The sequence below is a fragment of the Ambystoma mexicanum genome, chromosome 10 (assembly GCF_040938575.1).
Source record: "Ambystoma mexicanum isolate Mex_15411 chromosome 10, UKY_AmexF1_1, whole genome shotgun sequence".
Taxonomy (NCBI): domain Eukaryota; kingdom Metazoa; phylum Chordata; class Amphibia; order Caudata; family Ambystomatidae; genus Ambystoma; species Ambystoma mexicanum.
The window spans coordinates 485,724,908-485,796,996 of record NC_090932.1 but is presented as its reverse complement, the minus strand read 5'-3'; the positions used below and the strand labels follow the sequence as shown (position 1 = coordinate 485,796,996).

Genomic DNA, 72,089 nt, shown 5'->3' with positions numbered 1-72,089 from the left:
GTAATCTCAAGAAGGGTAACCTCACCCTCCAGATGGGCAAGATTTGTTTGAGGATATGATGTCCTGTATATTTGTTCCGGAAACGAGTTAATACAAGTAGGAGAGATGGAAGTCTCTGGGGTATATAACTCAGAGAGTAAAATTGTTTGAAGCAATTGAGAAAGTAGTCCAATTTGATCATAAAAGTACCAGAATTATTTTTAACACGTGATATGAACTTTTTTTTCCTTTTTATATTTAAGGAATGAGGCAAAGGACATGCCGGCCTTATTGGAGGTCTGATAGATTTTGGTTTTATAATTCAATAGTGCACCTGAGGCCAACTCAGTAAGTTCTTTATTAATCTGAAAGTGCAATGAGAGAACACGCCACAGAGTAGCATCAGAATGGGGAGCAATACAATTGTTTTTCAGCTTCAGAGAGCTGTAGGTACAGGTCATCTAGGTGTGCTTTATGTAGTTTATTTTCTTACAGGAGTAAGCAATAATATGACCACGTAGTATTGAATTAAAGACATCCCAATTGGTGAAAACTGAGGTATCAAGATCAAGATTTTCATCAAAATAGTGTTGATTAAAGAAATGAAATGACTGAGTGAACTCTTGATCATATAGTAGACTGTTTTTAAATCTACATCGGGAAGTTGGCATTTTAACATCAGCAAGATTAAATGTTTTTGAAACTGGGGCATGATCAGAGATAATGATTTTGGAAATAGACGAGTCAATGATTGTGCTGGTGAGAGATTTCAATGAAAAAATATAATCCAGACGAGATAAAGTATTATGAAGGGATGAGTAAAAGGTGTAATCTAAGTGAGTGAGGTGAGAAAGCCTCCAGGTGTCAACAAGGCCAGACTCAGCTAGACAACGCGTGAAGGCCTTTTAAGATTTGGAGGTTTTGAAGATGCAATTAGATTTCCTATCTAAAAAGGGATCCAATACCTGATTGAACTCGCCACATAATATGAGATTATGGAGGCTAGAACTAACAATCATTTGTTTAATAGAATCCCAAAAACCAGGGTCAGGGAGAGTGGGACCATACACATTTTAACAGAAAGGGAATCAGAGCCAATTCAAAGTTTAACCCAGGCCCATTGTCCATTGGTGTCAGTGTCCTGTGCTAATATCTTGCAGGGCATTTTCTTGCTAATAAGTATAGCAACACCATTTTTCTTGCCAATGGTGGGGCTAGCAGTAACATCCTTAATCCAAAATGATTTGAGCTTCATGGATTCGGGAAGAAATAAATGTGCCTCCTGTATGCAAGCCACGGATGGCTTAAGTTAATTCAAGTGAGAAATGATCTTGTGACTTTTAATGGGCTTATTGCACCCTTTAAGGTTCTATGTTGCGCACTTGAAAACCATAGTAGCATGTGAGTGAGGGTGAATAGAGCTGTAACATATGGATCAAAAAACAGTATAAAACGTGTACAATCCAAAGAAAAGTGCATTGATAAGTCACATGCAGAATCTAAGACAAAAAGTAACAAGAAAAGTGGCTCCAAAACAAAGGCCAGCCATGAAATGTTGCTTTGTATCCAGTTAAATCCATGACTTATTTGCCATTCAAGAAACTTCTATAAGGGATTCAACCCGTTACAGCTTTGGGTGAGTTCTTAATATCAATTCACCATTGCATGAATACTCAGTCTGCCATCCTCACCGTGAATTTTACTCTGTCACATTCTTGATCTTGAACTCTCATACAGGGTCCACCATCCAGCTCTCCATGGTTTTGAGTTCTTATACAGGGACCACTAACTAGCTTCCTATGATTTTGGGACTCACCATGGTACACGCCAGGAAACTGACACAATTGAACTGACCTTATACAACCACCTTGGACTGTGCATGTAGCATGCTTGACTGCTCTCACTAAGGATTGTGCACTATGTAATTTATATTATCACAGTTTATAATGTCATATTGCTCATTATACCTCCTTCATTTCTTCGCATTGGTTCCTGCCCCTGTTTGGTCACACTGGAACCTGATTTGGATTTGGGTGTGTATACCCTTACTGCTAAATTGTCTCAAATATAAATGGATTTACGCTAATGTTGACTCAATGCCAAAATAACTCAACACCTATTTTGGGTATCTGTAACCCAACCATTTGAATGTTTGTTTTGTGTGTTGTTCACTTTTCCACTTTGATTTTGTTTTAATATTCATAATGTATGGATTATATGTGTATTTATATATGTTATTCCATAAATTAACACTTTATAATCACTAATAACAGAACAACCTTATTGGTCGAAACACGTGTTGGCTGTGACCACAATAAAACACTTTCCATATTATTGGTCTTTGCTTACTTAAGGATACTAGAACTCTCAATTTACTACTAAGGATATATCCGTTTGAAAACCGAGTCCACTGCGCAGTACAACTGCACAAACTTTATTTTATGACATAAAAAAAGAGAATGTACCAGGACCGTCGAACAATACACAGACAGTCCTCTACAGGAGATGGATCACATAGCCACACCTGATCTATCAAAAATCAAAAAATGAGATGGAAACAATTTTACATATAATAAGTTCAGGAAGACTGCAAATTGCAGAGGAGAATCAAGGGCTCGAGGTTGAGGATGAGTCCAAGGGAAGTGATGTGTCCATGCCTTTTAAGGATCGAATAAAGGCTTTCAGATCGGCAGGTTCATCAAAGCTGGCTGTTCGCCCGTCATGAGTCATTTTGAAAGAAGAAGGATGAAAAAGGATGTAACTTATGTAAGCTGTTCCAGGACTGGGCAAAAGGACAAAAACTCCTTACTACGTTGAGCGGTGATCTTTGCCACATCTTGTGTGATATGAATTTTGCTACCTTGCCATCTGAGGGATTCCTTTCTTTAAACTTCGAAGTTAAAAGTTGGAGTTGAGTAAATTCTAGAAGATAGAATATCAGTGTGCAAGGGGGTTGAGTAGATGCTGAGGAGCTTCTGACTAGACCAACACGATGGGCATGCTGGATGTTATGTGAGGTATTTTGTTGGAGATGAAGCAGGGCAGGCAGCATCTTCTGTAGGAATTATATGGCGTCAGACCCTTCAGCACCCTCCAGTAAGCCAGCAATGTGCACATATTTCGCCTGCTTCTGTTTTCAAACTCCTCAGTGTGTTTTTGAAGATCCTTGACTGTTTTTTCCAACAGTGCCACCCTGGAGGAGTCATCCTTCAAACCCGACCCTTCTCTCCATTTCATCCATTCTGCCCTCAAACCCCTTCCACCTGTCATTTAGTTGCTGCAATTTATGGTTGGTGGTATCAATGAAGGGCCGTAGAGCTCTGATAGCTCTTGTAGTATAGCATCAATGGCCGGATCAGAAGGAGAGAGCGGTGGCGGTGAGTCACTTTTAGGTCTTTTGAGATTGGCCAGGGGAGGAATGGAGTCCTTGGTAGTAGTCTGTAATTTCTGAGTGCCTTTGCCAGAAGCCATGCCAAAAAAGGAAAACGCTAGGTGGGGAGAACCACAGTAAAAATGAAGAAGGATATCAGATGTATAGGTCCAAGCTTTGAATGCCTCAACAACCCAGACCAGTAGTCAACATAAGGCGTGGAGGCAGAACATGAAGAACCAACATAAAATATTTCAAGATCCCCAAGAGAGAAATTGCAGGAGTGCCAGAATAAAATAAAAGGAAAGTGACTCACAGAAAATAAATATCCAAAAAGGATTGAAGAGCAGGCCAAAACCAATTGTGAGAGAAAAAATTAAAAAAAATTAAAAGAAATTCCTCACTAAAAATGCCCTACAGTGTCCAGGCACAAAGGAGTCAAAGCACAATGTGATATTGGATTTTGTGTTTCAAACTCATGCTCTGGCATGGGTGTGGTGATAACTTTATATGCCTCGTTAAACTCCTTCATTCCTTGCATAGATCTTCTGTTTGTATTAATGGTCTGTCATCACCCTTCCTCTCTCTTCTTAGAGGCACTAGACAGGGCTGCCCTCTCTCTCCTATTCTTTACATCCACTCTCTAGAATCCCTGTTAGAACTCATTAGATCTGATGTTACCATCCCTGTAATCCCACATGGCACTTTGAGCATTAAATTTGCTCTCTATGCTGATGATATATTGATTCTTATTAAAAAAAAAGCCTGCCCTGAGGTGGAAAGGGCTGTGGAAGCAAAGCTGTTTGCTGTGGCGAGTGGAAGAGAGACATTATATCTATCCTCCTCTTAATAACCTGAGAAAACCAGAGAAGCCCGTGGAAGAGGGGAGAGGTGCGTGTGCCTTTAACAGTTGGGTTGTCAGCTGACCACCCAGCTGACTACTTGAGGCCGCCTCCGTGACCCTTGCGGCGTGAAGCCCTGAGGTGGAAAGGGCTGTGGAAGCAAAGCTGTTTGCTGTGGTGAGTGGAAGAGAGACATTATATCTATCCTCCTCTTAATAACCTGAGAAAACCAGAGAAGCCCGTGGAAGAGGGGAGAGGTGCGTGTGCCTTTAACAGTTGGGTTGTCAGCTGACCACCCAGCTGACTACTTGAGGCCGCCTCGGTGACCCTTGCGGCCTGAAGCCCTGAGGTGGAAAGGGCTGTGGAAGCAAAGCTGTTTGCTGTTTGGCGAGCGGCGAATAATGGCGTCTACCCAGTCCCCTGTGCTAAGGACCGGGGCACAGAGGCGGCGTGATGGTGTGGTAGCCTCTGATGAGATAATGGCTACTCGTCGACCTTCACGCTTACAGAAAGTAAGTTGCTATCACTCATGCACCTCTGAAACTGTTGAGCACAACGAAGGTCTTATTCAAGCACATGAGGCACAGCCCCCCGAAAATGCAGCAATCAACATATCTAATCTACCCCCTCTCTGTGACAATGTGTTCGACACTGCATGTTTCACGCATGATGTTATTACGGGTCGCGACATTACTCACGGGTGGCGCGGGGCGGCAAATGAATGCCGCGCGCCGGATGTCGGTGAGCCCCTGCATGTGATCGCGGGGTCTGGAGGTTGCGCGGTTCTTGGAGCCCCGCCGACTCGAGGTGGCGTCAGGGCCAGTGGCGAACCGTCTGGACACCGCCGCGGCGGTTCTCTCATCCCGGCACTTGACGTGGGGTGTGTTTGCTTGGCCGCCGCTCCCGCGAGCGATTACGCTGCGGGGGTGGGACTCGGAGCGCGCGAGTCCTTGAACGCGCGCGGACAAGGCAGCCTAGACTCCGTCACGGCTCGAGGTCTCGCTGAAGACGGAGCAGCTCCCTCTAGTAGTGAGCTCGCTGCAGAGCAGGATAATGATCAAGCGAAGGAACCGAATTCTGCCAAAAATCAGACCGCTGGGCCACGGCCGGCCATTTATTCTCCTTCTATCTTACCCTGTGACGATGTGGGGCTCATTTTAAATGACTCTAGTACAATGATCACTGCGAGTTCTCCAGTGAGTGTAACCACGAGACTGTCCACAGTGGGCTCGCATGAAGAAATCGTATATATGAATGCGAACGATTCTAGCAATCAACATAGCATTTTTAACTCAAGTTTGCACGACTGTGATCGCAACTGCGTTCTTAACTTGGAGCACGGTACAAGGGGCGAGCCAGAGGCGCGCAATTCAATGCTCGCAAGAAGAGACTCCCTTGGGGTAGTGAACAACGTTCTTCAGAACTTATCGCTCTTGAACAAAATGTGTGCCAGTAAGGCATCTAAAGAGCCGAACCTTTCAGCCGAAACGAAAGCAAAATCTGCAGTTAAACGCAATAACAGCCAGCTGTTGGGGGCAACTTTTGACATATGGCCTGACTCGTGTTATAAACGGTTAAAAGCAAGCGATCAATCCTTAAAGGTCGACTCGAGGCACGAGACATCTGATTTACATTTGACTTCCCAAAAAAGACTTGCCACCTCTAAATGGAAGTCCAATGGAGCCATCGATGAATCTGATGGCAACTAACATTCCTCACATAACGAGTCTATGGATTCTTCACTAATGGAACGCCCATTTCCGAAAATTCATCGTGACAAGGAGCCACATGTGACCAGACCTGCTGAGTCTCAACCCAATTCATCTTGTACAAACCTGCCGACGATGTCTTCTTCAACGGAAATACAAGCCCTTTTCATGGCCTCTTTGTCGATTTCATTGGCCCAGTTTACGAAACTGTACGAAAATATACATGAAGCCACTAAGGACTTAACAACTGTGGTCGCAATGATGAGTTCCAAATTAACTCAGATTGAAAAAACTTGCGACCGCTCGTATGTAGAGCAACATGAGTGCCTTAAAAGACTGGAAGGAGCGTTTACCTTGTTAAACGAGTGCAAGAAAACCGACTCCTCTGACAAAAGACTGTTCGCCGAAGTGGCGCGAGAGACCCTTGCCCTATTTAAACACGACATCAAAAATGTAGGTAGGCGGTTGTCTGAAGAGTGCCCATGTGGCAAGTTCACTAGCATGAAAGATAAGCCTCAGGTTGACCAAGACCTTACTAAGGCATCAAAACAACAGCACTCATCAATTGATGCTGCTCCAAACCAAGATCCTCTGCGCTCTCAATTGTCACAATCGACACATAACTCCTTAGTGGAAGTGAATCTTGCTCTGGCACCTGTAAAGGCCCTTGGAGCCCCTCACGACACAGGGCTCATGATCGTTTCACCTACTTCAATCACTGGGCCTTGCTCATCGGTTATTCCGTTTGTACTAAACAGTGTCAATTTGTCATTTAACACAGCATTTGAGCAAGCTAGATGAGCTGCTAACAAGGCCTCCGTAGACCCCCAAACGGCTTCTCCTTCGGGCATTGGTTCTGCAACTGAACCGACTGCAGAAGTTGCGACTATCCCCGCAAATGTAGGTTTACCCAAGGTCTTTTCTGTTTTTACAGGATCCTCTAATGTTACAGGGAATCTGGCGACTTCGTCTTTAAACTCAAAACTTGCTGTAACCAGTAAGAAACCGAAAAACCAAAAGACAAAGAAAAAAGTCTGAAATGGATCTCAAAATTTTTTACGCAACATAAAGATGGTACAGGCCGCTTCTATTGACTCGGACAAAACTTTAACGGCTCAAGCTCCAGCTGTAAGTAACGCCTTAATATCACAAAAAAGTGCACATTCGATTTCAGCCAAACAATCTCAATTAAAGAATACTAAGCCATCTGATGACGACATAACTGAACTCCTGGACTTCTCAACTTACGATGACCCAGAATTTGTAGAGTTAGAACCTGTCTCACCCACAAGCTTTGACGTGCCCCTAATCACTGTGCCATTACCTAAAGTTGATCCGATTCCATGTGTGGAGAAATCTGTACCATCATTGGTCAAAGTCGCTTCAAATACTGTAATAACAAATCAGCCTTGTACTAAGGAGGATACTGGTAACAATTCGACATTCAAACTCAAGTCCCACGAAAGACATTGTCAACTGATTGAAGTTTGTGATAATTCGAACTCTACGTGACTGCCAACAGTCAGTCCTGTGTTTATGACCATGGCCGATAAGCGGAATTTTTGCATAGCTCAGGCTCAAATCAGCAGACCAGGGGGACCCTTGGCATTGTCATGCCCCTCGATCAAAACAGATAAAAATAAGGAGCCCGTAAGGACTCTGCTGGAATGTATCGAGGAAGATCACCTTGAAACCAATCGAAGAAGATTTAAAGAATTGGCGGTTGATAGACGTCCTCAAACTTCACACGATAAGGTTCTAAAATCAGCGCTGAATAAAGTCTGCATATATAAGCTGGCAATCGAGAGCCTGGAACCAATCAAGAATCTGATCTTGAATCGAAGAACGGTGCTTCAGTTACTTCATCTCGTTCCAAGCCTTCGTGCAATCTCCTCAAACGACATAAAAGTCGTGGAGTTTCCAGCGGAAGGCACGAACGACAAGGTGTTGCTTCACTTTACATCGAACCTTCTGATTAACTCAATATTAAAAGAAAACGTAGCATTATTTTCATTAGGTTTCGATGTTTACAATCTGAACATCTCTGATGTACCACCGCAATACTCCAGTGGAGTGCCTAATAATGGAAAGGATGCACCTTCGATTGCTGTTGCAGTACCAATGCTGTCGAAAGATGTGCCAATAAGGACACCGGAAGGATCGTCTCTCTTGACAAACACCCGTATTCAAAGCTTCAACCAATCACCGCGCCGGCCAAGGACTCCTCAATTGCCATCTAGCGAGGCTACTGCTAAATGCGACGGCTCCAATGCTCAAATAAGAATTACAATTAAAAGAAAGGATTCTTTCAACGGAACTCTTAATGAGTGTCAGCACTTCATAACATCTGCAGCTGAAAATCTAGAATGGAATTGGCTTGCCGGGGCGTTAAATGTTAAAAAGAGCCAATAACGCCAGGACTCTAAAGCCCCTACGGTTTGTTCTGTTGCCTCATGGAACACTCGAGGGTTTTTTCACCTGTTTAACAAACCTTGGTTAGAAAAGCTTCAAATTGTGTGCCTACAGGAAACATGGCTAAGTGAATTACCACTCATAGCGGACTTCGAGTCTGTAATAAATCCGGCCATAAAAGCTAAGTTGGGTCGCCCTATGTCAGGGCTTTTAACGATGGTCAGAAGGACTTCTGGCTGGCGCGTCACAAATTCCGTTAATCACTTTCCATATATTCAGGAAACCACCATTGAAAATTTAGGGAGACGGGTCTTGCAGAAGGACATGATGATAATATTGAACGTATATTGGAACCACCTACGTGCCGGTAAAATGGAGTTCATTGACCAGATCACCGGCGTTATTGATCATCTGATGGAACATTCAGACTCTCCAAAGATTCTTCTGTGCGGCGACTTAAACATCGATCTATGTAAGGAGCCACAGTTAGCCCAAAACTCACTGGCACTGGCCTGGATAACTGAAATGAAGCTACGTAACTTTCAGATGTTGAATGGCAACACTCGCGGCGATTTACCATCTAGGCAAACATGGCACCGTATGGACTCATCCTCAACAATCGACTTTATGTTCGCATCCGAAGCTTTACATCCGAGGATACAATCGTTGAGGATTTGTGAAAAAGATCATAGCGACCACAACATGTTGCTTATGGAATTTGTATCAAGCTGCACCATTCAAAGACCAAAATGGACTCATAAGCTCGAGGTTGAATCTAACAGGGTTCGCTTAAGACTAGAGGAGAGCGAAGTTAAGGGGGTGATGCTCCAGTATTGTCATCCGAGTGCTGACCTCGAATATGAAGATCTTTTGACACAATTCAAAACGGTAAAAGTGGGTTCCAAAAACCCCAACATGGTCCGTGCCCACCACTTTGATATTGAGATATTGACGCAAAAACGAATGATGCGCACAGCCATAAGGAGAGCTAAGGCTCTTGACAGGGTCACTCGTAAACTAGAAATAAAGGCGGCAAAGCAAAAATAAAAAAATTGGTTGAAAATGCACAAATACATACAAGTGCAAAACGATGCAGAACAGATGTTAAATACTCTAAAAAACAAAAACACGAGTGATTTTTGAAGACTCATTAACAACTTTCAGGCTCCTCAAATGGCACTACAGTCCAGCATGGTTTCAGAAGAAACCTGGATTAATCATTTTGAAGCCCTATATAAAGATAAAATCCCTGAGATTACCACCTTGGGATTATCCGCGAATCCATGGAATTTGACGTTCCCAAGAGAAGAGATTGTGTCTATTATTAACAAAGCAAAAAAATCAAGAGCTCCTGGACCGGATGGGCTTTCCAATTTCACGATCAAACAACAGCCTGAGCTATGGGCGTCCATATGCGTAATCCTATTTGATAGGATTTGCAAATCTCAAAAAACTCTGAAATCCTGGAAATCTGCGGTTATTGTCCCAATATTTAAGAAAGGTGACAGATCATGCCCAAAGAACTATCGTCCTGTGGCTTTACTCGACAGTTTGGGGAAAATCTATGCCACAATGTTACAACACAAACTGGTGAAATGGGCAAATGAGTCTAATCACGTAGATAAAAGACAATCAGGTTTCGTAAAGCAAGTGGGCTGCTCTTTAAACTTGTTAGTCCTAAATTTGTTGAAAATGGAAGCATTAAAATCTAAATCTAAGGTCTACTTGGCCTTTATCAACTTTTCTTGTGCCTTCGACACCATTGACAGGTCCCGCTTGTGGTCAAAACTGCAAAGTTGGGGATGTCCTGTCGACTTATTGGCAGCAATCCGCGAATTGCACTCTGAAACCTCCATAAAAATCCGGTTGGATCAATCTGGAAACGTAACAACCCCAATTAAAACCTATAAGGGGGTAAAGCAAGGTTGTCCCTTAGCAGCTGCAATATTCAGCCTATTTATCTCCGATATTGGATTGGCAATTAATGCCGTAAGATCTTTTCCGCCGAAGATTGGCAAGACCTGCTTAAGTTGGCTGTTATATGCCGACGACCTTGTTCTTATGGATATAACTCCCGTAGGTTTGCAGAGGAAATTGAACGCAGTTGCCCAATATGTTGCATCAAACCACTTGGTAATAAACACAAAAAAGTGTGAAATTATGGTGTTAAAAAATCTTAATAGCGGAAGACAAAACAAGAAAAGTCAACCAAGATGGTATTTGGGTAGTGACACCATCCAGACAACTCTGAATGTAAAATATCTTGGAATGTTACTAAATTCATCAGTCAACGACGGCCCTTGGATAACTGAAAATAAAAGGAAATGCAAACAATTGGCCAGTCAAGCAGTCATCATACAGAACAAATATGGGAAATTTTCACTAAAACCGGTCCTTGCCTTTTACCATCAGAAGGTAATCCCAGTGTTACTATATGGCACAGAAAACGCCTTGGGTTGCAGTTATGACACATGGTCTTCGCTGGAGCATTGCTTTTGGTCGAAGGTACTGGCGTTGCCTAGGGGGATTGCAACTGCTTGTGTGAGGTACGAACTTTCGCTTATTTCGTTACATGCAAGGGTGTGCTGGGCCCTAATAAGCTTATTTCGAAAATCGCGCCAGCGAGAGCACATTCCACTATTTGACATCTTTCACGACCCTTCATCGGCATATAACAGCATGTTATCATTATGGTCGAAAAGATGCGAAGAGATCTTAAGTATTCATGGAATCACCATGGATCAGCTGCATAACGACCCGAACGCTGCTAAATTAAAAATCTGGCGTGCGGACTGGGAACAAACTTGTACTCGACGCACCACAGCTGCCATGATGAAGGACGCCCCGCTCGAGATAAGGCCTTTCAACATCTTACAACGTTACATTGAATTATTTCCAGGCCCACAGGCACGAAGAGCGTTCATGCTGATACGGCTGAATGCATTTAAAACTAGTGAACGGCTGGTGTCTTGGCGAGCAAATAAAGTTGCATCCTTGAAGTGTAGAATATGCACTAAAGACAAGGAAACCCTAAAGCACTTGGTGCTATTTTGCACTAAACTTCGCTCTGAAACGACATTTCATCTGGGGCCTTGGGGAGCAAATTACCCCTCCCGTTGTGCGGATGAGTGGTGGGCCTCTATGTTTCAAGGATGTGACAGGAAGCTGATATTACCATTAACCCGATTTCTGATGTTGATTGAAAATCGACTGAACGCACTGTCGGTTGATGTTCAAGGGTGACAATGTCTTGTATAGTTGTCGGCGATCTTGGAGGGGTATTGCTAAGCGATTGCTAAGGGATTGTTAAGGGATTGTCAACGGACATTTCTCTCTTGACGAAGTCCAGTGCTGTTTGTTCGTTTGTAAACATTTTAAAGGTTTGTAAGAAACCGATAAAAAATAAAATAAAAAAAAAAAATAATAAAATAAAAAAAAAACAAGCTCCACCTTTCTTTCTTGCTAGATGGGGGACATCAGAGTTCCTTGATCTCTGGTTATAAGCTTAACAGAGATAAGTCTGAAATTGTTCCCCTTAACTCCTTTTGTGTTAAACATGATTTAGACGCATTTGGATTTAAATGGTGGCAGAACTCTATTAATTATTTAGGTCTACAATTTGCTTCTGATGTGGCCAACACTGTTAAAATTAATGCAGAGTCAAAAATCAATAGACTCAAAGAACTTGCATTGGGTTGGTCACCCCTCTATCCTGGTGGAGTCGTCTTGATACTATTAAGATGATGCTGTCTCCTATTGTTCTATAAAATGTTTTAGAAATTTAAGATCCATGTACAATGATGGGGGGAAGATTTCCTGACTTTAAACTCTGTCACTCTGCCTTGTTATGCACACAGATTAGTTGCTGGTTCACCCCTTATCCTCCCTCTCACACTCCCTCTTGGTGTACACTGAAAAATAATCTAGTTCTTCCATATAACATCACTGATTTAATTTACATCTTCAGTCATATGTCCTCTGCATTTTTAGATCTCATTAAGGCTTATATTTCCATTTTAAGAATGTTTCTCTTCCCCCAATGCAGATACCCTGCTCAGAACCTCTCTCTATTTTTGTGGCATAATGCAGCTATTACTATCAATGACAGGGCTCTTCACCACAAGTCCTGGTTAAATAAACGCATTTGATTTCTTTATCAGATTATTGACAATGGCTCCCCCCTATCACCCTATCATTTCAATAACTAAAATGTCAGTTTCCCATTCCCAATTTGGATTTCAATATTTATATAAAATGTTGTCAATGCATGTTTAAATGCTCTGTTGAGCTCACAAACTGTATTATTTGACCTGATACCTGTAGACTCCTGCTCTTAACTATTGTTTCTGTTGCCCCTGCTGCTAAATTTTAGAAAGTCGTGTGTATTATGGCTCACTCTACCTCCAATTGGTCTACGCAATCCAATTAGGATTTGGACTTTGGCATTACTTTGGATGATAACACTTTGTCTTCTATTCACAAAGATTGTGTGTTTCCACCTCTGCTAACATTATGCAACATTTGTATTTTTTCATTCACAGAGCCTTTATCACTCCGCTGAAACTATCCAAATCCAAACCTGGTGTTGATGATAAGTGTTGGTCCTGTGGTGATGCCCCCGCTTCCTATAATCATATGTTTTATGACTGCCCCCATGTTTTTAAGTTCTGGTAAGAGATGTGGCGATTCCTTCACTTAATTTTTGATGTCAATATTCCGCTCTCATTTCTAAATGTTTTTCTGGGTAGTCTCGCCATTATTACTATTGATTTACAGGAATCAGCTAAACTCTAGAACCTCTGCATTGCTCTTGCCTTTAAGCTTATCACTACCAACTGGAAACATTTGCAAAATATCTCAATTAAAGGATAGTGGACCAACATATGTAATGTGGCGAGGATGGAACAATGTATGGCCATTTACCTGGATACTATTTCCAAACATAATGATAAATGGGCTTTTTTTATTCACTATTTGGATCACGTCAGTCTGACCTCCCATTGTTCTTAAATCATCCTTTAATGCACACTTAGCTGTTGCTGCACCATCCTTTCTTCCTCAAATGTAATTGCACGTTTAATATTGCTGATTTATGCCTTAACTCGAACCCAGAGATTATAATGCTTTAATGTTATATGCTCCTTTCCTTCCCTTCCTTCCTCTCGTTCTCATGTTTGTTCCCTTGTTTGCTCCCCTGTCTGTCTTTGATTTATTATTTTCTATTGTAGGTATATAGTCTGTTACATTCGGCTGGGACTTGATATTTATTTTATTTTTTTGAATAATAATCTGTTGTTTTATGCTTTCATTTTCTCCCGGCATTATTCAACAGTTTTGCTCAATTGTTGTTCATGTTACCTTTGAACATTCTCTGTCTAGATTGTTATCTGTATGATTTTGATTATGCTGTTATTACCCCTTTTTATAATCTCAATAAAGTACATCAAACGGAGAAAATAAAATATGTCATGTTTTTATAAGATACATATAGGGGGTCATGAAGAGTTTGGAGGCAGCCATGGTGCTATTAGCACCATGACTGCCTCCAAACTAAGGTTCGGGTCCGCGGTGATGGAATGAGGACTTACAGGGACATTCCGACCTATGGGGACCCGGTAAATCCTCATTTCGAAAACCATTCCCCATTCCCATTTGAGCCCCCTAAGGGCTCAATGGGAATGGGGAAGGAGCTAATAAAGGGCCCGCAAATTGTGGGCACATTATTAACTCCATGGTCCCTTAACGGGTCCCGCTAAGGCCGGCTGGTAAAACCAGCCGGCCCTGGTGGGACCCGCTAAGGGTCCTCGTAATAGGGCAGTAGGGTGTTAACAGCACCGGCATGCTTACCGGTGCCGTTAACCCCCTACCGCCAGGGTCGGAAGGACCCCCATGGCCTCACAGATCCATTTCTGTTTGTACCATTGATGTACTACAAACATTACAAAGCAAATGCTTTGTCCTCGATTCATTCCAAAGCTGGACAACAGGATTTGAATTTGAAACAGTCACTGACATTCGTGTGTTTTAAACTTCAACTACCCTTAGCACTCACCATTGAATTTCTTCTGTCGAGATTGGGGATGTAGTAGTCTAAAACATTTGTCAACTGCTGAAAAATGTTAAATTGGTGGGTTATGCTTTGTGGCAATTGTGGTTGGTTCCCATAGAACATGCTGGACCTCCACTACATTGAACACATTTCTATCATAGTGTTGGGCTCTCCGTATGGGGGTGACAATGTACCCTTCTTGGAGTTGGAGTATCTAGGAGGGCTCATCCTAAAATGCTCTGGGTCACCTCCAAAGGACCCCCTCCACATAGCAGGGGAAATGTACATGGCTCACGTGGTAGCCACTGCTCCAACAAAGAGTCTACCATTACTAATTGTCCAGGTCAGTTGAGGAAATAATGGGAGAAAACACTACCACTCCTAGAAGTCCCCCTGGCACTAAGTGAAAACCTGTGCTGGATCTAAATAAGTCAAGCAGGAATATGTGTAGGGACCATCAGAGGGAGTTCCCAGCCAAGGCCCAGAATGCTATAGGAACATAAGGTAATCATTTCCCAAAGCAGGTCACCAATGAATTTCACATAGAATGTGAAGGGGGGTACATCTTCCATAATCCCTATGGTTTCCTGAGGAAAACCTGGACTAGACAGATAGACCACAATCATCACTGGAGGAACAGGAGAGCTCTAGGAGCTAGTGAGTTAATCCACAGAAGGACATTTCTAACGGTGCAGGAGAAAGCACATGGGTTTCCACAAGCCTTACCCCTTAGAGGGGAGAAATTACGATCTCTCTCTCTCGCATCTCTTAAAACAAAAGGTAAAAAAGAGGGGAAACAGGATTTACATCATCCCAGGGAACCTGTTATACAGAGTATGCTTTGGAAAGCAAAGATCGCCAAAAACTGCTACTGGGTGAAGACACCTATAAAAGCAGACAGGTATTGAGTGAGAACTACAAGCAGAAGGCAAACTGAAAGAGACAGGTCAAACTAGTAGAAAACAAGATGTCTGCCCCACCTCTTACACCACAAGAGGCAGTGGAAATCATCAATAGGTGCAAACCCAGCAGGAGAGGAACTGGGTTGGGGGTGAGTCTCTGATCTGAAGGGGAGGAGCTAGTGGTGGGAAGTGTTATGGGCTTGTAGCATGGTTTCAAGGAAGGTTGGTCTCGCTGAGGCTCAACGGCACTTGTTAAATCAAGGGAACCATAGGGTAGGGCCTGCCATCCAAAGACCCAAACTATGCTAGCCTTAGGACCACGCTCCATATAGACCATCAGACCTAAAGATCAGATTCAGGCAGTTATCACCCTGGTGCACAGGAACTGGCCTGGAATTGAATAGATGCCCCACCATGTATGTACACCATAAGGAAGCACTTGATAGGGATTCTAAACTACCCAGAGCAAACCCACAATTTACTAAAGAATGCTGCACCTCATTACGAGATTGGCGATAATACGGCAGTAATTCCAAAATGGCAGAATTACTGTTACCACCCCGGTGTCTGGCAGAATCACCACCGTATTGCAACTTGGCACAAACACACGCTCAGCATTGGCGGTAACAGTAATTCCCTGCAGTTGAATTACCGCTGAAACTGAGTCCACAATGGTAACTCCCCCCATATTCAATGGAATTACCATTAACGCTGTATACTTGGTGGTAATTCGGTTGGTGAAATTACCGTCAGTGTTATCGCCAGAACAGGAAACTTGGAGGCAGCCATTTGGAAAAATTCAATCCACCCGCAATCCACCACTTCCTGTTGCCATCCCTACAGGCAAGTCTGGGAAAATATGTCTCAGGACAAATCCAACAGAAAGATGCTTGATCTGAGGCTAAGGAAGCCAAGGTTCTTTGAGGCTGAGCTGCATGTCATCACTGACAAGGTGGTGGCCTATTTCCTGAGGAGGTGTATGGCTGCCGGCATCAAAAAAACCTGTCCAAAGGAAGGAAGGTATCTGGTCTGGCATGTGGGACAAGGTGACGGCTGTGGGGCACAGTCCCACAGGAGGGTGAGGACTGCAGTAAGCGGTTGAACAACCTGAAAGCTAGGATCCACAGCTTCCTGTCCAAACACTGCCAGCAATCATTAGCCACAGGAGGTGACACCGTGGAAACCCTTGTCCTAAACCTGTTCGAAGAGAAGGTCAGATCCATCCTCAACATGGAGGGTATCGAGGAACTTGGGAGCGCTGAGGTTGGAGCCAGCAGCCAAGGACAATTTGGTGGATCTGAATGCCCTCCTTTTCCTTGACAATGCACTGGCAAAATTACCATCCCAATCATTATCTCCCTCAGCATAGGTGGGCCAATGTACAGGGGAAGGTGTCACTATGTGGCTATGTACCCAAAGACAAAGCCACCCTATGCGTAAGCATGCAGAGCCATGGTCAGGCATGGTGCCACATCAGCCCGCCCCCCGACACACCAGCTTGTAGGAGTCCTACAAGGGTTACCCCTTGACTTTCTGATTGCAATGGTAAGTGCCCAGCTCCCATGCTGGAGTGGGGAGCCAATCACTTCAACAAATCATTTCTGCACCCAGTCACCCTGGGGTTCGAACACACTTTGCACAAATGCAAAAATATATAAATAAAATAAATAGAGCAACGCTGCCAAACCAGCAATGGGCAACCTTTGGTTGAAATAATAATAATAATAATAATAATAATAATAATAATAATAATAATTATTATTATTATTATTATTATTATTATTATTATTATTATTATTATTATTATTATTATCTGTTTTTTATATAGCACTTTAATCTAAACTGTTTAACATGGACATAATTACATACATTACTATAATGATTAACTCCCCACTCCAGCATGGGAGCTGAGCAGATACACCGCTCACCAGTCTGCATGGCTGCCCCATGCTGGTGTGACAGAGCGACCCCAAATTGTGTGCCCCTCTCCTTGCTTGGAGGGGTGTCAAATATCAGTTTTGTCTGTGCGCTGTTAGGGCTATGACGGCCCTGTATGCCGGGGTATGTAACTGTACGCACACCTATACGCATGATCTACTCTGTATCTATTCTGGCACCCTTCATGCTTACCTTGCTGTCTGCGACACAATGTCCAAACCTTCACTTCATGCGTGCAGCACACTCACTGTAGTACTATAACTCTTATAACATTGCTTACCTTCACTCCTATGAGCACAGAATTTGATACTAACGTTGTCTTTATCGTATCACTTGGACAAAGGTCACACTGCCTTTAAGGTTTCGGCCGCTACACGTAAGTAACGTTTAGCAATAATGTCCTGCAATGCACACTGTACTGTGTACACACTCGTATCCTATCCCTGCAACCTCGTCTACACTGTTTCTACTGCCATGTAATACGAGGTGTTTTGTCCTCTATTTGGATTCCTGCTGCACTCATTCTGCTATTCCACTAGTTCCTGCTCATCTATTACAACCACTCTCATGACATGTGCTTTAGCCTGCTTCCCTGATTGGGTGAGCCCTACCTTTACATGGGCCTATCCAGAAGCCGGCACTCCCACCAAGGCCCACTCCTTAGGTCCTGTCTACCACGGTATGCTGCATAGTCAACCAGACGTGAGTGTGGATGCTCCCATCACACCCCCCTAGGTCGCTGTTGAGTGCAAATGCTCCCCCCACCTCCCCTTGGTCACCTGTGAGTGGAGATGCTCCCCCCACACCCCTTTGGTCACCTGTGAGTGTGGATACTCTCGCCACCATCCCCGGGCGGCTGTGAGTGTGGATGCTATCCCCCCCGTGGTCGCCTGTGAGTGTGGATGCTCCCCCACCCCACCTTGGTCACCTGTGAGTGCGAATGTTTCCCCCTAAGCACCCGTCGCCTGTGAGTGCGGTTGCTCCCCCCACCCCCCTTGGTCACCTGTGAGTGCAGATGCTCCCCCCCAGGTGGCCTGTGAGTGCGGAGGCTCCCCCCACCCCACTTAGTCGCCTGTGAGTGCGAATGCTCCCCCTACTCCCTCTTGGTCGCCTGTGAGTGCAGATGCCCCCCAACCTGGTCGCCTGTAAGTGCGGATGCTCCGCCCACACCATCCCGTGGTCGCCTTTTAGTGTGGCTGCTCCCCCCACACACTCTCTTGGTCAGCTGTGAGTGCGGATGCTCCCTCCACCCCCAACCCCCCTCACGCCCACTATAATACAAAATGAACCCGACGCACCCATTGCTGCTGTCACCCTTAAAGATGGGGCTGCGCATCATGTCTGTGCCATACAATGTATCTTTCTGCTTTGTATGCTGATGCCGCCCTTCAAGATCAGGTTGCGCATCATGACTGTGCCACACAATTTGACTTTCTGCATTGCATGCTGATGCTGCCCTTCAATATGGGGCTGTGCATCATGTCTGTGCTACATAATTTGAGTTTCTGCATTGTATGCTGATGCTGCCCTTCAATATGGGGCTGCGCATCATGTCTGTGCTACATAATTTGACTTTCTGCATTGTATGCTGATGCCGCCCTTCAAGATGGGGCTGTGCATCATGTCTGTGCCACATATTCTCACTGTCTGCATTGTGTGCTGATGCCGCCCTTCAAGATGGGGCTGTTCATCATGTCTGTGCCACATTGACTTTCTGCACTGTATGCCGATGACGCCCTTCAAGATGGGGCTGTACATCATGTCTGTGCCACATATTCTCACTGTCTGCATTGTGTGCTGATGCCGCCCTTCAAGATGGGGCTGTGCATCATGTCTGTGCCACATTGACTTTCTGCACTGTATGCCGATGACGCCCTTCAAGATGGGGCTGTACATCATGTCTGTGCCACATATTCTCACTGTCTGCATTGTGTGCTGATGCAGCCCTTCCAAAGGGAGGTCAGGCTAAATGTATATCTTTGCTAGCACTTCTGTAACTAGATTTCTCACAAGCACTTATGTAACTAAGCAAGCCTTCTTAGCAGTGCCACGATACCTGAGGGCAGTTTTGTGCCTTACAAATACAAATAAATACATAAATAAATAAATTAGTATGAAGGAGCATGTGAGCACATGCAACTACGTGTAGCACCCATGTGTGCTGTGAAAGGCCAAGTTCAAAATTGGACCCCTAGCACAACTCCATGTACAGGTCACAATAGCAGCACGGGAGGCAAAAGGCACATGCAATAGGGGTGTAAATTCTCAGCAGACACTACCCACACCTTGAAATGGCCATATGCATTGGCCTGCAATCGACCATGCCCATCAGACCCAATGTGCATGACGTCCCACCACCATATAGCATGTGTACCTAGTATGCCCAAATACAAGTATGCATGATGAGTAACAGCATGTCTTTGTCCACCGAACAGGTTCACAGGTGACTGAGGAGGAGGAGGAGGATGCAAGCCCATCTACTTCCCTGGGGCTGCGCATTATGTCTGTGCCATACAATGTATCTTTCTGCTTTTTATGCTGATGCCGCCCTTCAAGATCAGGTTGCGCATCATGTCTCTGCCACACAATTTGACTTTCTGCATTGTATGCTGATGCTGCCCTTCAATATGGGGCTGTGCATCATGTCTGTGCTACATAATTTGACTTTCTGCATTGTATGCTGATGCCGCCCTTCAATATGGGGCTGTGCATCATGTCTGTGCTACATAATTTGACTTTCTGCATTGTATGCTGATGCCGCCCTTCAAGATGGGGCTTCACATCATGTCTGTGCCACATATTCTCATTGTCTGCATTGTGTGCTGATGCCGCCCTTCAAGATGGGGCTGTGCATCATGTCTGTGCCACATTGATTTTCTGCACTGTATGCTGATGACGCCCTTCAAGATGGGGCTGTACATCATGTCTGTGCCACATATTCTCACTGCCTGCATTGTGTGCTGATGCCGCCCTTCCAAAGAGAGGTCAGGCAAAATGTATATCTTTGCTTGCACTTCTGTAACTAGATTTCTCACAAGCACTTATGTAACTAAGCAAGCCTTCTTAGCAGTGCCACGATACCTGAGGGCAGTTGTGTGCCTTACAAATACAAATAAATAAATAAATAAATAAATAAATAAATAAATGAATAAATAAATAAATAAATTAGTATGAAGGAGCATGTGAGCACATGCAACTACGTGTAGCACCCATGTGTGCTGTGAAAGGCCACGTTCAAAATTGGACCCCTAGCACAACTCCATGTACAGGTCACAATAGAAGCACGGGAGGCAAAATGCACATGCAATAGGGGTGTAAATTCTCAGCAGACACTACCCACACCTTGAAATGGCCATATGCATTGGCCTGCAATCGACCATGCCCATCAGACCCAATGTGCATGACGTCCCACCACCATATAGCATGTGTACCTAGTATGCCCAAATACAAGTATGCATGATGAGTAACAGCATGTCTTTGTCCACCGAACAGGTTCACAGGTGACTGAGGAGGAGGAGGAGGATGCAAGCCCATCTACTTCCCTGGGGCTGCGCATTATGTCTGTGCCATACAATGTATCTTTCTGCTTTTTATGCTGATGCCGCCCTTCAAGATCAGGTTGCGCATCATGTCTCTGCCACACAATTTGACTTTCTGCATTGTATGCTGATGCTGCCCTTCAATATGGGGCTGTGCATCATGTCTGTGCTACATAATTTGACTTTCTGCATTGTATGCTGATGCCGCCCTTCAATATGGGGCTGTGCATCATGTCTGTGCCACATATTCTCACTGTCTGCATTGTGTGCTGATGCCGCCCTTCAAGATGGGGCTGTGCATCATGTCTGTGCCACATTGACTTTCTGCACTGTATGCTGATGGCGCCCTTCAAGATGGGGCTGTACATCATGTCTGTGCCACATATTCTCACTGCCTGCATTGTGTGCTGATGCCGCCCTTCCAAAGAGAGGTCAGGCAAAATGTATATCTTTGCTAGCACTTCTGTAACTAGATTTCTCACAAGCACTTATGTAACTAAGAAAGCCTTCTTAGCAGTGCCACGATACCTGAGGGCAGTTGTGTGCCTTACAAATACAAATAAATAAATAAATAAATAAATAAATAAATAAATAAATAAATAAATTAGTATGAAGGAGCATGTGAGCACATGCAACTACGTGTAGCACCCATGTGTGCTGTGAAAGGCCAAGTTCAAAATTGGACCCCTAGCACAACTCCATGTATAGGTCACAATAGCAGCACGGGAGGCAAAAGGCACATGCAATAGGGGTGTAAATTCTCAGCAGAGACTACCCACACCTTGAATTGGCCATATGCATTGGCCTGCTATCGACCATGCCCATCAGACCCAATGTGCATGACGTCCCACCAGCATATAGCATGTGTACCTAGTATGCTCAAATACAAGTATGCATGATGAGTAACAGCATGTCTTTGTCCACCGAACAGGTTCACAGGTGACTGAGGAGGAGGAGGAGGATGCAAGCCCATCTACTTCCCTGGGGCTGCGCATCATGTCTGTGCCATACAATGTATCTTTCTGCTTTTTATGCTGATGCCGCCCTTCAAGATCAGGTTGCGCATCATGTCTGTGCCACATAATTTGACTTTCTGCATTGTATGCTGATGCCGCCCTTCAAGATGGGGATGTGCATCATGTCTGTGCCACACAATTTGACTTTCTGCTTTTTATGCTGATGCCGCCCTTCAAGATCAGGCTGTGCATCATGTCTGCGCTACATAATTTGACTTTCTGCATTGTATGCTGATGCCGCCCTTCAATATGGGGCTGCGCATCATGTCTGTGCTACATAATTTGACTTTCTGCATTGCATGCTGATGCCGCCCTAAAAGATGGGGCTTCACATCATGTCTGTGCCACATATTCTCACTGTCTGCATTGTGTGCTGATGCCGCCCTTCAAGATGGGGCTGTGCATCATGTCTGTGCCACATTGACTTTCTGCACTGTATGCTGATGACGCCCTTCAAGATGGGGCTGTACATCATGTCTGTGCCACATATTCTCACTGTCTGCATTGTGTGCTGATGCCGCCCTTCCAAAGGGAGGTCAGGCAAAATGTATATCTTTGCTAGCACTTCTGTAACTATATTTCTCACAAGCACTTATGTAACTAAACAAGCCTTCTTAGCAGTGCCACGATACCTGAGGGCAGTTGTGTGCCTTACAAATAGAAATAAATAATTAAATAAATAAATTAGTATGAAGGAGCATGTAAGCACATGCAACTACGTGTAGCACCCATGTGTGCTGTGAAAGGCCAAGTTCAAAATTGGACCCCTAGCACAACTCCATGTACAGGTCACAATAGCAGCACGGGAGGCAAAAGGCACATGCAATAGGGGTGTAAATTCTCAGCAGACACTACCCACACCTTGAATTGGATATATGCATTGGCCTGCAATCGACCATGCCCATCAGACCCAATGTGCATGACGTCCCACCACCATATAGCATGTGTACCTAGTATGCCCAAATACAAGTATGCATGATGAGTAACAGCATGTCAGGTTCACAGGTGACTGAGGAGGAGGAGGAGGATGCAAGCCCATCTACTTCCCTGGGGCTGCGCATTATGTCTGTGCCATACAATTTATCTTTCTGCTTTGTATGCTGATGCCGCCCTTCAAGATCAGGTTGCGCATCATGTCTGTGCCACATAATTTGACTTTCTGCATTGTATGCTGATGCTGCCCTTCAATATGGGGCTGTGCATCATGTCTGTGCTACATAATTTGACTTTCTGCATTGTATGCTGATGCCGCCCTTCAATATGGGGCTGCGCATCATGTCTGTGCTACATAATTTGACTTTCTGCATTGTATGCTGATGCCGCCCTTCAAGATGGGGCTTCACATCATGTCTGTGCCACATATTCTCACTGTCTGCATTGTGTGCTGATGCCGCCCGTCAAGATGGGGCTGTACATCATGTCTGTGCCACATTGACTTTCTGCACTGTATGCTGATGACGCCCTTCAAGATGGGGCTGTACATCATGTCTGTGCCACATATTCTCACTGTCTCCATTGTGTGCTGATGCCGCCCTTCCAAAGGGAGGTCAGGCAAAATGTATATCTTTGCTAGCACTTCTGTAACTAGATTTCTCACAAGCACTTATGTAACTAAGCAAGCCTTCTTAGCAGTGCCACGATACCTGAGGGCAGTTGTGTGCCTTACAAATACAAATAAATAAATAAATAAATAAATTAGTATGAAGGAGCATGTGAGCACATGCAACTACGTGTAGCACCCATGTGTGCTGTGAAAGGACAAGTTCAAAATTGGAACCCTAGCACAACTCCATGTACAGGTCACAATAGCAGCACGGGAGGCAAAAGGCACATGCAATAGGGTTGTAAATTCTCAGCAGACACTACCCACACCTTGAATTGGCCATATGCATTGGCCTGCAATCGACCATGCACTTCAGACCCAATGTGCATGACGTCCCACCACCATATAGCATGTGTACCTAGTATGCTCAAATACAAGTATGCATGATGAGTAACAGCATGTCTTTGTCCACCGAACAGGTTCACAGGTGACTGAGGATGAGGAGGAGGATGCAAGCCCATCTACTTCCCTGGGGCTGCGCATCATGTCTGTGCCATACAATGTATCTTTCTGCTTTTTATGCTGATGCCGCCCTTCAAGATCAGGTTGCACATCATGTCTGTGCCACATAATTTGACTTTCTGCATTGTATGCTGATGCCGCCCTTCAAGATGGGGATGTGCATCATGTCTGTGCCACACAATTTGACTTTCTGCATTGTATGCTGATGCCGCCCTTCAATATGGGGCTGTGCATCATGTCTGTGCTACATAATTTGACTTTCTGCATTGTATGCTGATGCCGCCCTTCAATATGGGGCTATGCATCATGTCTGTGCTACATAATTTGACTTTCTGCATTGTATGCTGATGCCGCCCTAAAAGATGGGGCTTCACATCATGTCTGTGCCACATATTCTCACTGTCTGCATTGTGTGCTGATGCCGCCCTTCAAGATGGGGCTGAGCATCATGTCTGTGCCACATTGACTTTCTGCACTGTATGCTGATGACGCCCTTCAAGATGGGGCTGTACATCATGTCTGTGCCACATATTCTCACTGTCTGCATTGTGTGCTGATGCCGCCCTTCCAAAGGGAGGTCAGGCAAAATGTATATCTTTGCTAGCACTTCTGTAACTAGATTTCTCACAAGCACTTATGTAACTAAGCAAGCCTTCTTAGCAGTGCCACGATACCTGAGGGCAGTTGGGTGCCTTACAAATACAAATAAATAAATAAATAAATAAATTAGTATGAAGGAGCATGTGAGCACATGCAGCTACGTGTAGCACCCATGTGTGCTGTGAAAGGCCAAGTTCAAAATTGGACCCCTAGCACAACTCCATGTACAGGTCACAATAGCAGCACGGGAGGCAAAAGGCACATGCAATAGGGGTGTAAATTCTCAGCAGACACTACCCACACCTTGAATTGGCCATATGCATTGGCCTGCAATCGACCATGCCCTTCAGACCCAATGTGCATGACGTCCCACCACCATATAGCATGTGTACCTAGTATGCCCAAATACAAGTATGCATGATGAGTAACAGCATGTCTTTGTCCACCGATCAGGTTCACAGGTGACTGAGGAGGATGCAAGCCCATCTACTTCCCTGGGGCTGCGCAGCATGTCTGTGCCATACAATGTATCTTTCTGCTTTGTATGCTGATGCCGCCCTTCAAGATCAGGTTGCGCATCATGTCTGTGCCACATAATTTGACTTTCTGCATTGTATGCTAATGCCGCCCTTCAAGATGGGGCTGTGCATCATGTCTGTGCCACACAATTTGACTTTCTGCATTGTATGCTGATGCTGCCCTTCAATATGGGGCTGTGCATCATGTCTGCGCTACATAATTTGACTTTCTGCATTGTATGCTGATGCCGCCCTTCAATATGGGGCTGCGCATCATGTCTGTGCTACATAATTTGACTTTCTGCATTGCATGCTGATGCCGTCCTAAAAGATGGGGCTTCACATCATGTCTGTGCCACATATTCTCACTGTCTGCATTGTGTGCTGATGCCGCCCTTCAAGATGGGGCTGTGCATCATGTCTGTGCCACATTGACTTTCTGCACTGTATGCTGATGACGCCCTTCAAGATGGGGCTGTACATCATGTCTGTGCCACATATTCTCACTGTCTGCATTGTGTGCTGATGCCGCCCTTCCAAATGGAGGTCAGGCAAAATGTATATCTTTGCTAGCACTTCTGTAACTATATTTCTCACAAGCACTTATGTAACTAAACAAGCCTTCTTAGCAGTGCCACGATACCTGAGGGCAGTTGTGTGCCTTACAAATAGAAATAAATAATTAAATAAATAAATTAGTATGAAGGAGCATGTAAGCACATGCAACTACGTGTAGCACCCATGTGTGCTGTGAAAGGCCAAGTTCAAAATTAGACCCCTAGCACAACTCCATGTACAGGTCACAATAGCAGCACGGGAGGCAAAAGGCACATGCAATAGGGGTGTAAATTCTCAGCAGACACTACCCACACCTTGAATTGGATATATGCATTGGCCTGCAATCGACAATGCCCATCAGACCCAATGTGCATGACGTCCCACCACCATATAGCATGTGTACCTAGTATGCCCAAATACAAGTATGCATGATGAGTAACAGCATGTCTTTGTCCACCGAACAGGTTCACAGGTGACTGAGGAGGAGGAGGAGGATGCAAGCCCATCTACTTCCCTGGGGCTGCGCATTATGTCTGTGCCATACAATTTATCTTTCTGCTTTGTATGCTGAGGCCGCCCTTCAAGATCAGGTTGCGCATCATGTCTGTGCACATAATTTGACTTTCTGCATTGTATGCTGATGCCGCCCTTCAAGATGGGGCTGTGCATCATGTCTGTGCCACACAATTTGACTTTCTGCATTGTATGCTGATGCTGCCCTTCAATATGGGGCTGTGCATCATGTCTGTGCTACATAATTTGACTTTCTGCATTGTATGCTGATGCCGCCCTTCAATATGGGACTGCGCATCATGTCTGTGCTACATAATTTGACTTTCTGCATTGCATGCTGATGCCGCCCTAAAAGATGGGTCTTCACATCATGTCTGTGCCACACAATTTGACTTTCTGCATTGTATGCTGATGCCGCCCTTCAATATGGGGCTGTGCATCATGTCTGTGCTACATAATTTGACTTTCTGAATTGTATGCTGATGCCGCCCTTCAATATGGGGCTGTGCATCATGTCTGTGCTACATAATTTGACTTTCTGCATTGTATGCTGATGCCGCCCTTCAAGATGGGGCTTCACATCATGTCTGTGCCACATATTCTCACTGTCTGCATTGTGTGCTGATGCCGCCCTTCAAGATGGGGCTGAGCATCATGTCTGTGCCACATTGACTTTCTGCACTGTATGCTGATGACGCCCTTCAAGATGGGGCTGTACATCATGTCTGTGCCACATATTCTCACTGTCTGCATTGTGTGCTGATGCCGCCCTTCCAAAGGGAGGTCAGGCAAAATGTATATCTTTGCTAGCACTTCTGTAACTAGATTTCTCACAAGCACTTATGTAACTAAGCAAGCCTTCTTAGCAGTGCCACGATACCTGAGGGCAGTTGGGTGCCTTACAAATACAAATAAATAAATAAATAAATAAATTAGTATGAAGGAGCATGTGAGCACATGCAGCTACGTGTAGCACCCATGTGTGCTGTGAAAGGCCAAGTTCAAAATTGGACCCCTAGCACAACTCCACGTACAGGTCACAATAGCAGCACGGGAGGCAAAAGGCACATGCAATAGGGGTGTAAATTCTCAGCAGACACTACCCACACCTTGAATTGGCCATATGCATTGGCCTGCAATCGACCATGCCCTTCAGACCCAATGTGCATGACGTCCCAACACCATATAGCATGTGTACCTAGTATGCCCAAATACAAGTATGCATGATGAGTAACAGCATGTCTTTGTCCACCGAACAGGTTCACAGGTGACTGAGGAGGAGGAGGAGGATGCAAGCCCATCTACTTCCCTGGGGCTGCGCATCATGTCTGTGCCATACAATGTATCTTTCTGCTTTGTATGCTGATGCCGCCATTCAAGATCAGGTTGCGCATCATGTCTGTGCCACATAATTTGACTTTCTGCATTGTATGCTGATGCCGCCCTTCAAGATGGGGCTGTGCATCATGTCTGTGCCACACAATTTGACTTTCTGCATTGTATGCTGATGCTGCCCTTCAATATGGGGCTGTGCATCATGTCTGTGCTACATAATTTGACTTTCTGCATTGTATGCTGATGCCGCCCTTCAATATGGGGCTGTGCATCATGTCTGTGCTACATAATTTGACTTTCTGCATTGTATGCTGATGCCGCCCTTCAAGATGGGGCTTCACATCATGTCTGTGCCACATATTCTCACTGTCTGCATTGTGTGCTGATGCCGCCCTTCAAGATGGTGCTGTGCATCATGTCTGTGCCACATTGACTTTCTGCACTGTATGCTGATGACGCCCTTCAAGATGGGGCTGTACATCATGTCTGTGCCACATATTCTCACTGCCTGCATTGTGTGCTGATGCCACCCTTCCAAAGGGAGGTCAGGCAAAATGTATATCTTTGCTAGCACTTCTGTAACTAGATTTCTCACAAGCACTTATGTAACTAAGCAAGCCTTCTTAGCAGTGCCACGATACCTGAGGGCAGTTGTGTGCCTTACAAATACAAATAAATAAATAAATAAATAAATAAATTAGTATGAAGGAGCATGTGAGCACATGCAACTACGTGTAGCACCCATGTGTGCTGTGAAAGGCCAAGTTCAAAATTGGACCCCTAGCACAACTCCATGTACAGGTCACAATAGCAGCACGGGAGGCAAAAGGCACATGCAATAGGGGTGTAAATTCTCAGCAGACACTACCCACACCTTGAATTGGCCATATGCATTGGCCTGCTATTGACCATGCCCATCAGACCCAATGTGCATGACGTCCCACCACCATATAGCATGTGTACCTAGTATGCTCAAATACAAGTATGCATGATGAGTAATAGCATGTCTTTGTCCACCGATCAGGTTCACAGGTGACTGAGGAGGAGGAGGAGGAGGATGCAAGCCCATCTACTTCCCTGGGGCTGCGCATTATGTCTGTGCCATACAATTTATCTTTCTGCTTTGTATGCTGAGGCCGCCCTTCAAGATCAGGTTGCGCATCATGTCTGTGCACATAATTTGACTTTCTGCATTGTATGCTGATGCCGCCCTTCAAGATGGGGCTGTGCATCATGTCTGTGCCACACAATTTGACTTTCTGCATTGTATGCTGATGCTGCCCTTCAATATGGGGCTGTGCATCATGTCTGTGCTACATAATTTGACTTTCTGCATTGTATGCTGATGCCGCCCTTCAATATGGGACTGCGCATCATGTCTGTGCTACATAATTTGACTTTCTGCATTGCATGCTGATGCCGCCCTAAAAGATGGGGCTTCACATCATGTCTGTGCCACATATTCTCACTGTCTGCATTGTGTGCTGATGCCGCCTTCAAGATGGGGCTGTGCATCATGTCTGTGCCACATTGACTTTCTGCACTGTATGCTGATGACGCCCTTCAAGATGGGGCTGTACATCATGTCTGTGCCACATATTCTCACTGTCTGCATTGTGTGCTGATGCCGCCCTTCCAAAGGGAGGTCAGGCAAAATGTATATCTTTGCTAGCACTTCTGTAACTAAATTTCTCACAAGCACTTATGTAACTAAGCAAGCCTTCTTAGCAGTGCCACGATACCTGAGGGCAGTTGTGTGCCTTACAAATAGAAATAAATAATTAAATAAATAAATTAGTATGAAGGAGCAAGTGAGCACATGCAACTACGTGTAGCACCCATGTGTGCTGTGAAAGGCCAAGTTCAAAATTGGACCCCTAGCACAACTCCATGTACAGGTCACAATAGCAGCACGGGAGGCAAAAGGCACATGCAATAGGGGTGTAAATTCTCAGCAGACACTACCCACACCTTGAATTGGCCATATGCATTGGCCTGCAATCGACCATGCCCATCAGACCCAATGTGCATGACGTCCCACCACCATATAGCATGTGTACCTAGTATGCCCAAATACAAGTATGCATGATGAGTAACAGCATGTCTTTGTCCACCGAACAGGTTCACAGGTGACTGAGGAGGAGGAGGATGCAAGCCCATCTACTTCCCTCGGGCTGCGCATTATGTCTGTGCCATACAATGTATCTTTCTGCTTTGTATGCTGATGCCGCCCTTCAAGATCAGGTTGCGCATCATGTCTGTGCCACACAATTTGACTTTCTGCATTTTATTCTGATGCCGCCCTTCAAGATGGGACTGTGCATCATGTCTGTGCTACATAATTTGACTTTCTGCATTGTATGCTGATGCCGCCCTTCAATATGGGGCTGCGCATCATGTCTGTGCTACATAATTTGACTTTCTGCATTGCATGCTGATGCCGCCCTAAAAGATGGGGCTTCACATCATGTCTGTGCCACATATTCTCACTGTCTGCATTGTGTGCTGATGCCGCCCTTCAAGATGGGGCTGTGCATCATGTCTGTGCCACATTGACTTTCTGCACTGTATGCTGATGACGCCCTTCAAGATGGGGCTGTACATCATGTCTATGCCACATATTCTCACTGTCTGCATTGTGTGCTGATGCCGCCCTTCCAAAGGGAGGTCAGGCAAAATGTATATCTTTGCTAGCACTTCTGTAACTAGATTTCTCACAAGCACTTATGTAACTAAGCAAGCCTTCTTAGCAGTGCCACGATACCTGAGGGCAGTTGTGTGCCTTACAAATACAAATAAATAAATAAATAAATAAATTAGTACGAAGGAGCATGTGAGCACATGCAACTACGTGTAGCACCCATGTGTGCTGTGAAAGGCCAAGTTCAAAATTGGACCCCTAGCACAACTCCATGTACAGGTCACAATAGCAGCACCGGAGGCAAAGGCACATGCAATAGGGGTGTAAATTCTCAGCAGACACTACCCACACCTTGAATTGGCCATATACACTGGCCTGCAATCGACCATGCCCATCAGACCCAATGTGCATGACGTCCCACCACCATATAGCATGTGTACCTAGTATGCCCAAATACAAGTATGCATGATGAGTAACAGCATGTCTTTGTCCACCGAACAGGTTCACAGGTGACTGAGGAGGAGGAGGAGAATGCAAGCCCATCTACTTCCCTGTGGCTGCGCATCATGTCTGTTCCATACAATGTATCTTTCTGCTTTTTATGCTGATGCTGCCCTTCAAGATCAGGTTGCGCATCATGTCTGTGCCACATAATTTGACTTTCTGCATTGTATGCTGATGCCGCCCTTCAAGATGGGGCTGTGCATCATGTCTGTGCCACACAATTTGACTTTCTGCATTGTATGCTGATGCCGCCCTTCAATATGGGGCTGTGCATCATGTCTGTGCTACATAATTTGACTTTCTGCATTGTATGCTGATGCCGCCCTTCAATATGGGGCTGCGCATCATGTCTGTGCTACATAATTTGACTTTCTGCATTGCATGCTGATGCCGCCCTAAAAGATGGGGCTTCACATCATGTCTGTGCCACATATTCTCACTGTCTGCATTGTGTGCTGATGCCAGCCTTCAAGATGGGGCTGTGCATCATGTCTGTGCCACATTGACTTTCTGCACTGTATGCTGATGACGCCCTTCAAGATGGGGCTGTACATCATGTCTGTGCCACATATTCTCTCTGCCTGCATTGTGTGCTGATGCCGCCCTTCCAAAGGGAGGTCAGGCAAAATGTATATCTTTGCTAGCACTTCTGTAACTAGATTTCTCACAAGCACTTATGTAACTAAGCAAGCCTTCTTAGCAGTGCCACGATACCTGAGGGCAGTTGTGTGCCTTACAAATACAAATAAATAAATAAATAAATAAATTAGTACGAAGGAGCATGTGAGCACATGAAACTACGTGTAGCACCCATGTGTGCTGTGAAAGGCCAAGTTCAAAATTGGACCCCTAGCACAACTCCATGTACAGGTCACAATAGCAGCACGGGAGGCAAAAGGCACATGCAATAGGGGTGTAAATTCTCAGCAGACACTACCCACACCTTGAATTGGCCATATACATTGGCCTGCAATCGACCATGCCCATCAGACCCAATGTGCATGACGTCCCACCACCATATAGCATGTGTACCTAGTATGCCCAAATACAAGTATGCATGATGAGTAACAGCATGTCTTTGTCCACCGAACAGGTTCACAGGTGACTGAGGAGGAGGAGGAGAATGCAAGTCCATCTACTTCCCTGGGGCTGCGCATCATGTCTGTGCCATACAATGTATCTTTCTGCTTTGTATGCTGATGCCGCCCTTCAAGATCAGGTTGCGCATCATGTCTCTGCCACATAATTTGACTTTCTGCATTGTATGCTGATGCCGCCCTTCAAGATGGGGCTGTGCATCATGTCTGTGCCACACAATTTGACTTTCTGCATTGTATGCTGATGCCGCCCTTCAATATGGGGCTGTGCATCATGTCTGTGCTACATAATTTGACTTTCTGCATTGTATGCTGATGCCGCCCTTCAATATGGGGCTGCGCATCATGTCTGTGCTACATAATTTGACTTTCTGCATTGCATGCTGATGCCACCCTAAAAGATGGGGCTTCACATCATGTCTGTGCCACATATTCTCACTGTCTGCATTGTGTGCTGATGCCGCCCTTCAAGATGGGGCTGTGCATCATGTCTGTGCCACATTGACTTTCTGCACTGTATGCTGATGACGCCCTTCAAGATGGGGCTGTACATCATGTCTGTGCCACATATTCTCTCTGTCTGCATTGTGTGCTGATGCCACCCTTCCAAAGGGAGGTCAGGCAAAATGTATATCTTTGCTAGCACTTCTGTAACTAGATTTCTCACAAGCACTTATGTAACTAAGCAAGCCTTCTTAGCAGTGCCACGATACCTCTGGGCAGTTGTGTGCCTTACAAATAGAAATAAATAATTAAATAAATAAATTAGTATGAAGGAGCATGTGAGCACATGCAACTACGTGTAGCACCCATGTGTGCTGTGAAAGGCCAAGTTCAAAATTGGACCCCTAGCACAACTCCATGTACAGGTCACAATAGCAGCACAGGAGGCAAAAGGCACATGCAATAGGGGTGTAAATTCTCAGCAGACACTACCCACACCTTGAATTGGCCATATGCATTGGCCTGCAATCGACCATGCCCATCAGAACCAATGTGCACGACGTCCCACCATCATATAGCATGTGTACCTAGTATGCCCAAATACAAGTATGCATGATGAGTAACAGCATGTCTTTGTCCACCGAACAGGTTCACAGGTGACTGAGGAGGAGGATGCAAGCCCATCTACTTCCCTGGGGCTGCGCATTATGTCTGTGCCATACAATGTATCTTTCTGCTTTGTATGCTGATGCCGCCCTTCAAGATCAGGTTGCGCATCATGTCTGTGCCACATAATTTGACTTTCTGCATTTTATTCTGATGCCGCCCTTCAAGATGGGACTGTGCATCATGTCTGTGCTACATAATTTGACTTTCTGCATTGTATGCTGATGCTGCCCTTCAATATGGGGCTGCGCATCATGTCTGTGCTACATAATTTGACTTTCTGCATTGCATGCTGATGCCGCCCTAAAAGATGGGGCTTCACATCATGTCTGTGCCACATATTCTCACTGTCTGCATTGTGTGCTGATGCCGCCCTTCAAGATGGGGCTGTGCATCAGGTCTGTGCCACATTGACTTTCTGCACTGTATGCTGATGACGCCCTTCAAGATGGGGCTGTACATCATGTCTGTGCCACATATTCTCACTGTCTGCATTGTGTGCTGATGCCGCCCTTCCAAAGGGAGGTCAGGCAAAATGTATATCTTTGCTAGCACTTCTGTAACTAGATTTCTCACAAGCACTTATGTAACTAAGCAAGCCTTCTTAGCAGTGCCACGATACCTGAGGGCAGTTGTGTGCCTTACAAATACAAATAAAGAAATAAATAAACTAGTATGAAGGAGCATGTGAGCACATGCAACTACGTGTAGCACCCATGTGTACTGTGAAAGGCCAAGTTCAAAATTGGACCCCTAGCACAACTCCATGTACAGGTCACAATAGCAGCACGGGAGGCAAAAGGCACAAGCAATAGGGGTGTACATTCTCAGCAGACACTAACCACACCTTGAATTGGCCATATGCATTGGCCTGCAATCGACCATGCCCATCAGACCCAATGTGTATGACGTCCCACCACCATATAGCATGTGTACCTAGTATGCCCAAATACAAGTATGCATGATGAGTAACAGCATGTCTTTGTCCACCGAACAGGTTCACAGGTGACTGAGGAGGAGGAGGCGGATGCAAGCCCATCTACTTCCCTGGGGCTGCGCATCATGTCTGTGCCATACAATGTATCTTTCTGCTTTTTATGCTGATGCCGCCCTTCAAGATCAGGTTGCGCATCATGTCTGTGCCACATAATTTGACTTTCTGCATTGTATGCTGATGCCGCCCTTCAAGATGGGGCTGTGCATCATGTCTGTGCCACACAATTTGACTTTCTGCATTGTATGCTGATGCTGCCCTTCAATATGGGGCTGTGCATCATGTCTGTGCTACATAATTTGACTTTCTGCATTGTATGCTGATGCCGCCCTTCAAGATGGGGCTGTGCATCATGTCTGTGCCACACAATTTGACTTTCTGCATTGTATGCTGATGCTGCCCTTCAATATGGGGCTGTGCATCATGTCTGTGCTACATAATTTGACTTTCTGCATTGTATGCTGATGCCGCCCTTCAATATGGGGCTGTGCATCATGTCTGTGCTACATAATTTGACTTTCTGCATTGTATGCTGATGCCGCCCTTCAAGATGGGGCTTCACATCATGTCTGTGCCAAATATTCTCACTGTCTGCATTGTGTGCTGATGCCGCCCTTCAAGATGGGGCTGTGCATCATGTCTGTGCCACATTGACTTTCTACACTGTATGCTGATGGCGCCCTTCAAGATGGGGCTGTACATCATGTCTGTGCCACATATTCTCACTGTCTGCAATGTGTGCTGATGCCGCCCTTCCAAAGGGAGGTCAGGCAAAATGTATATCTTTGCTAGCACTTCTGTAACTAGATTTCTCACAAGCACTTATGTAACTAAGCAAGCCTTCTTAGCAGTGCCACGATACCTGAGGGCAGTTGTGTGCCTTACAAATACAAATAAATAAATAAATAAATAAATTAGTATGAAGGAGTATGTGAGCACATGCAACTACGTGTAGCACCCATGTGTGCTGTGAAAGGCCAAGTTCAAAATTGGACCCCTAGCACAACTCCATGTACAGGTCACAATAGCAGCACGGGAGGCAAAAGGCACATGCAATAGGGGTGTAAATTCTCAGCAGACACTACCCACACCTTGAATTGGCCATATGCATTGGCCTGCAATCGACCATGCCCATCAGACCCAATGTGCATGACGTCCCACCACCATATAGCATGTGTACCTAGTATGTCCAAATACAACTATGCATGATGAGTAACAGCATGTCTTTGTCCACCGATCAGGTTCACAGGTGACTGAGGAGGAGGAGGAGGATGCAAGCCCATCTACTTCCCTGGGGCTGCGCATCATGTCTGTGCCATACAATGTATCTTTCTGCTTTGTATGCTGATGCCGCCCTTCAAGATCAGGTTGCGCATCATGTCTGTGCCACATAATTTGACTTTCTGCATTGTATGCTGATGCCGCCCTTCAAGATGGGGCTGTGCATCATGTCTGTGCCACACAATTTGACTTTCTGCATTGTATGCTGATGCTGCCCTTCAATATGGGGCTGTGCATCATGTCTGTGCTACATAATTTGACTTTCTGCATTGTATGCTGATGCCGCCCTTCAATATGGGGCTGCGCATCATGTCTGTGCTATATAATTTGACTTTCTGCATTGCATGCTGATGCTGCCCTAAAAGATGGGGCTTCACATCATGTCTGTGCCACATATTCTCACTGTCTGCATTGTGTGCTGATGCCGCCCTTCAAGATGGGGCTGTGCATCATGTCTGTGCCACATTGACTTTCTGCACTGTATGCTGATGACGCCCTTCAAGATGGGGCTGTACATCATGTCTGTGCCACATATTCTCACTGTCTGCATTGTGTGCTGATGCCTACCTTCCAAAGGGAGGTCAGGCAAAATTTATATCTTTGCTAGCACTTCTGTAACTAGATTTCTCACAAGCACTTATGTAACTAAGCAAGCCTTCTTAGCAGTGCCACGATACCTGAGGGCAGTTGTGTGCCTTACAAATACAAATAAATAAATAAATAAGTACGAAGGAGCATATGAGCACATGCAACTACGTGTAGCACCCATGTGTGCTGTGAAAGGCCAAGTTCAAAATTGGACCCCTAGCACAACTCCATGTACAGGTCACAATAGCAGCACGGGAGGCAAAAGGCACATGCAATAGGGGTGTAAATTCTCAGCAGACACTACCCACACCTTGAATTGGCCATATGCATTGGCCTGCAATCGACCATGCCCATCAGACCCAATGTGCATGACGTCCAACCACCATATAGCATGTGTACCTAGTATGCCCAAATACAAGTATGCATGATGAGTAACAGCATGTATTTGTCCACCGAACAGGTTCACAGGTGACTGAGGAGGAGGAGGAGAATGCAAGCCCATCTACTTCCCTTGGGCTGCGCATCATGTCTGTGCCATACAATGTATCTTTCTGCATTTTATTCTGATGCCGCCCTTCAAGATGGGACTGTGCATCATGTCTGTGCCACACAATTTGACTTTCTGCATTGTATGCTGATGCTGCCCTTCAATATGGGGCTGTGCATCATGTCTGCGCTACATAATTTGACTTTCTGCATTGTATGCTGATGCCGCCCTTCAATATGGGGCTGCGCATCATGTCTGTGCTACATAATTTGACTTTCTGCATTGCATGCTGATGCCATCCTAAAAGATGGGGCTTCACATCATGTCTGTGCCACATATTCTCACTGTCTGCATTGTGTGCTGATGCCGCCCTTCAAGATGGGGCTGTGCATCATGTCTGTGCCACATTGACTTTCTGCACTGTATGCTGATGACGCCCTTCAAGATGGGGCTGTACATCATGTCTGTGCCACATATTCTCACTGTCTGCATTGTGTGCTGATGCCGCCCTTCCAAAGGGAGGTCAGGCAAAATGTATATCTTTGCTAGCACTTCTGTAACTATATTTCTCACAAGCACTTATGTAACTAAACAAGCCTTCTTAGCAGTGCCACGATACCTGAGGGCAGTTGTGTGCCTTACAAATAGAAATAAATAATTAAATAAATAAATTAGTATGAAGGAGCATGTAAGCACATGCAACTACGTGTAGCACCCATGTGTGCTGTGAAAGGCCAAGTTCAAAATTGGACCCCTAGCACAACTCCATGTACAGGTCACAATAGCAGCACAGGAGGCAAAAGGCACATGCAATAGGGGTGTAAATTCTCAGCAGACACTACCCACACCTTGAATTGGATATATGCATTGGCCTGCAATCGACAATGCCCATCAGACCCAATGTGCATGACGTCCCACCATCATATAGCATGTGTACCTAGTATGCCCAAATACAAGTATGCATGATGAGTAACAGCATGTCTTTGTCCACCGAACAGGTTCACAGGTGACTGAGCAGGAGGAGGAGGATGCAAGCCCATCTACTTCCCTGGGGCTGCGCATTATGTCTGTGCCATACAATTTATCTTTCTGCTTTGTATGCTGAGGCCGCCCTTCAAGATCAGGTTGCGCATCATGTCTGTGCACATAATTTGACTTTCTGCATTGTATGCTGATGCCGCCCTTCAAGATGGGGCTGTGCATCATGTCTGTGCCACACAATTTGACTTTCTGCATTGTATGCTGATGCTGCCCTTCAATATGGGGCTGTGCATCATGTCTGTGCTACATAATTTGACTTTCTGCATTGTATGCTGATGCCGCCCTTCAATATGGGACTGCGCATCATGTCTGTGCTACATAATTTGACTTTCTGCATTGCATGCTGATGCCGCCCTAAAAGATGGGGCTTCACATCATGTCTGTGCCACATATTCTCACTGTCTGCATTGTGTGCTGATGCCGCCCTTCAAGATGGGGCTGTGCATCATGTCTGTGCCACATTGACTTTCTGCACTGTATGCTGATGACGCCCTTCAAGATGGGGCTGTACATCATGTCTGTGCCACATATTCTCACTGTCTGCATTGTGTGCTGATGCCGCCCTTCCAAAGGGAGGTCAGGCAAAATGTATATCTTTGCTAGCACTTCTGTAACTAGATTTCTCACAAGCACTTATGTAACTAAGCAAGCCTTCTTAGCAGTGCCATGATACCTGAGGGCAGTTGTGTGCCTTACAAATAGAAATAAATAATTAAATAAATAAATTAGTATGAAGGAGCAAGTGAGCACATGCAACTACGTGTAGCACCCATGTGTGCTGTGAAAGGCCAAGTTCAAAATTGGACCCCTAGCACAACTCCATGTACAGGTCACAATAGCAGCACGGGAGGCAAAAGGCACATGCAATAGGGGTGTAAATTCTCAGCAGACACTACCCACACCTTGAATTGGCCATATGCATTGGCCTGCAATCGACCATGCCCATCAGACCCAATGTGCATGACGTCCCACCACCATATAGCATGTGTACCTAGTATGCCCAAATACAAGTATGCATGATGAGTAACAGCATGTCTTTGTCCACCGAACAGGTTCACAGGTGACTGAGGAGGAGGAGGAGGAGGATGCAAGCCCATCTACTTCCCTCGGGCTGCGCATTATGTCTGTGCCATACAATGTATCTTTCTGCTTTGTATGCTGATGCCGCCCTTCAAGATCAGGTTGCGCATCATGTCTGTGCCACACAATTTGACTTTCTGCATTTTATTCTGATGCCGCCCTTCAAGATGGGAGTGTGCATCATGTCTGTGCTACATAATTTGACTTTCTGCATTGTATGCTGATGCCGCCCTTCAATATGGGGCTGCGCATCATGTCTGTGCTACATAATTTGACTTTCTGCATTGCATGCTGATGCCGCCCTAAAAGAATGGGCTTCACATCATGTCTGTGCCACATATTCTCACTGTCTGCATTGTGTGCTGATGCCGCCCTTCAAGATGGGGCTGTGCATCATGTCTGTGCCACATTGACTTTCTGCACTGTATGCTGATGACGCCCTTCAAGATGGGGCTGTACATCATGTCTGTGCCACATATTCTCACTGTCTGCATTGTGTGCTGATGCCGCCCTTCCAAATGGAGGTCAGGCAAAATGTATATCTTTGCTAGCACTTCTGTAACTAGATTTCTCACAAGCACTTATGTAACTAAGCAAGCCTTCTTAGCAGTGCCACGATACCTGAGGGCAGTTGTGTGCCTTACAAATACAAATAAATAAATAAATAAATAAATTAGTATGAAGGAGCATGTGAGCACATGCAACTACGTGTAGCACCCATGTGTGCTGTGAAAGGCCAAGTTCAAAATTGGACCCCTAGCACAACTCCATGTACAGGTCACAATAGCAGCACGGGAGGCAAAAGGCACATGCAATAGGGGTGTAAATTCTCAGCAGACACTACCCACACCTTGAATTGGCCATATACACTGGCCTGCAATCGACCATGCCCATCAGACCCAATGTGCATGACGTCCCACCACCATATAGCATGTGTACCTAGTATGCCCAAATACAAGTATGCATGATGAGTAACAGCATGTCTTTGTCCACCGAACAGGTTCACAGGTGACTGAGGAGGAGGAGGAGAATGCAAGCCCATCTACTTCCCTGTGGCTGCGCATCATGTCTGTTCCATACAATGTATCTTTCTGCTTTTTATGCTGATGCCGCCCTTCAAGATCAGGTTGCGCATCATGTCTGTGCCACATAATTTGACTTTCTGCATTGTATGCTGATGCCGCCCTTCAAGATGGGGCTGTGCATCATGTCTGTGCCACACAATTTGACTTTCTGCATTGTATGCTGATGCCGCCCTTCAATATGGGGCTGTGCCTCATGTCTGTGCTACATAATTTGACTTTCTGCATTGTATGCTGATGCCGCCCTTCAATATGGGGCTGCGCATCATGTCTGTGCTACATAATTTGACTTTCTGCATTGCATGCTGATGCCGCCCTAAAAGATGGGGCTTCACATCATGTCTGTGCCACATATTCTCACTGTCTGCATTGTGTGCTGATGCCGCCCTTCAAGATGGGGCTGTGCATCATGTCTGTGCCACATTGACTTTCTGCACTGTATGCTGATGACGCCCTTCAAGATGGGGCTGTACATCATGTCTGTGCCACATATTCTCTCTGCCTGCATTGTGTGCTGATGCCGCCCTTCCAAAGGGAGGTCAGGCAAAATGTATATCTTTGCTAGCACTTCTGTAACTAGATTTCTCACAAGCACTTATGTAACTAAGCAAGCCTTCTTAGCAGTGCCACGATACCTGAGGGCAGTTGTGTGCCTTACAAATACAAATAAATAAATAAATAAATAAATTAGTACGAAGGAGCATGTGAGCACATGAAACTACGTGTAGCACCCATGTGTGCTGTGAAAGGCCAAGTTCAAAATTGGACCCCTAGCACAACTCCATGTACAGGTCACAATAGCAGCACGGGAGGCAAAAGGCACATGCAATAGGGGTGTAAATTCTCAGCAGACACTACCCACACCTTGATTTGGCCATATACATTGGCCTGCAATCGACCATGCCCATCAGACCCAATGTGCATGACGTCTCACCACCATATAGCATGTGTACCTAGTATGCCCAAATACAAGTATGCATGATGAGTAACAGCATGTCTTTGTCCACCGAACAGGTTCACAGGTGACTGAGGAGGAGGAGGAGAATGCAAGTCCATCTACTTCCCTGGGGCTGCGCATCATGTCTGTGCCATACAATGTATCTTTCTGCTTTGTATGCTGATGCCGCCCTTCAAGATCAGGTTGCGCATCATGTCTCTGCCACATAATTTGACTTTCTGCATTGTATGCTGATGCCGCCCTTCAAGATGGGACTGTGCATCATGTCTGTGCTACATAATTTGACTTTCTGCATTGTATGCTGATGCTGCCCTTCAATATGGGGCTGTGCATCATGTCTGTGCTACATAATTTGACTTTCTGCATTGCATGCTGATGCCGCCCTAAAAGATGGGGCTTCACATCATGTCTGTGCCACATATTCTCACTGTCTGCATTGTGTGCTGTGCTGATGCCGCCCTTCAAGATGGGGCTGTGCATCATGTCTGTGCCACATTGACTTTCTGCACTGTATGCTGATGACGCCCTTCAAGATGGGGCTGTACATCATGTCTGTGCCACATATTCTCACTGTCTGCATTGTGTGCTGATGCCGCCCTTCCAAAGGGAGGTCAGGCAAAATGTATATCTTTGCTAGCACTTCTGTAACTAGATTTCTCACAAGCACTTATGTAACTAAGCAAGCCTTCTTAGCAGTGCCACGATACCTGAGGGCAGTTGTGTGCCTTACAAATACAAATAAAGAAATAAATAAACTAGTATGAAGGAGCATGTGAGCACATGCAACTACGTGTAGCACCCATGTGTACTGTGAAAGGCCAAGTTCAAAATTGGACCCCTAGCACAACTCCATGTACAGGTCACAATAGCAGCACGGGAGGCAAAAGGCACATGCAATAGGGGTGTACATTCTCAGCAGACACTAACCACACCTTGAATTGGCCATATGCATTGGCCTGCAATCGACCATGCCCATCAGACCCAATGTGTATGACGTCCCACCACCATATAGCATGTGTACCTAGTATGCCCAAATACAAGTATGCATGATGAGTAACAGAATGTCTTTGTCCACCGAACAGGTTCACAGGTGACTGAGGAGGAGGAGGCGGATGCAAGCCCATCTACTTCCCTGGGGCTGCGCATCATGTCTGTGCCATACAATGTATCTTTCTGCTTTTTATGCTGATGCCGCCCTTCAAGATCAGGTTGCGCATCATGTCGTGCCACATAATTTGACTTTCTGCATTGTATGCTGATGCCGCCCTTCAAGATGGGGCTGTGCATCATGTCTGTGCCACACAATTTGACTTTCTGCATTGTATGCTGATGCTGCGCTTCAATATGGGGCTGTGCATCATGTCTGTGCTACATAATTTGACTTTCTGCATTGTATGCTGATGCCGCCCTTCAAGATGGGGCTGTGCATCATGTCTGTGCCACACAATTTGACTTTCTGCATTGTATGCTGATGCTGCCCTTCAATATGGGGCTGTGCATCATGTCTGTGCTACATAATTTGACTTTCTGCATTGTATGCTGATGCCGCCCTTCAATATGGGGCTGTGCATCATGTCTGTGCTACATAATTTGACTTTCTGCATTGTATGCTGATGCCGCCCTTCAAGATGGGGCTTCACATCATGTCTGTGCCACATATTCTCACTGTCTGCATTGTGTGCTGATGCCGCCCTTCAAGATGGGGCTGTGCATCATGTCTGTGCCACATTGACTTTCTACACTGTATGCTGATGGCGCCCTTCAAGATGGGGCTGTACATCATGTCTGTGCCACATATTCTCACTGTCTGCAATGTGTGCTGATGCCGCCCTTCCAAAGGGAGGTCAGGCAAAATGTATATCTTTGCTAGCACTTCTGTAACTAGATTTCTCACAAGCACTTATGTAACTAAGCAAGCCTTCTTAGCAGTGCCACGATACCTGAGGGCAGTTGTGTGCCTTACAAATACAAATAAATAAATAAATAAATAAATTAGTATGACGGAGTATGTGAGCACATGCAACTACGTGTAGCACCCATGTGTGCTGTGAAAGGCCAAGTTCAAAATTGGACCCCTAGCACAACTCCATGTACAGGTCACAATAGCAGCACGGGAGGCAAAAGGCACATGCAATAGGGGTGTAAATTCTCAGCAGACACTACCCACACCTTGAATTGGCCATATGCATTGCTCTGCAATCGACCATGCCCATCAGACCCAATGTGCATGACGTCCCACCATCATATAGCATGTGTACCTAGTATGTCCAAATACAAGTATGCATGATGAGTAACAGCATGTCTTTGTCCACCGATCAGGTTCACAGGTGACTGAGGAGGAGGAGGAGGATGCAAGCCCATCTACTTCCCTGGGGCTGCGCATCATGTCTGTGCCATACAATGTATCTTTCTGCTTTGTATGCTGATGCCGCCCTTCAAGATCAGGTTGCGCATCATGTCTGTGCCACATAATTTGACTTTCTGCATTGCATGCTGATGCCGCCCTTCAAGATGGGGCTGTGCATCATGTCTGTGCCACACAATTTGACTTTCTGCATTGTATGCTGATGCTGCCCTTCAATATGGGGCTGTGCATCATGTCTGTGCTACATAATTTGACTTTCTGCATTGTATGCTGATGCCGCCCTTCAATATGGGGCTGCGCATCATGTCTGTGCTATATAATTTGACTTTCTGCATTGCATGCTGATGCTGCCCTAAAAGATGGGGCTTCACATCATGTCTGTGCCACATATTCTCACTGTCTGCATTGTGTGCTGATGCCGCCCTTCAAGATGGGGCTGTGCATCATGTCTGTGCCACATTGACTTTCTGCACTGTATGCTGATGACGCCCTTCAAGATGGGGCTGTACATCATGTCTGTGCCACATATTCTCACTGTCTGCATTGTGTGCTGATGCCGCCCTTCCAAAGGGAGGTCAGGCAAAATGTATATCTTTGCTAGCACTTCTGTAACTAGATTTCTCACAAGCACTTATGTAACTAAGCAAGCCTTCTTAGCAGTGCCACGATACCTGAGGGCAGTTGTGTGCCTTACAAATACAAATAAATAAATAAATAAATAAATTAGTACGAAGGAGCATGTGAGCACATGCAACTACGTGTAGCACCCATGTGTGCTGTGAAAGGCCAAGTTCAAAATTGGACCCCTAGCACAACTCCATGTACAGGTCACAATAGCAGCACGGGAGGCAAAAGGCACATGCAATAGGGGTGTAAATTCTCAGCAGACACTACCCACACCTTGAATTGGCCATATGCATTGGCCTGCAATCGACCATGCCCATCAGACCCAATGTGCATGACGTCCCACCACCATATAGCATGTGTACCTAGTATGCCCAAATACAAGTATGCATGATGAGTAACAGCATGTCTTTGTCCACCGAACAGGTTCACAGGTGACTGAGGAGGAGGAGGAGAATGCAAGCCCATCTACTTCCCTTGGGCTGCGCATCATGTCTGTGCCATACAATGTATCTTTCTGCTTTTTATGCTGATGCCGCCCTTCAAGATCAGGTTGTGCATCATGTCTGTGCCACATAATTTGACTTTCTGCATTGTATGCTGATGCCGCCCTTCAAGATGGGGCTGTGCATCATGTCTGTGCCACACAATTTGACTTTCTGCATTGTATGCTGATGCCGCCCTTCAATATGGGGCTGTGCATCATGTCTGTGCTACATAATTTGACTTTCTGCATTGTATGCCGATGCCACCCTTCAATATGGGGCTGTGCATCATGTCTGTGCTACATAATTTGACTTTCTGCATTGTATGCTGATGCCGCCCTTCAAGATGGGGCTTCACATCATGTCTGTGCCACATATTCTCACTGTCTGCATTGTGTGCTGATGCCGCCCTTCAAGATGGGGCTGTGCATCATGTCTGTGCCACATTGACTTTCTGCACTGTTTGCTGATGACACCCTTCAAGATGGGGCTGTACATCATGTCTGTGCCACATATTCTCACTGTCTGCATTGTGTGCTGATGCCGCCCTTCCAAAGGGAGGTCAGGCAAAATGTATATCTTTGCTAGCACTTCTGTAACTAGATTTCTCACAAGCACTTATGTAACTAAGCAAGCCTTCTTAGCAGTGCCACGATACCTGAGGGCAGTTGTGTGCCTTACAAATACAAATAAATAAATAAATAAATAAATAAATAAATAAATAAATAAATAAATAAATTAGTATGAAGGAGCATGTGAGCACATGCAACTACGTGTAGCACCCATGTGTGCTGTGAAAGGCCAAGTTCAAAATTGGACCCCTAGCACAACCCCATGTACAGGTCACAATAGCAGCACGGGAGGCAAAAGGCACATGCAATAGGGGTGTAAATTCTCAGCAGACACTACCCACACCTTGAATTGGCCATATGCATTGGCCTGCAATCGACCATGCCCATCAGACCCAATGTGCATGACATCCCACCACCATATAGCATGTTTACCTAGTATGCCCAAATACAAGTATGCATGATGAGTAACAGCATGTCTTTGTCCACCGATCAGGTTCACAGGTGACTGAGGAGGAGGAGGAGGATGCAAGCCCATCTACTTCCCTTGGCTGGGCATTCAGAGCAACACCACAACTACCACCCCAGCCCTGCCCAACAATTGTAAGGGAAGTATTAAGGGCAGGAGTGGGAAAGCAGGTACCAGCAGCGCCACACATGCCAGCACTGATGACAGCAATGCAGACACCCCGGCAGGTACTGCAACCTCATCACCTGCAACTGCCATCCAGCAGGTGGCCACTGTAGTAGTGACAATGGAGTCAGACGCTGGCAGGCGCACACATGGAGACATGGCTGCATCCATCTAACTGGCCCTTGAAACCCCCTTGTCACATGAGCGGGATGACCAGTCACATGGTCAGCATGGTCTGGTTTCTGAGCGTGACACATATGACAGTGTGAGTGGAAGGTCATATGGTGCAGCCAGCTTCAGCACCAGCCCTCCCCATGGCCCACAGCCCATAGTGAAAGTGTCACAGGATGTCAAGTGGAGGAGGCTGGACACCATCGAACAGCGACAGGTATGGTTAGAAACCTTGGAAGACACACACATCCAACACCTGCAGGCCATCAGGAACTGTGTCCAGGGCACTGCTAGGAGTATAATGAGGGCCATAGACCTAGAATAATGACAGTCAGCTGTCGCACATGCTGTCCTGCCTGTTGTGGGACAGATGGTGAGGGAGATGACAGAGCATCTTGGACTTTGTAAAGGCAATGCAGGCCAGCAGGCTACTGACACTGCAACGCATCCGGGGTCCTGAGTCGGACCAGTCAATCTCTGTCACCCTACAGAGTTATCTTTGCTCAGCACCCGAAGGTGCCATTCTGCACGCTTCAAAACTACTGGAGGAGGTTTGTAAGGGCAAGAGGCCACACTAGTCACTGTACATAGCACAGAGTAAATAGGCATAAGGGAGGTAGGTGGGGAGGATGTGCTGAAGATGGTGTTAGGGAGATGGGTGGGGAGGGTGTGTTGGGGATGGTGTTGTGGGGTGGAGGAAATAGGTGGGGAGGTTGGTTGGGGATGATGTTGTGGGGATGGGCAGGTGGTTGGGGAGGGTGTGCAGTCATAATGTCGAAAACTTAATGTCGAAAAAAAAAAATTGAATGCTTTATTTTTTTATTTATACGTTTTTTTTGGGTTCCACATGTTAAAAAAAAAAGGTTAAAACAGAAGAAAAAAAAGAAAAAAAGGGGGCTTGGGGGGAACCCCCCCATTTCGAACAAAAAACAAAGGAAAAAAGACATTCAAATTTTTTAGACTTCCTGACTTTCAACATTATGGGCCTCATTACATGGTAGGCGGTGAGCCATGGCGCTATTAGCGCCATGGCTCATGCCGGTAAAATACCAGCACCACCTTGGCGGAAAGGGGATTTACTGCCCCATTCCAAGGTTGGAGGGGCGGTAAATCCCCTTTCCGCCATTGCCCTTCCCCATTCCCATTTCTGCCCCATAGAGCTCTATGGGAATGGGGAAGGCGCTAATTACGGCACCGCAATTTTGCGGTGCCGTAATTAGCTCCGAGGTCCCTTAGCGGGTTGGATTTTAACGCCTGCAAAAAGCAGGCGTTAAATCCCCCAACCCGCAAAGGGACCTCGTAGTAAGGCGGTAAGGATTTACCGGTACCGGTATTTTACCGGTACCGGTAATTCCTTACCGCCATCCTATGTTTTTAGACATTATGGCCCTCATTACGAGTTTGGCGGTAACCATGCCGCTATTGGCGGCATGGCTGCCGCCGAAATCGCGTCAGGGTCCGGCTCATCGGAATGAGGATTTACCGGGCCATTCCGAGTTCAGAAGGCCCGGTAATTCCTACCTCCAAGGACCCGGACCCGGACCTTCCCCAATCCCATTTCAGCCCCCGTAGGGCTGAATGGGAATGGGAGAGGGAGCAAACAACGGGCCATTACAAGATGGGCCGTTGTTTGCTCCCTCTTCCCCTCGCGGGACCCGGTAAGCACGCCTGGTTTTCCCATTGTGTACATGTGTTTAATGGGCAACGTGGGCAAATTTACTGAGGTGTGTAAGCATGTGGATTTCAATGTGCTAAATATAAATTGTCACTCAATTCTTGCCAGACAAGATGTCCATCCCTACCCTCTTTACACTCTGTGTGGCAGCGCAGCAACCGCAGGCACTGAGTCCTCTTCTTCTGGGGGTGGCATGTCCACATAAGGGGGACATTTCTCATGAGGCACATGTTGTGCAGCATGGCACAGAAAAGAACAATTTGTCCAATCTTTGTTGGTCTATAGATATACATATGAACCTTTAACAGGCCAAGTGTCCACTCAATGCAGAGCCTAGTCCGGACATGTGCCTCTTTGTAGGCCACCCCTGTGGCATCTGTGGATTCCACACAAGTGTCATCAGCCATGGTAGCTGGGGGTACCCAGAGTCACCTGCAAGGGCAAAGGTATAGGTGTCAGTCACAGAGCCCTTTGGGTGTATCGCCTTTTAAGATGGCATGTTGATAGGCACTATGTGCATGCATTTCACAAGTATTGTTTCATGACATGATTTGCCATCACTGTACTTGCATGTGGAGTCATCCGCTATGGGGGTGCATTGACTTTGTTGTGTGACACCATGCACACAGATAGCCACCACTCGCCACATTCAGGGTATGTGATTCTCATGGCAGGATGCCATGGTGCCTGTGTTGGGCCTGTGCATTGCTCTCATGCGTGTGCCCTGATGGGTGATTAGTTGTACATAATAACTTAATTGCGGAGTCCTTGCACATGAATATTTCACTTTCTTTATCCTGCCTCAAACCTCTGTGTGTTCTTGCAGTAAAGTGGCACTTTCAAATTAGACTTTCATCTGTCCCTTGGCATTAGCTTTAATAACGGCCCTTTAATGGCACATAGTGTACGATTGTGCTCCAGACTTCATGCAAAACTTAACATCTGCTGTCTGATGCTGACTGCTGCTATGTGCATCAGACCAATACATTACCTTTGTCACCACTGCTGCAGCCCTGTCCCCATAGACATCAGAGTTTCTGTGGTTGACAATGATTGCCAATCAATTTTCAAATTAAAGTCTCATCCACGGTCTCTATTTATAGAAGCTGGGAGTTACAGTTGCGAGGGGGGGGGAGGAGTATGCAGCGGAAGCAGTATGTGTCTTCCATCAGATAATCAGTGAGTAGACATTCCTGTAACTAGAATTCAACATTCAAAGTTGATAACGTTGGAGTTAGTGATTATTGCTAGCATTGTTCTGAGTCATATGGGGCTTGTTACTTCTACAGACAAAATGATTACAGTCCTTGCAATTGTCAGATGTGTGTTTGCTGCAGGGCAGGAATGCAGTATCCCTGGGTTATCAAGCCACACCACTAGGATTAGCAGGGCATACCTGAAATCACAAAACAAATATCCATAAAACATTTGATTGTGACATTTTATGTGATGCAAATGTAGGCACACGTTGTTACAATAGCTTGTAAGATTATGGTGTGTGCTTATGTACATCAGGGGTAGTTCTCACATTCTTTATCACAGGCTTTGGATTCCCATTTTGAGATTCCCTAGCGTTCACCAGTGTCTGTAAAGTACACGGTTATGTAAGAAGCATTTGTATAATGATCCTGTGAAAAGGTCATATTAGCACATCCTTTCTCAAGAATATCTAAAACGTGACGTGGCTAATGCTCTGCCACCTAAAGCTGCCACCTAAAGAGAGAGCTTGACATTTCTCACTGCAATACACGAAGAGAATGTTGACAAATAATACATGATAAAGATTTACTGAAGGTTGCAGTGAATAACCCACCTGGAACATGCCACCTGCATGTCTTTATAATGGAAGATGCAGTAGGCACGTCTGCCCTATATCGGACAAGGAGGACACTGTTCAATTCTTCCAACCCGCAATAGACAACCACAGCCTAGCAACAGACAACCACTGTCTGCAATCACTTCTTTTCAGTGCTAAGTGAAATAGAGTACAGTGCACAGACAGATGTGGGCCACTCCCAAACCAAAAACAAAATAAAGGGATTCAATTATTTCTTTCCCCACGCCCACCTAATCCAAATCACAAACCTTAGCTTGATAGACACAGAAACACCTTAAATTTGACAATCCCCGACCTATGTCTGAAAGCAGAATAATGAGTACACAGATCAGTAGCATTATGAAAAAGGAAAATATACCCTATCTGACCAGGCCAGAACCCAGAACTTGTCAAGAGGGATAAGGAACACCTTTTAGCCAGGGGCATGATCCTTACCAGTGGGGAATACAGAACCCACCTTGTGGCAGATGGTGGCAATGGAGAGAGGCCAACTTGTTCTGCCCCTCCCTTGTGATGCAAAATTGTTTCCAGACTGTTTACTCCATCCTCGTCCTGAAGGTAGAAACTTGCCAGGGTCTATCCTGTTCTTTTAGGACTCTTGGGTTCATGTCAGATGGCCAATACATGGGCTAAACAAGGGAGAAAAAAACAGCGTCAAAAATCCTTGATAAAGACCATGAATGGGGGAAGGGAAAGCCGCTGAGAGGAAACAATGCCAACACCACCAAACCACACGAGAGATGCAGGCGCTACGAGAGAGAATTGGAGAAAGAGAAAAGCTGTGTCCCTATGAGGCAGAGAAGGAAATTGTGCAGATTTGCTGAAGGGAGATGGGGAAGCAAGCACCTCAACCAAAACGCTTCCTTGTCCACTAAGGACAATCAGGGAAGGTGGACCCATCCTTCCTCAATGGATTTACCGAAGGCCACATGGAACTGGGCCCTGAAACACCATCAAACAAATGAGTGCTCCCAGGCAGCCATCAGCCATACACTGCAGGCCGGCACTGAGAAAGTAGGCAGGGTTTAGCCCCATTCTTATGAATTTCCATTGCAACTGTTTGCCCGGGTGGAGTGGGAAGAGACTGGGCCACATGGCCCAGAGAGAGTTACTCAATCATAGGAGAGGGATTTAATCCTAGGACAGAAAGCAGGAATTGTGTTATTTTTTTGGGTAAGGTCAGAGGTGGAGTTGGAGGTGGGGCATGACCAAGAGACCATCAGAAGGAAGGAGAGAATGGTGGCTTGTGGATGAGATTCATGGAAGATGTGAGTTATTGGTTTAGGAGGATGACATTGGTTCTTCAGTAGGACTGTGCATATGTGGCGAGCGAGTATAGAGTGTAGTGTAAGTAGTGAATGTGAAGTGAATGGTACAGTGACAGGGCAGTGCCTGAGCGGTTGGAAGGAGGAGAGCAGTATGGGGAAGGGGAGAGTAGTAGTGGGAGGAGGACCAGAGTGAATAGTGGGAGAAGGACAGTAGTAGTGGGAGGAGGAGAGCATTAGAGGGAGGAGGAGAGTAGTGGTATGGAGAAGGAGATTTGCAGAGTGGAGGAAGTGGTGAAGAGGAGGAGGTGTTGATTGACAGGAGAGATGATATCAACGTGTGGTGGTAAGATTAGCAGTGAAATATTGAAGTGATATCTAGAAAGAGGGAGAAATGAGCGGGAATGAGTCAGAGTAGAGAGGTAGATTTGACTGTTGAGGTGCAAAGACAGCCTAAGACTAGGTAGAGTAAGTGCATGGAACTATCCTTGTTCCTTTAGAACACTAATCCTTGGACAGAGTAATGACTTCTAGGAAGCCCATGAGGGAGATTATTGAGCCAGCATTTAGGAAGCCACAAAGAGCATAATGCATTGTTTGAATCATAGGGTTCTGCATTCAATCACACTATCCTTGGGTTACAGATACCCGAGTTAGGAAGACGGGTAGTAACAGGAGAAAGAGGGAGAGACAGCCCCAAGCCCCACAAATAAACAAATTAAAAACATGTGCACTGTCTATATGACTTGGGGTGGTTTTGTGCAATCTCAGAACCTTAATTAAACATGACAGGGAAGTTATTTGCCAGTGCATATGCCTTAAGTTATCAGTTTAGAAGACACAATAGAGGCGGATGTCAAGTGGTTCTAGTTCTGTGCTACAGCATTGTATCACTGGATGGATTATTTCAACCTAGCGCAGTAATTTGATGGATGGAAAGACCATCTCTAGCTCACAAGCAAGTGCACAAAACCTCTTACCCAGACAAGCCATGAGACTAAGTGTTTCTACAATCATAGAGAAGTTTTGACCCCATATTGTCTATCTGTGCATATTCTATATTTTGCTGTATTTTATTGTTTGTAGATGTGGAAACAAAAGCAACATTATATAATTTAAAAAGGCCAATAGGCATTTTAAGGAGATGAGAGTTGAACCAATGTGTAATGGTTACTCATAATCTGAGGTGAATGTCTCAGTACTTTGCCGTAAAGGTGCAAATACAGCACTGCCAAGGGGGGCACACTTATCAGTTACTGGCATGAGGGACAAGGGCAGGGGGCATCCCTAGAAGGGGGCAGCAGTATTGACAGCTGCACCATGTACCTTATGTACCACGTGTGCAGACACAGCTTGAGGAGTTTGCAGTTCAAAATTAGGGGATGGAGACACCCAGGGGGAGGTTGGGAGACAGAGAGCCTGGGATAGGGGCATCAGTTAGCGGGAAAGCCACAGTATAATTTGCGCTATAACGATATATATGGCATAGGCCACAGCCACAGGTAAGTGAGCCTCTTTAGATTGTACACTGACAGACCCCATATTTTGGGACAAACATTAATTTTTCAAGCACTCAGCCTTCACAGCGTGCTGGAGAAAGGTTGCAAACTGACCATTTCTAGGAGAGTGTAGTTGCTGAGAGATGGGTCCAGCTGATTGATTTCACGATCAGTGAATCACGCTCTTGGGCACGGGAAAAAAAGTTCTTTAAATGAATAAATGCTGGTAAATTGAAGGAGCATCTCAGTGGGGTTTGCGGTTTCAAATCGTCCATTTGTGATGTCATCTTTGAGGTCCTGGATGTTAGTCTTAGCAGTGCTTGGTGGTGGCGTGAGTTATGGTTGCTTAAGATTTTTCACTGAACTTCATAGGTTTTTACCAGTGCACCCTTACATTTCTACAAATTCCTAAGATTATGCTAACCCCAAATGTAGTAGATGGAGATTCTGCATACAGTACAAAAGTCTGCAGACATAAGGTAGCATTCACAAAGCCCAGAAGCACAGGTGATAGAAAAAAAGAAATGCTACCTTTAATCAACAAATGCATATACATAAAACAACATTACTTATATTTACTACACCCAACTATACCTTTTTGTACAAAATCATAATTTGAAAATGTACACATTTTTGTTTTATTTAGCACACAATATAATGGAATGCACCAAGCACAAACCATAACGGTACACCTCCTATTATCACTTCAGTACAACTATTCACACAGACTCACATACACTAGGCCCTCATTCCAAAACAGCCTCTTAGTAAGTTCACTCTATTTATTTCTCTATTATTACCATTCATTATATAAACCTTTCTTATAAGCAAAAGGCACTTTTTTTATTTTCACAGAAATGGCAAACACACTTGAGTGGTTGGAAGAAAACTTCTAAAAAGAAGACATGATATATGATAACATCTCTAATGGTGAACAATCCATCTTTCAATATAAACAAAGATTGTAATTTATACAGAGCTCAGTGAAATAATTATTTCTTCTTTTCTTATAGCACATACTTTACATAAAGAAATAACACACCGATTTAATTATGGAGAATCCGAAGAATCACAAAGACAATCTCTGTCCTCAACTGTACATCATGAAATCATGATCCTGTCTGCAAAATTGGATGAACTTAGTAATGATTCTATGGAAATTTAAAATTGTCTTAAAAATTATGTTATTAGAAATGTTGATTATCACTGTCCTTCTTGTACCTGCCCCCGTTCCACCAGCAATCACCCCCATCAAATTCCCACAATATAAATGAAAGACAGTTTGATGAAATGTCACTTGCTCCCCCTTATGATGATCATTTTATAGAAATTCCAAATTCTCCCATATTTGTTTCCCATTCCGATACCCCATCCCTTTCGTAAATACATTTATTTTTATACTATAAATATCTTGTATATTTTTCTTACATAAATATTTTTTAAAACCCCAATTAATAGTCAGCAACTCTACGACACAATTGCCGCAACTATTCAATGCAATGGGGTGTCTGCAGACATTGTGCCATGTCCAGACATGTCCAGTATGGCATGAAACACTTTTAATCAGTCCGCGGACAGTGCACCCTTATGCGGACAACCATGAGCATGCGCACTGTGTCTCCCACCTAATGGGTGTCCATGGATGGTGTCCGTCACCGCAGAGTTTTAAACCACATTTGCGGCCAATCCATGTTTCAAGTGGACAGTTTACCCTTGCAGAGCTACCAGAACGATTCTTATTATTATATTTGTTATCTCCAAAAATAAACAAATACATATTCCATAAGCACTAACCTCAATTGTACTTCAATCATAAATACCATATACATTTCAATTATTATCTTCCACCATATTACATTTACTGTATACACCCCTAAAGTACCTATAATTACTATATACACATTATTATAATATGTGTTGGCAGTGGCCAGATTCTTGGGCCTATGCCCATGCCCCCAAGAATCTGGCCACTGGCTACAACCACCACAATAGAATATACCTTCAAATAACAAGACTTGCTTTAAAACCCCAGCAATCCAAATGTTGTCCATGGACACTAAATGTGACCTCAGACTTGACGGCTCCTGCACACCTTTTATTCACCTATAATAACAGCTCCATGTCAACGTCTTTGCAAGGCCCGATTTTGACCACCAAATAACCCAAACTGTTTTTTCCAGACTCTTTTCCCACTGCACTGTTCACGGTCAGCAGCGATGTCTGAGGACTCAGTGGCACTTGCAAATCCTTTTTCTCCTATAAAAACAGATCCATCTCAACTTTATTCCACTTCCCCTCCCTTTCCAGACCATCTTTAGGCCACCAAATTACCCCACATGTGTTTTCCCTACTTTTTCCTCACTGTGCTATCCGTGGATCCAACATGGTGACCATTTCCAAAAACATGACGCAGCTCACGTTTTTCACCATCCAATCGGTGGGCACGAATGATGTCAGGAAATGAGTTGTCAAACCGGAGCCAGATATCACTAATTTGTTTTAACCTAATTTTTGCCCATTAACAAAACAAACATAAAATACTAGATGAATTTACACAAAATTTACAAAAGCATAGATTTGGGACCAAGCCGCTGCTCCTAGCGCAAATTTGGGAAAAATGTGTCCAGCTATTTGGGCTGAGGCACAAGCAAGCATTTTTTTTCATTGCGTCTATGAGGATTTCCACACATATTGCTCCCCCTCCTATAACTTTGCCCTCCTAGGAGAAAACCACACCAAACTTCACCAAATCATTCCCAGGGGGCCATATACATTTTATCAAAGTTTGGTGTGGATTTGTCTTGGAGGCTCAGAGTTATAAGCCGCCAAAAACGTGCTTTAAGAGTTGAGCAACTTAACCATAAGTATATGACTATACATAAGAGAGCATATATATATGTATAAGTTGTCAAGGGTTTTGACCCATGTTTAATCAATAGACTGGGTAGATGTGGGGATGAGCTGTCGCCGCCCATTATTCTATCCCAGAACAAACTAAATCAATAGACTGGGTAGATGTGGGGATGAGCTGTCACCGCCCACATTCACGCCAGGATCCAGGAGAACTGCGCAGTTTGCGCACACCAAAATGGTCACCTAATCTGCCACCCACCAGTGCAAAGAAAGGTGGTTCTGTTCAAAATCGGTTTTTATTGATGTCAAAAAGTTGCTAAAATCATGGGCACAAGACCACTCTAAAGATACAACCTTCTTGTGGGGGGTTCCACATCACCACTCTACTGTAAGGATGCCATCAAAACAATGTTAAGCAAGGATCCTATACTATCAAGCAAAAGACCACTCTATTGAAATGCATTATTTCAAGACAGATCCCAAAAATGGGTGCAGTACCAGCTTTGTCCACAAACCGGCGCTAGCGGTCTAAACTCAGACAGAGGATCCAGCCTAACTGGGACTTCAAAGCCTGTTGGTTAATTAAAATTCTTAACCACCTGCTGTTCCCAGAGACAATCTGATTCAATTAACAGGCCAAGAGGCTGGGAAACCTTCTCACCCCAGAGACCCACACAACAGCCCAGGATATCACATGACCCTGGTGATTGGGAAGGAGGGGTTTTCCCTTCAGCCTGCCGGACACCACACAATAGACTCTTTCCCTTGAATGGAGTATGTTAATTTTGGATGTGGACTGTAAACAGAGCTCTGCTTGGGAGCAGGGACATGTGAGCTGACCCACCCAGCTTCGAGGGGCGGGCCAGACTTCAGTGTGGATTCCTATTGCAGCAAATATATGTTTAAGTTAAATGCTTCTAAAATATTGTATTAAGCTCACAAAAATGTGCAATTTGGAGAACCTTAATCCAAGAAATGTACCCACAATTCAAGACTTGATTCAACTTTGTACCATGTTCTGAGGCGAAACCCCGCTATTTATTGATATTACAGACACCGGGTTTATGCTAGAAACCTAGTAAATTACTGGAATGTGTGTAGAAGGAGGGTGTACATTGGTGTAATTTTTGATACAGATTTAACATTGGTAAACCAATTAAAAACGAAATTAAGTTGTAATTTTTTAATGCAAGCCCCCAGGAAGATCAGAGTCGGACAAGCATGGACCATATGTACATCTAATTTCAACAAATTGTGTATCTGGGAAATATGTATTTGGATCAGAAATAGATTTGTGTGCACATTGACAAGGGGAGTGTCTTTCTGTAAGCCATAAAGATGACACACAACCCAGCTCCCCAATCAAGGAAGAGAGGAAGAACTGGCCAATGATAAGTTGAGAGGGTTGGGCATGCAGAATTAGCCGACCCGCCCACTTTCTAAACACATAAAAAGAGACTGCTGGGACAGTTAAAGACACTCAATTCCCATTTTCTGCAGAGCACGCTGACGGACGAATTCACATCCAGAACTCCAGAGACCTACACTGACTCCAGCAAGACAGAGACCAGAACTTAGAACTCTGACTCCAGAACTCAAAGCAACGGCCTAACCCACAAGCTGAGTTCTCTTCAGCAGGCCTCAAAACCAACCAAACTATTCAACAGCCGGGCGAGCTGTTTGAATTTTTGCCAAGAACTTCTGCCAGAACCAGAGACCCAGAAGGCAGAATTATCCGGAGAGACCAGACCAAGACCAGATCGCTGTGCAGTGCCACTAGCAGAGCTGACCCAGATCCAGTGAGCAGAACCAGGCTGAGACCATCCGTGGCGAGGGAACCACAGTCCAATCCTGACCCGATCCGTGACAAAGTTGCAGTCCTGTCCAAAATCTAGTGTGAGTACCCAGCTAGCACTGTGCCAAAACCAATCTCTTAGTTTAAAATAATCTAATCCAAACTAGTTTAGCCTATTAGAACTGCCTCCTAGAATCGTGTCATTCTGTCATCCTTAAACCTGAAAACTGCCATCTGTCATTCTGAGCTTTAAAATTTCAAATCCGAAAAACTACCTTTACTAAATCGCCCGTATCTCCGGAACCGTTTGTTTAACTGTCATCTTAAAGCTAAGATTCTAAGCTTTCCAACAAACCTAAAACCGACTTGCAACCCCTTATAGTGCCTCTGTAATTGCGCTTCACGCACGCGACTAAATTTGCAGCGATTTGACATTTTGCTTAATTTCAGCCACGTGTAAAAATATTTGTCCTTGCTTTCCTTTGCTAAAATTCGTTTGCAACCTGACAATCATTCATAGAGAATTGCTAAAGTGATCCTGAACTAATACAAAGTAGCTGTCACCCACCCTGAACCTCTAGATGGAATTAAAATCATTTTAGCATATTTTTCACTTTTTTTCATACCACCTTTAAAGTACTTTGCCTGTGTTTAAAATCATCCCTGTTGCTCTAAGCTTGCTAGGGGGGAACTGAATTATATTTGATTGCATTCCTGAGAACTGTGTGCTTTTCTTCCATCTCTTTACATTGCATAAGGGGGGGGGGGTGAATTGCTACCAGGGGGAAAAGTGATTGCATTGTTTTGGTTGAAATCATATCAAGTTTATTTTCTGTACTGCATTTTCATTCATCATTGCATTGTCCTTGAAGCCATAAAAGCATTCTCAGCTACTTTATCTTCTCTATATCAACTTCTAAGCCATTAAAAAGAGTGTACCACTATAAAATTATCCATTGTTGATCAACATCATATTCTCAAGTGTGATATCAAATATTAATTTACTATAAAAGTGTGATAGATATATATTATTTAATTTTCAAATAAACCTTTTAATTTGCAAAACAAACCTACTTCTTGGCTCATTGGGGTCAGGGGGATTCTAAGAGACGGGTGTTATATAAGGGTTGTCATCCAGAGTAAACAAACTGGACATAAAAAATATATCAGTAAGGGCTTCCATCAGCATCCCAGACTAGGCATTGACTTAGCTGTAGTGTTGAATTGAAGTCGCTTACAATGTACAATTAAAAAACTTTGTTAAAGGGATGTTTTGGTTAAGTTGCACTAACAAATTGAAATCCCCAAAAATTTGACAGTTATATTAAGCTACACAACCATAACTTGTGCCACCACTGTGCACTGCTAAGACTAACACCCAGGACATCAAAGATGACCTCACAAATGTCATTGATGACATCACTGATGACATCACATATCTGGGCCTCTTGTTTTTGTTTACTGACATATGTAAGCCAGGCGGTTTTGTTCACTGACAGTCAAAATATGAAGATAGAAAAGGTGCTATATATCTAGATGTTAACCTTCTTGTATGTTCTTCAAATAATTTCCTGAAGGTTGGTCTCAGCTCATGGTGCATATATATGAGGCAATAAGCAGACCACAAACACACAATTAATTTGTATACATGATGATGAGCTTTAATGTTATTGATATTTTCTGTTGATGTTGCTTCTTTCTTTCTTACTGTAGTTTATCCTGTATGTGCTTCTAATTTGTATGCATTGTGGGTCTTCATATGTATTGTTTGTACTAGCACAAGAATTTAGTGAGTTTTGAATTATTAGATATTTATTCCATGTTTAACATTACTCAAAATTCTGATAAGGTAGCATTTATAATTTTACTAGCCAAAATTACCATATTAAACATATTAAAATTCTATAATGCATGCTGCAGCCATTGCTTATGTGTATGTATAATTAGGTTCCTGTATTTACAACAACACTCCAATATAATATGTTGTTTAGATGAGAACCTTCTTTAATACATTAAGTACTCCATGATAGGTTCTGATCACCCCTGACATCTTGTTACCAACACTGTAAACACAACCCCTTGCAAGAACTTTTCATCGACATTAATTGCATATGTGATGTCATCAATGATGTCCTAGGTGTTAAGTAATTATAGGTAATGTAGTGGGAGTATAACGTGTTTGTAATATGGTGGAATGATATAATTGAACTCAATATGGTATTAATGATTGTGGAAATGGTGGGGGATGGAATAAAGATGATATGGAGCTGTTTTTCCAGGTGAAAAAAGTTGGCTTGGGTGCCGCGATCTCCGCGGACACCGCAGTAGTCCACGGACAGCACCTTGAATGAGCAGCTTGAAAAACACATTTGATGTTATTCGATGGCTGAAAGAGAGCTTGGAAAGGGTATTAGAGTGGACTAAAGAGGATATGGAGCTTTTTTTGTAGGTGAAATAGGGGTCTGTAGATGCTGGCCAGTACACAGTCAATATTGATGTCCACGGACATCATTTTTGATTGCAGGGGGCTTAGGGTGAGTTTTGTTATTTGTGGGTGTATTGTAAGTACTTGTTATATGGTTTATTTATATTGTGGGGATGTGGCCACAACCACCATATTAGTCATATATGTATAATAATTATAGGTAATGTAGTGGGATTATAAAGTGTTTGTAATATGGTGGAATAATATAATTGAACTGTATATGGATTTATGATTGTAGTACAATGAAAGATAATGCTTATGGAATATGTATTTGTTAATACTTGGTATGGTTACTTAGTTGCAAACAGTTATGAAGCCGGAATTTCTGGTTCATTTTCTGTGGGGAAAAAACAGTATAACTTGTAAGAAGCATAGTTTCAGAGCCTTAATTGCATACAATTTTACATATACATGTACTTTTGTTACCCTCATAAACAGTACATTCTATGTACTATGTTTGGTACAACATTAGTTTATGATGCACTGTTGTTGTATTGACATTAAATAATCATTGAGTCATTGGGAAAAAATCCATACAGAATAAAAATAAAACTATTACAATTATGTAAGTGTATGTATTTGTATTTGTATATGTATTTATTTATTTATATAGCACACCTGGCCCATTGGCATCTGGGCACATATCTTAGGTTACATAACAATCATACATACACAGTTAATAGACATGGTAATTATATTCAGATATTTACAAGCAAATATACAATACATTTATAATATTTACAAGCAGGCAAAGGCAATTGCAGTGAATGGGGTAAATCCTAGGATTATTGAAGAAGCAGTGATATATTGTGTGAATCTTGGGCCATGAGCCATGCGTTGGCTTCGCTCTTAAAGGCATAGAAGGAGGGTTCTTGTCTGAGTAAGTTAGGCAAAGAGTTCCAAAGTTTGGAGGCAAGGACCAGGAAGCTGGCCCCTCCAGATTTCTGTAGTTTAAATCTGTGTATAGATAGGCAGTGAGTTTGGGCTGCTCTTTGTGGCTGGCTTGAGGTTTGCAGAGAGAACCGGATGGCTGGGTAGGGAGATGCCTTGTCAGTCAGACATTTATGAGTGAGGGCCAGAGATTTGAGTGTGACTCTTTGGGAAACAGAGAGCCAGCGCAGGTTAAGTTGGGTGTCTAATATATGTTGGTTCCTAGGGATGTTCAAGGCAGCCCTGATGGCGTTATTTTGGGTGACCTGAAGCTTGCTAACGTTTCAGTGATTGGTCCCAAGATAAAGGACATTGCAATAGTTTAACTTTGACCTAATTAAAGTTCTAGCAAGGATAATGCAGTTTGCTGTGGAAATGAAGGGGTGGCAGGCAGTGATAAGTTTGCATGTGTATGCAGATGCTGAGATCACAGCATCAGTTTGTCTAAAAAGAGATAGGGCCGAGTCAAGGTAAATACCTAAGGTTTTGGTGGCATTCGTAACATTGATAATGTTGCAGTCAATAACAATAGATTTAAATAAATGATCTAATCTGCTAAATCGGTTGGGGGAGGCCAAGATGAGGAGCTCTGTCTTATTGTCATTAAGACAGAGCTCGTGTTGGGCCACCCAAGCCTGGATGACCAGATTCACATTGTCTAAGGCTTTGGTGTCAGCCGAGTGGTCGCCCGAGATAGGGATGAGTATCTGGGTGTCATCTGCATAATTGGTGTAGGTGACACCCAAATAGTCAAGAATATCAAACAGCGGTTTTGTGAACACATTATAAAGCATGGGTGAAGCACAGGATCCTTGGGTGACACCACACAGGACTGGAGAGGGTACAGCAGAGGCAGAGGGGGAGAAGACCCTCATGGATCGATTGGCCAAGAATGATCTAATAAAGGTAGTGGCTTTGTCTGAGAAGTGGGCTGCCACTTCAAGATGTCGAAAAAGGATTTGATGGTTCACCGGGTTGAAAGTGGCGAATAAGTCCAGTAACAAAAGGAGGGCAATCTTGCTGTTATCTTTCAGGTCCCCGATTTGGGTTTCTAGGTCTAACAGAGCTGTTTCCGTTCCATGCTTGGGACGGAAGCTGATTATCTAAGGCCTAGGAGATTATTATGTTCCAAGTAGTCCTGGATCTATAAGTATGCTGCACGGTCTAGGATTTCAAGCAGGAACAGCACAGTTGTGATAGGCCTGTAATTAGTGGGTATGTTTGGGTCTAGAGATGGTTTTTTGAGGAGGGGGATGACCCAAGCATCCTTCAGATTATCTGGCACAGTGCCCATGCTGAATGACGTGTTTATTAGCGCTGTAATGAAGGGAGCTAGTTCATAGGATGCCTCCTTTATGATGGGAGCTGGGCAAATGTCGCCCGGGCAATTAAAAGGTTTGAGATTGCTGATGATGTTCTCTACCTCTGAGATAGTTAGGGGTGAGAAGCTGAATGGTTCATGGGTTAGTGAAGTATGATTAGTTTTGTCAAGGAGGGAGTTGAGCTAAGAGTTTGACTGGAGACTGCTTTTTTTTACATTAATTTTGTCCTGGAGTGTTGAGATTTTATCTAGGAGCACTTTTTGTATGTTTGAGCACCATCTGCTGTCTTTGCTGCAAGTGTCAGGTGGTGTGGAAGGAGCTTCAAGTTCTTTAAGAATCTTAAAAAGCTCTTTCGTATTAGATTTGGCTTGCAAGATGAGTTTGTTGTAAGTCTCCTTCTTAGCTGAGAGAATTGCCTCTTTATAGTTAAGTGACACCATTAGAAGGCTGTTCTTGTTGGCATTGGAAGCGTGACTTTTCCAGCGGGCTTCAGAGTTTCTTTTTTCTTTGCGTACAGCCCTCAAATGTGGTGTTAACCACTAGTTGAGATGATCACATAGTTTGGCTTTCCTGGATTTGACAGGGGCAATGGCATCCATTGCTTTGAGCATGGTGTCGTTATCGCTATCGTCTAGGACTCTAGGGTCTGAACAGGATAGCAATACATTGTTAAGAGAGGGTAGGATGTGAGGGAGAAGGTTATCTCTGGTTATGTCTCTTATGTTTCTAGTACAGGTTGTAGGTGCGATATTTTGACTGGAGAGTTGGTAATTGGTTGAGATGTTGAAGGTAATAGTGTGGTGATCGGATCAGGCGCAAGGTGAGTTTACTACTGAAGTGAGAGTGCAGTTTAGATCGGCTAGCTAATCGAGAGTTCTTCCCTTTTCATGGGTAGGTTCAAGGATGCGATGGGTGAAGCCTGAGTTGGTGAGTGAGTTATCAATTTCTAGGGCTTTAGAGTTATTTGGATCTAGTAGGCCGAGGTTAATGTCCCCTAATAGAATGATTTGCGAGTTGATCTTAGTTTTATCTGCTAGTATAGATGTGATGTCGTCTGCAAAGGTGGAGACGGGCCCTGGTGGCCTGTAGATGAGATGCAAGGTGGCAGTTTGATTATGTGAGATAGGAAGCTTGACGGACAGGAGTTCTGCTGTTGGGATTTGTTGATTAGGTATGATTCTCATGCCTATGGATTTTTTGTGGATGAAGGCGACACCGCCGCTATTGGAGGGTTGGCGATACGGTCACAACTAATGATGATGTAATCATTAGGGATGGCAAGTGAGAGGAGGAGTCCTGATGCGGCATGCAGCCAGGTCTCTGTAATAGCAATAAAGTCTAGGTCTTGGGTAGATATGAAATCCAGAATATCTAGTGCGTGGTCGGTAAGGGAAATGGCATTGATAAGGGCGCCCTTAATGGCAAAATCTTTAGTGGAGAGGTGCATGCTTGTGGGTGAGTGCTCGTGAGTGGTGGTGTGAAACTCTGCAGAGGTGGCGCTGTGGTACGAGGTCCTAAACATATGGAGATTTGAGTAGGGTAGTGCGATTGAGAGATTGCTGTGTGATACAGGCAAATCTAGAGCCTAATCTAGAATTACTGATGTGTAGGGTGCAAGTTTGATTAGGTGTTGGTTTGGTGATAGTATGTTTGTTAGAAGTGTGTTGTTATTAAGAACATGTTTAAAGTAGTTAGATACCTGTTGGTGTATTTTAACTACATTAGTCTTCAGAAGACGTTTTGCAGTACTAATAATTGTGATTGTGTATTTGAAGAGTATTGTAATGAAGGGTATTTTTGAAGTAGTTAGATACCTGTTGATGTATACTAACTAGATTGACTTTGAAAAATACTATTGTTATATAATGGATGTAGTTAGATACCTCTTGGTCTATTCTAACTGGTAATTGAGCCACAGTTTAGTGGGTGCATTTGGGTTGAAGGAATATTAAGTAGGCATTTGTTAGGTTTGCTGGTAATTTTTTTGGATTAACAGAGGTGTTGTTAAATTCAAACCATGTATTCTCTGAAAGACACAGGAAACCCCACACTTTGGATTGGAGTATTAATTAAGATTTAGATAGCGGAAAGACATCCAAAGGAAACAATTCAAAAATAACGGTATCAAGGATTTTATTAAACCTGATACTAATTTAATATATCAAACAAATCATGATTAAATCTGCACTTGTAATAACAATTTACATAGCAGGAAACAACTTTTATTAAAAAAGACACATCTATATAATAAAAATCATCTTATTCAATCATCCAAGCATACAACCTCATCCATCCATTTAGACAAACCATTCATACTAAACACCAATCAATGTACGACATAAAATCTATAAGAAAATTCATCATAATTAATTCATCTGAAAGATTTATAGAAAGAACATGAAATCAATTTGACGGGCCACAGCAGATGACATCAGTGGCCTAGGCAATTAAGATGGGTCCCAGAGTTTTCTAACCACGACCTCATCTTAGTCCAAACTCGACCGGTTTCGACGTATATACTTTAGTGTAGTGACGTCTTCATCAGGAGTAACAAAAGTATATTCTAACATCAAGAAAGAAAGAAAATCAAAGATAATACATATCAATGTGTGAAGCCCTTGTACTTGGACAAAAAACATATAACATCCATAATAAAAATATCTATAGTGGAACAATAGGTAATAATATACAAGAGCCTGCTACCAACCCGGGAAAAGTTCCAGGATGGACCTGAGGTGTCTGGCAGAAAGTAGTGCTACCCTCTTGTATTGGTGTCTCCGAGAGGCAGATAAGAGCCAGGCCATAGACAGAATCAATGCTACAGATATACAAATGTACACATAAATATCACAAGGTCAATATGTCGATCCTCCACTACAGCGGCCCACGGACAGGACACGAGAGTCACATACTTAAGATAAACCTAAAGAATATTAACTAACCTTCATTCATGCAATGGAAGGCTGTGCGTCTCTTCCTTAAATTGTACGCTGTGTTCACTTATATTAAACAATAGCTTCTCCGTAGAAGTTCCTGCAGATAGCGAAGTGTATGGACGCCAACGTTCTTCTCGAGAATGTCCAAACGCTCGTTCAACCAGCGGTCATAAATTTGAAGGTGACTCCCCGGATCCAGGGTTGGCTGCACCTGATGTTATATGGGCCTAAACACAACACAAGAGTTTGAGTATGTGAGAGACCGGTTGTTCTTACAATTATATTATTGGCTACACCCAAAGTGAATTACTTCCAATTGAAAATAAATTGATGAATTAATACCACAATTGTGACTAAACAAATACGGCTTGCTGAAAAGCTTACTATTTAGAGAATTTCAAAAAGGTAGGGGGGGAGGGGTTGCATTTGAAAATTGCTCAATATTTCCGACTCCAGATTACTTGACTCGGATGGGGTTTAACGGAAAGCCAAGGATGTAGGGCTCCCTTCTCTAAACAATAAAGGCAAGAAGCGATTTGGAAAACCGCCGTGATTCGAAAGGCCCCCACACGACAGAATGTTTACCTTAAGCGAAAGAACTCGCCAGTTCTCACAGTAGCTAGTCACCCGTATCCCAGCTGGGTCCGATTGAAAGTGGCGTGCAACACAGTATCACCGTTTCAAGGGTATTGATATATGCGTGAAAAACATCATGTGATCACGTAATTAACCACGTGACCACAAACTGAACTGGCCTACGTTCTAAATGGCCGTACCCTCTCAGATGAAAGACGCACGTGATTAGGCAGTATACCAGTGTACTACCCGACATATATAAAATGTTATGACAGGTAGTATTTAGTTACTCGAATTCCATGGTTCCATGGTATTAAGGCCCAATGTTAATGTTTTTAGATTAAATATCCACATTTGTTCCTTGTAATCTAAATTTTTTAATAGTTGGGGTTGGTTTTGTGCATATACTTTTTCTATGCAAAACCATTCCATCTGATCAGCCGTATGGCCCATCTCGACAAAATGGATTACCATTGGGGCATTGAGGTTTCGAGTTCTGATCTTTGAACGATGTTCGTTAATACGGGTACTCACTTCTCTGGTTGTTTTGCCTACATAAAACAACTGGCATGGGCAACGAATGGCATAAATGACATTCTTACTTTTACAAGTGGTAAAGGTACAAAGGGTCCACTTTCTGGTCTGTGAATCAAATGACGTAGTTTTTTTGGAAAACTTACAAGCAACACATGAAGTGCAGGGATAGTGTCCCACCACTGGGTTAGAATTGGTATCGCGGATTGTATGCACTTTAGGAAAAGTTCTACTGGCACGAGTAATCTTTTGCTTCAAATTTTTACTTTTTTTGAAAGCAAATAGAGGTCTGGGTATAGATGTTCCTGATGTATTAAGAATTCGCCAGTTTTTTAAGATGATCCCTCTAATAGCATTACTGTGTTGACAAAAAGTTGAGACACATACTAATTCATCTTTCTTTTCAATGTCTCGCTTGGGTGTCAATAAGAGGTCTCTGTTGATATATCGAGCTCTCTTTTCGGATTTTTTTATAAGTTTCTTTGGATATCCCCGTTCCAATAGTCTTTTTTCCAAAATTGCTGCATGTTTGACAAAATCTGCGATATCTGTGCAGTTACGGCGTAGCCGTAAGAACATCCCATATGGTAAGTTACAAAGTAAACTGGCTGGATGTTGGCTCTCATATTTCAACGTGGTATTTCTCTCTGTGGGTTTTCTATGTAATTCTGTGCAGAGATACCCTTCTTTGAAAAAAATAGACAAATCCAAGAAAGGAATTCTAGATACTGAATATTCAAAAGTGAAATGAATATCTAAGTCTACCGCATTAAGCCATTGAACAAATAAAGTCAATGATGTTGATGAGCCTTCCCAAATCATAAGTATATCGTCGATGTATCGACGGTACACCTTGATTTGGCCCCTAAATGGGTTAAATGCTGACAGGATTTTTTCTTCCTCCAAGAGTGCCATGAAAATAATGGCAAGATTTGGTGCAAAAGTGCACCCCATCGCTGTCCCTTTACATTGCAAAAAGAATTCCTCCTTGAATTTAAAAAAACTGTTCTTAAGGACTAGCTCTGCTGCTTTACATAGGAATTCTGTGGGAACCAAATGTGGTTGTATGCGCCGATCTAGCATTATGCGCAGGCTCTCCACCGCTCTATCCTGAGGGATATTTGTATAGAGCGCTTCAATATCAAGCGTTACTAGAATTTGAGTACTGGGATCAAATGCTTTTGTTTCAACGAGGTTGATGACGTCTCTCGAGTCAAGAAGAAATGTGGGCGTGGCCATCGCCAGTGGTTTAATAAAGAAATCAATGTATTTCGAAAGGGGTTCCAGTAGTGAACCACAACCCGAGACTATAGGTCGTCCTGGGGGGTTCTCAGTATCTTTATGTATTTTAGGCATAATGTAAAATAAAGGTATGCGATCTTCCGACAGGTTGATAAATTCAGCCTCTTTAGTGGAAAGGAAACCCGATTGGTTTCCTTCTTCAGTGAGTTTGAGTACCTTTAGCTTAATCATTTCTGATGGATCTTTCACCAATTTGGAATAGTGCCCAGGAATGTGTAGAAGTCTCAGAGCTTCTTGATCATAACGATCAGCATCCCAAACAACTATCCCACCACCCTTATCTGCAGCCTTAATAACTATTGATTGGTCCGAGGCTAATCTCTCGATAGCCTCGAACTCAGAAAGCGTCAGATTGGGTCCTTGTCGATTTCTTGGATGGCCAATAACTTTCTCTATTTCTTTGAGAACTAATTTTTCAAAGATCAAGACCTCTGGAGGCAAATCATTAGAGTTGGGGGTAAAGGTGGAAGGTTTAGAGAAGCCTGAGATGTTGGATTCCCTAGAGGTCACATTATTCGAAAAGAAAAGCTTTAGCCTTAATTTACGCAAAAAACCTTTTACTTCACTCATGATAGACATTGCACTTGGATTTTGAGTCGGAACAAAAGATAGACCACATTTAAGAATTGATGTTTCCGCAGGTGTTAATATACGGGAGGATAAATTAAAAATTGGCATTGTTTCATTTACCACCTGTATGCTCGATTCCGGGTCTGAAAGTCCCGGTGCATCATCCCTTGTCCCGTGGCGTTCTGCATCGGCATATTGTGTGTCATTTGACCTTGGGGGATGTTTCTGCGGCCTCTTCGGCCGCCCCTTGCTCGAAAAGGGTGATTGCCCGAGGCATGATTGTTCAATTCCTCATTACCTGAATTACTAGAGGAAGTGTCTGAAAATGTCACCCATCTTTTTTTATTTGTATTATTGGGTCCCATAATCCAATTAGTGTTAGTTTTCCAAACCGTCTGAGGGTTAAAATCTTCCGCTAGATAGGGATACACCAATTCTTTCTTAAATAATGAAATGTCCTTTTTAAGTTTATTGGTCTTTTTTTCAATAGTAAGCTTCTTAAATTCCTGAAAAGATTTTTCTATCTGTTCAAGCTTTTGTTTAGATTCCACAATCAAAGTGTTGGTCAAAAAAGATTTTTCTTGTTCCGACAGCGTTTCTTGTATCTTCCCACTGACTCTTTGGGCCGTGGTTATGGTTAATACTAACAAATCACGGCTACATTTGGTAGCAACTTGACTAAAAGCCACTTTATAATCGTTGTCATCCAGGAAAAGACATGGGATAATTTTAACCTGCAGGCCTTGTGGAATAATACTAGATCTCAAATATTCCTTAAGTATATGACCGTGCATTTCTGTGCGGAATTGCTTCTTCTTTAAATTCAGAAGAGCATCTCCCGTGGCGCCTTGATTTGATGTTGGTAATTGTAAATTTTCAAAAAATGATGGACCTTGAATAAGTTCTGTTATTTGTGCCTCCGTGAAGGAGATGGTATCTGTTTCTGCCATGGCCTGGAAAATACCACCAGTCCGGAGTACACCAAATTGACACACCCAGTGCAATAAATGTGAAAAAAGTTAAATTATCCTAAATAGGAAAAAACATTACAGTGTTAAAAAGTATATATATAACCTGTACAGCCAAGGGCTGGAAATATGTATTCTCTGAAAGACACAGGAAACCCCACACTTTGGATTGGAGTATTAATTAAGATTTAGATAGCGGAAAGACATCCAAAGGAAACAATTCAAAAATAACGGTATCAAGGATTTTATTAAACCTGATACTAATTTAATATATCAAACAAATCATGATTAAATCTGCACTTGTAATAACAATTTACATAGCAGGAAACAACTTTTATTAAAAAAGACACATCTATATAATAAAAATCATCTTATTCAATCATCCAAGCATACAACCTCATCCATCCATTTAGACAAACCATTCATACTAAACACCAATCAATGTACGACATAAAATCTATAAGAAAATTCATCATAATTAATTCATCTGAAAGATTTATAGAAAGAACATGAAATCAATTTGACGGGCCACAGCAGATGACATCAGTGGCCTAGGCAATTAAGATGGGTCCCAGAGTTTTCTAACCACGACCTCATCTTAGTCCAAACTCGACCGGTTTCGACGTATATACTTTAGTGTAGTGACGTCTTCATCAGGAGTAACAAAAGTATATTCTAACATCAAGAAAGAAAGAAAATCAAAGATAATACATATCAATGTGTGAAGCCCTTGTACTTGGACAAAAAACATATAACATCCATAATAAAAATATCTATAGTGGAACAATAGGTAATAATATACAAGAGCCTGCTACCAACCCGGGAAAAGTTCCAGGATGGACCTGAGGTGTCTGGCAGAAAGTAGTGCTACCCTCTTGTATTGGTGTCTCCGAGAGGCAGATAAGAGCCAGGCCATAGACAGAATCAATGCTACAGATATACAAATGTACACATAAATATCACAAGGTCAATATGTCGATCCTCCACTACAGCGGCCCACGGACAGGACACGAGAGTCACATACTTAAGATAAACCTAAAGAATATTAACTAACCTTCATTCATGCAATGGAAGGCTGTGCGTCTCTTCCTTAAATTGTACGCTGTGTTCACTTATATTAAACAATAGCTTCTCCGTAGAAGTTCCTGCAGATAGCGAAGTGTATGGACGCCAACGTTCTTCTCGAGAATGTCCAAACGCTCGTTCAACCAGCGGTCATAAATTTGAAGGTGACTCCCCGGATCCAGGGTTGGCTGCACCTGATGTTATATGGGCCTAAACACAACACAAGAGTTTGAGTATGTGAGAGACCGGTTGTTCTTACAATTATATTATTGGCTACACCCAAAGTGAATTACTTCCAATTGAAAATAAATTGATGAATTAATACCACAATTGTGACTAAACAAATACGGCTTGCTGAAAAGCTTACTATTTAGAGAATTACTCTGAATTGTTTCCTTTGGATGTCTTTCCGTTAAATTCAAACCAACCAGTTATTTTCTTTTACATAAGCAGTATAGTGCCCTGAAATGTTTGTGGCACCAGTGTGGTACATTATCCCTACTGTTGTGAAGGTTTTTTTGCCAAGAGATACGTGGCTTTATGTAAATGTCGTGAGCATACAGTTTTTTTTTTTTTTTTCTACCATCTGCATTGTACCTTATAAGCATTTGTATGACATATTGGCTATATGAGTTTATTTGTATTCTGGAACGATTGTATGAATTACAAAAAGAGCATAATATGCCATGATTTCCATTCCATTCTGCAGAAGCTGGTGAAATTGAATGGATTCACAATTTGGTATGGATACATATACAGACCGTTCATTAGGGAAGTGCTCTTGAGAAACATGGTTGCAGAGAGTGCATGTAAGTTTCCATGTATTTTATTTATAGGGATGTTTTTGGTTTCCAGGACTTGTAATAAGTTCATTAGGAATTCTTGAGGATCTTCCTGTATGTTTATGGTAAATTTGACCATTCCAGCAATTCCTGCCTTATACCTGAGACACTGTAAGTGCTGTCATGATTATTTCTGGCATTTCTGTGAAGGACGAGCATTTGCAAACACAACTGGTCTGAGCCTTTTCAGTAAATATTGTCAACAATTGGTGGCAATTGGAAGAGAAGAGTGATTGTTACATTTGAATAGCAATTTACTCCAGTTCTGTTGCTGGATTTAAAGGGACCAGAGAGCAGTGTCTCTGCATTGTTTTTTTTTAAACTTTATTTTTAGGTTTTCAACAGGTAACAACATTACAACATCCAAGTGGATGTAACAACATTTTCATCCCCAAGATCCCCCCCACCTCGTAGCAGTACAAGCAAAGGATATAATGCTGTCATGCGTTCACTCGCAGTAAGATCCGGCCGTGGTTGAAATGTCTACCTAGATCATTCAAGACAAGCCTTGAGACTGGGTTGGAGAGGTATTGTCATCTGAAAAAGAAAGAAAATAAAGGATATATGGTCCCCAAATATCAAGGGGGCGTGCATGCAAGGGTAGTGTTCTAATGTATTCTGTTTCTACATCTTGACAGTATGTGATGTCCTTTGACCAGTTTGCCAGGGTGGGTGCGGGTTACCTGTCCCATGTTAGGGCCACTCGCCTGCGTGCCGGTATCAATAAAGTACCTGCTAGAGGTGAGTGCATAGAGGGGGTGAGTGCATAGAGGGGGTGAGTGAGTAAAACAGGTGAATGCTTAGTACATGTGAGGGCATAAAGTGGATGAATGCCAGAGCGAACGAGTGCCTGGAGCAAACAAGCACCCAGAGTGAACGGACGTGTTGCGTAGAGCGACTGAGTACGTAGAACGAACAAGCAGAGATTGCATCAAATACTGATGAGTGCGTAGAATGGATGAATACATATAGCTGGCGAATGCGTAGAACATGGGCCAGCCAGGTTCACATGCGTGGAGCAGACAGGAGCGCATACGTGAGGTAGGCAGGTGTGCATGCATAAGACAGACAGGAGTGCATGCGTAAGGCAGACAAGAATGCATGCTTGGGGCAGACGATAATGCACGCGGGGGGCAGACAAGAGTGGATAGGAGGGCATGGAACGGACTGAGCGCATAGAATTGCGTGACGTATATAGTATGGTTTGGAATGCAGAGAATGCTTGAAAGAGCACATAACCCACCGTGACTGGAGTACACACGGCGAACTGGAGCGCGCGCAGAGGACTCGAACGCACAGGGCAAGCCGGAATGCATGAATGCGTGGAGCGGAACGGAATGTACGGAGCAGAGTGGGGTGCATGGAGTGGATAGGAGTGCATGGAACGGACTGGAACACATAGAATTTGTATGACGTATATAGTATGGTTCAGAATACAGAGAATGTCTGAAAGGGCATATAACCCATCATATCTCACCACCACGCTTACTCTCTCCTTACATCACCACTCAACTAGAACACAGAGATACTATGACACCATTCAGTATAACTGTTCCCATACCAACATTCACCGCTCACTCCACATCATTCTAAGTAATCACTCCTGGTTACACACCCCCAGCCAGGTGTTCTCCTCAGGCCTAACGCAGCCACATCCGGTCTGGATAAATCCTGCCAGAACGAACGCATACTCCTGACCTCTCAACCATCACACCTACCGCTAGAAAGCAGCCATTACACGGATACCGCACGAGCTGCACACATACCTGGTGCTCACACGCACCTTTTGACTCTCTCTACTTTCTCTACTGATCTGAACTTCGGTTTCCAAGGGCGTTCAACCTACCAGCGCCTTCAGACCATACCAATGGTATATAAGGTGCTATATAAATGCAAAATAACAATAACAACAATCCCCGGGGAGAGGTGCCTCATCAGTCCAAGAAGGGCTACGGCAGGGACAGGTGCAAGGTCTTCTCCGATGATTGCTGCTGTTGTCTGCAGGACCTGTGACCAGAAGCGTGGCAAAGCGGGGCAGGCCCATGCCAAGTGAAGAAAGTTTGCTTCTGGTGCGCCACATCTTTTGCAGGAGGCCTCCAAGTCGTGCCGTTGTCTGCTTTTTTTGGATGGTGTGTAGTAAGTCTGATGAAGGAAATTGAAGTGAATCTGTTCGAAACGTGTGTTTAGTGCTACTTTCTGAGTTTGTCGGAGGATTTACGGCCAGTCGTCGTCTGAGAATCTTGTTGAAAGTGACGTTTCCCATATTGTCTTTGTGCAGGTATTTCGGGGTGCTGTGTCTGTCAGCAGGGATTTGTGTAGCATTGAGATCAGTTTACCTTCACCTTGGGCTTGGATAGTATTGTGCAACAGCTGCCAGGTAGGAGGTTGTTGTGGGAAGGTTGGAAAGACTGCTTGCAGGGTGTAGCGTAGTCTAAAGTACACAAATGTGTCAAGGGATGTCTTGCTTCCCTTTTCCTTGCCTGCCTGGGGTGATATCAATGACTCGTCTGCAGTGAGCGGGATTCCCGGTATGAACTTAATCGGTAACAGGAGGGAAAACCTGATGCAAACACCATATT

The 72,089-nt window shown here is 44.1% G+C and overlaps 2 long non-coding RNA genes across 2 annotated transcripts; both read right to left on the bottom strand.

The window, feature by feature from the left end:
- Positions 1 to 62,833: 62,833 nt before the first annotated feature.
- On the bottom strand, positions 62,834 to 64,823 carry LOC138491511 (uncharacterized). The gene is made up of 2 exons (XR_011276026.1): positions 63,660 to 64,823; positions 62,834 to 63,280 (listed from the first exon to the last, which is right to left on the bottom strand). It is a non-coding gene; the product is annotated as an uncharacterized lncRNA (long non-coding RNA).
- Positions 64,824 to 67,831: 3,008 nt separating this feature from the next.
- Positions 67,832 to 68,999, bottom strand: LOC138493186 (uncharacterized). Its single transcript, XR_011276299.1, has 2 exons — positions 68,658 to 68,999; positions 67,832 to 68,278 (listed from the first exon to the last, which is right to left on the bottom strand). It is a non-coding gene; the product is annotated as an uncharacterized lncRNA (long non-coding RNA).
- Positions 69,000 to 72,089: the final 3,090 nt, after the last annotated feature.